At 46.9% G+C, this 72,089-nt stretch overlaps 1 protein-coding gene, 1 long non-coding RNA gene and 1 other non-coding gene across 14 annotated transcripts; all 3 read right to left on the bottom strand.

Annotated features, from left to right (window-relative positions):
* Window positions 1–36,325: 36,325 nt before the first annotated feature.
* On the bottom strand, window positions 36,326–52,952 carry LOC100285386 (cyclin-A2). 12 transcript variants are annotated; one of them, XM_008663823.2, is made up of 12 exons: window positions 52,725–52,952; window positions 51,142–51,453; window positions 50,750–51,038; window positions 49,889–49,995; window positions 49,584–49,676; window positions 37,849–37,982; window positions 37,545–37,620; window positions 37,371–37,447; window positions 37,230–37,263; window positions 36,991–37,052; window positions 36,768–36,902; window positions 36,326–36,626 (listed from the first exon to the last, which is right to left on the bottom strand). In XM_008663823.2, the coding sequence occupies exons 2-12, from the start codon at window positions 51,445–51,447 to the stop codon at window positions 36,410–36,412; spliced, it is 1,530 nt and encodes a 509-aa protein (XP_008662045.1). In that variant the 5' UTR covers window positions 51,448–51,453; window positions 52,725–52,952; the 3' UTR covers window positions 36,326–36,409. The 12 variants fall into 12 exon arrangements, 8 of the variants coding, with proteins under 8 accessions (XP_008662045.1, XP_020400693.1, XP_020400690.1 ...); XM_020545104.3 differs by lacking the exon at window positions 52,725–52,952 and adding an exon at window positions 52,472–52,635 and having other exon boundaries at window positions 36,987–37,052; XM_020545101.3 differs by lacking the exon at window positions 52,725–52,952 and adding an exon at window positions 52,472–52,632.
* A 2,460-nt stretch (window positions 52,953–55,412) lies between these two features.
* Window positions 55,413–55,488, bottom strand: TRNAK-UUU (transfer RNA lysine (anticodon UUU)). The gene has a single exon. It is a non-coding gene; the product is annotated as a tRNA-Lys (tRNA).
* Window positions 55,489–55,607: 119 nt separating this feature from the next.
* Window positions 55,608–56,160, bottom strand: LOC103640904 (uncharacterized). The gene is made up of 2 exons (XR_559927.3): window positions 56,081–56,160; window positions 55,608–55,882 (listed from the first exon to the last, which is right to left on the bottom strand). It is a non-coding gene; the product is annotated as an uncharacterized lncRNA (long non-coding RNA).
* Window positions 56,161–72,089: the final 15,929 nt, after the last annotated feature.

The raw sequence follows: 72,089 nt of genomic DNA, 5'->3' as shown, positions 1-72,089 counted from the left end.
AATGGCACCTTTTGAAGCCTTGAATGGGAGAAGATGTAGAACCCCGCTGAATTGGTCACAAGCTGGAGAGAGGGAAATATTCGGGCCAGACTTGGTACTTGAAGCAGAGGAAAAGGTCAGAGTTATTATGAAGAACCTAGAAGCTGCTCAGGCCAGGCAAAAGAGCTATCATGACAAGAGAAGGAAGCCTCTGCAGTTTGATGTGGGAGATCATGTTTATCTTAAGGTGTCACCCACCAAAGGTGTCCAGAGATTTGGAATCAAGGGCAAGTTAGCTCCCCGCTACATTGGACCCTATGAGATCAAAGCCACTTGTGGACCCGTAGCCTATCAATTGAGGTTGCCACCCCACATGTCAGCAGTTCATGATGTGTTCCATGTATCCCAGCTACGGAAATGTGTCCGCTTACCCACTGAAGTGCTACCTGAACCAGAAATTGAGATAGAACCAGACTTGTCTTATCAAGAGCACCCCATAAAGGTATTGGACCAAAAGGAGAGATCAACGCGGGCAAGGTCGATCAGAATGTATAAGGTTCAGTGGAGTCACCATTCAGTAGAAGAGGCTACATGGGAGACTGAGGATTTTCTACGTTCTCGCTTCCCCGACTTTCTGCCCAAAGGAGTCGGTACATAATCAAAAACCCCACCCCCACCTGCCCTTTGAATCTAAATATAAGAAAAACTTAGATGTTAAAGGTAGTGTAAGCTTTGAAAATGACTCAAAAAGGACTTCCTTCTGAAGTCGCAAAGAGAATGACATTCGAAGAGCAGTTAACTAGAGAACTTGGATAAAAGAAGGAGCAACACACCAACGCACCTTCATGGCGCCCCTCCAAGGGACTCTACCTAAAATCTCAGGACGAGATTTCCTTTAAGGGGGAGGGCTGTAACACCTCAGGTGTTACCAAGGCCCTGACTCCCTACTTGCACCTATGACCTGTTATCTCATGTGGTTAAGTGAAAGAGAGGGAGCCCCAAAACCTTGGGAACCATGTATTAACCAAGAATGTTAATGACCAAAAGCATTACCCAAGCATTTATGCAATTATCACCTTGGGCAAGAGAAGATTAAACCCTAGACCCTTCTTGAGCCCTTAACTCCCAAAACCCTGGTTTAAGGGGGGGAAAAGGTTAAGCAAGTGTGCAAATCATGAGTTAACCCTTAGCCAAAGTTTAAGTAACATTATAATCTACAAAATGCAGAGAGGAAACATTACAAAAAAGACCCCTTAAAAACCCCAAATCCATTCTTTAAGTGAGGAGAGAACTAGAGCTCTCTAATTCTATCTAAGTCAAATTTTGAACCTAATCTAAAGATCCACCGTGTTCACTCAGTAAATGGCACCAAAACCACTTGGGTTGTATACCAAAAATGTGTCATACCACCTAAGGCACCCACTGGAAAAGTTTGAAACCGAGCCCAAGACGTTTGACAAGATTTGGCATGGTTTTTGTCGCGAGGTGGACAGAGGGACAAGCCAGATTTGGCGTCCGCAAATCTCCCTACCTAGGGTATATCTGTCATGGGGACTCACATGCAAGAGACAGCCCTAGGTGCTAGGAGGAGGCCTGCACCGGATTTTTGCCAAGATTCGCACGCTTGCGATCTCGGCGAGCTGTTGAACAAGGGCAGAAGAACACTTCCATGTGTTCGACGCGCTCTGAGCACGCCAGAGCACGCCCAGCGCCCGACCCCGCGTGCCCCGGGCCGCGCCCGTGTCTCCTGCTCGCGCCCGTGCCTATAAAGCCCACCGAAGCTTCAACCGTACTCCCCGCGTGCTCTCCACCTCACCGGAGCCAGAGATCACCGACGTTTGCCCTGTAAACGGCGTGCCCGCTGTTGGAGCGAAGGCAGAAACGCCACCCCTCGCTCGAAGTCTCCGCTGCTTAGCCGCTGCTCTGACAGACAAAGCAGGCAGGGACGCCCTTCGCTTGATCGGCACCAGACGAAGACCGGCGACGAAGGCATCCCACAGTGCGGCCTCGTCCAGCTCAGAGGCCCACGTGCGATCCGGCCCATTGTAACGGGCCCTGCGTAGCCGCCGCGTGTTACGGGCCTAATTTGTAAAGGCATCCCTGTAATTACAGTCTGTAACCCTGCTTTATGGGAATATTCTGGGGATAACCTAGGTAGCTGAGGGCACATGCGTCCTTAACACAAGGCGCTGGGCGTTCAGGTACCTATAAATACCCCCGCACAGTGCCCGTGAGAGGCCTGGTTAACAGAGCTATTTTGCCATCTCAGGCGTAACCCTACTGTCTACACTGTTCACCCCCGTTGGCCTTCTTGCGACTGATAGCAAGTTCCAACATTTGGCGCCCACCGTTCGTGCTACGACAAAACCACCCGCGATGGCACCCAAGAGAGCTAACCCGAAGGCTGACGAGGCTGCGAAGGCAGCACTGCTTGCCGCAAGAAAGGGCAAGGCCCTCGCCCTCACCCAATCCACCCACCAAGAGCCCACTGAAGACAATGTTCCCCACACCTGCGAAGACGACACCTTCCGCACCTGCGGGCCCGAAGGACAATCGCAGCCGCCCCCAGGCTTCGCCCCACTGGAAGGCGTGGACCTCACCGAGGACGGTGAGGTCCTCGGCGTCTCAACAGAAGAACAGCTACAGCTGCGCACTCTGTGCCTCAAGAACCGCAATCTCCAGAGGCAGAAAGAGATACTGGAGGCCAAGCGCCAGCGTGTGTCCGCACTAGCCAAAGTGCGGCAAATGATACGCGACGAGGAGCAGAAGGCCCAAGACCTCGAGCGCGAGATCGCGCTGATGCAGCGCGAAGGCCACCTTGGCCCGCAGCAAGAGCCACCCCTCCATCAGCGCGCACAACCGGAAGACACGCGCGAAGGCCACCTCGGCCTGCAGCATGGGCCACCCCTGCAACACCGAGCACAGCCGGAGAACCCGCGTTTTCCCCAGCGTGACTACACCTTCCAGCACGGCGCGCCATTCCAAGGGGTCAACTACCTCGACGAGCGAAGTCCCCTGGCGCCACACCTGCAAGTGACGCCTTGGCCAGCTAACTTCCGAGCAGGGACCTATCCCAAGTACAACGGCAGCACCGACCCGGCGCAATACATAATGAGTTATCAGGTCGCCTTTGCATCCGCCGGAGGGGACGACGCCACAATGGCGAAGTCTTTCATCATCGCCCTAGAGGGCCCAGCACTCACCTGGTTCACCAGATTGCCTCCGCTGTCCATTGATTCATGGAGGAGTCTCAGGGACAAATTCCTGCTCAACTTCCAAGGGTACCGCCCAGACACCGACGCCTTGGCCGAGCTCTCGCTTTGCAAGCAGCTGGAAAAGGAGACTCTGAGGGAGTATTACCGCAAATTTTTAACACTCAAATCACAGCTGCCCTCAGTCGATGACCAGATTGCCATCCACTATGCTATCAGTGGCCTTCGCGCCGGTGTCCTATACAGCCACTGCATCAGAGATCCGCCAAAGAGCCTCCAGGAGTTATATCAGTTGTTTGAAAAGTACGCCAGATCCGAAGAACTCCACCAGCGCAAGATTGAGTCCCAAAGGAAGCCGAAAGATGCCCCACAGTCCAGCCGCACGTGGACAAGGACTCCGCAGCCAGACTCCGGTCGAGACGGCCGCAACCATCAGCAAGTGCACAACATCGCCAACCAGCATCCCGCTGCTGACCCCCCTCGCCGCCAGGAATATCCCCCCCAGGGCCGCGGAAATGGCACTCGTGGTAGGGGCCGAGGGCGTGCGCAGCCGCCGCGCCGATTCTACTGCCTCTTCCATGGCGAAGACTGCGCCCACCAAACCAAAGACTGCCCCGAAACGAAGGCTGCCAGAGAGAGAATGGCACGGGCGCAGCCAGCCAACAACCCCAGAATTGTCGCGCACAATTACCAGCAACCTCCACCATATATCCACGCTCCCGCCCCACATCCACCGCACCACGCTTACCAACACCATCAGGAAGTACAAATCGTACCTCCTCCACCCCCACCACCACACCAGCAACATCAAAACATCCCCAATGCCCCAAAGCAGGAAGACTTCGCCGATCAACCATATCGCGGAGTCATCCACATGATAACTGGGGGGTCCAGCACTGACTTCGACACCAAGCGGTAGAAGCGGGACCATTACCGCAGCATCAACCATGTCGCCATCACGGGTCCAGTCGTGCAGACAAAGTGGTCCCACATACCGCTAACCTTCGACGCACGGGACGTCGACCTGCGCAGTGCCCCCCACTGCGACGCCATGGTGATCAATTGCAGCGTGGCAGGTTGGGACCTGCACAAAGTCCTAGTTGACAACGGCAGTCAGGCGGACATCATCTTCCTCCACGCCTTCGATCGCATGGGCATAAGCCACAGCCTGCTTAAGCCTTCGGACAACCCGCTGTATGGCTTCGGTGGCAAGGGCACCTTCCCCGTCGGCAAAATAGAGCTGCCTCTCTCCTTCGGTGTAGCACCCAATGCCCGAAGCGAGCAAATAACCTTCGACATTGTGGACATGGTATATCCTTACAATGCCATCATGGGCCGGGGCTCCATTAATAAGTTCGAAGCAGCCATTCACGGACTGTACCTATGCATGAAGATACCAGGTCCGTTAGGCGTCATCACAGTCTTCGGCAATCAACAGACTGCGCGCAACATAGAGCGGGACTTCGTGCCCGGTCAAAGAAACGTGCACTGCCTCACGACCCAACGCGAGGTCCCCGCGCCTGCCAGCCCAACCAATAAGCAGCACGACAAGGCCCAGCTGTAGAGCAACGACGGGACCAAGATTGTCCCCCTCGACCAGGCCATGCCCAGGCAGACAGTCATTATCAGCGAAGACCTTACTTCGCACGAAGAAGAGAAGCTCCTCTGCTGCCTGGCCAAGAACAAAGATGTCTTCGCCTGGTCGGCCCTCGATCTAGTCGGGGTTAGCCGTTCAATAATTGAGCACGGTTTGGGAGTCGACCCTTCAGTACGGCCGAAAAAGCAGCGGCTTCGCAAGATGTCCGACGAGAAGACGGAGGCCACCAAGGCAGAAGTGCACCGCCTCCTGGAAGCCAAATTCATCGAGCCGGTGGCTTTCCCCACATGGCTCTCCAATGTTGTAATGGTGCAGAAAAAAAGCGGGAAATGACGAACACTACAGCAATCCAAACCATCCCCGTCGGCTATATTAATTCCCGTCGGCCTGCGTGCGGGACGACGGGAATTAATTAATTCCCGTCGGCCAGAGTTAGGCCGACGGGGATTAATTAATTCCCGTCGGCCAGTCAACGCAGCCGACGGGGATTAAGTAACTCCCGTCGGCCCGCGCTTAGGCCGACGGCGATTAACTAACTCCCGTCGGCCGCGCCGCCAGCCGACGGGAGTTATTCGAAATAACCAACGCCGACCGTTCTTCTTCCTTTCTTTCTGTTTCTCTACGCCTCTACGCTCGCGCCGCCGCCGTGGTACCCTGCCCGCGCCCCGCACCCGCTCGCACGCCGCCGGTGCTGCCCGCCGCCCCGCCGGTGCTGCCCGCCGCCCCGCCGGTGCTGCCCGCCGGTGCTGCCCGCCGCCCACGCGCGCCGCCCGTGCTGCCGCCCACGCGCGCCGCCCACGCCCGCCGGTGCTGCCCGCCGCGCCCGACGGTGCCGCACGCCGCCACCGCGCCGCCCGTGCTGCCCGCCGCCCCCGCACCCACGCCGCCGCGTCCACGCCGCGCCCACGGCCGCCGCCCCCGCCCGGGCGCCCGACGACCGCCGCCGAACGTCGTCGCCTGCCCAACGCGGTCACCCGCCGCCGTCCACGGTAGCCGCGACTTCACCACATCGAGGTCGTCCATCTGCGTCCACCACCGTCGTCCGCGCAAAGTGAGCGAGGTATATTATATATATTGTAATGTTTTATTTTCGTCGGTTTTTTGTGGCCGACGGGAATTAACTGTTATGTGATTAAATTTTGTTTAAATTTGTTAATTAACAGTGTTAGTAGTCTTCATATTTTTAATTTTATGTTGCAAATATAAAATGTGTTGTTGAATGTTATTAGTTAATGAATTTGATGATTAATGTGATGTGTTATACAACTAGTAGTTATTTCAAATATTATTATTTAATGAATTTGATGTTATACAAGTAGTAATCATGTTAATGTGATTAAGTTATGTTATGTATATATATAGTTTAACTACTTATCTATAGATGTATGTGTGACGTTTAGAAATATGAATGTCTCACACACGCAATTCTTATTCGTACACACACAGCCGCAATAATGGGTGATAGACGTGATTGGATGTATGAAGGTTTCAAGAAGGGTGGGTGTCACACTAGTGAATGGTTTGCCAAGACGCAGATGTTTCTGGACCATGCAGCTGCTTTGTCACAAATAGATAATATTAGGTGTCCATGCAATAAATGTAGAAATATGACGAGCCACACCAAGAGGCAGGTCACACTACACCTGTGCTCGCATGGTTTCGTGCCAGGCTATAAGGTTTGGTATCTCCATGGTGAAGATGCTGAACGAGCAACAGAAGTAGAAGTTGATGACGGTGAAGATGATGTTGATAGGATGGACCAAATGCTTGAGGATCTGCAGCCTGAACTGGCACCAGATCATCATGATTCACCTACACCGGAGGTTCAGAAGTTCTTCGACCTACTCAAAGCGTCAGAAGAGCCTCTTCACGGGCACACTGACGTGACCGTACTGGAATTCGTGACCCGGCTGATGTCAATCAAGTCCAAGTTTGCATTCTCAATTAATTGTTACAAGGAGCTTGTGGATTTGATTAGCGAGGTTCTTCCTACAGGTCACAAGATGCCCAAAGACATGTACCAGTCCAAGAAATTGCTTGAAGGTCTTGGTATGGAGTATGAGAAGATTGATATTTGCCAAGACAACTGTATGCTTTTTTGGAAGGAACATGGCAGAGAACAGAAATGCTTAAAATGTGGGAAGTCGAGGTACGTGGAGCTTGTAAATGAAGATGGGGAGAAGGTGGTGACAAAGGTTGCACATAAACAGCTTCGGTACATGCCTCTCACTCCTAGAGTGAAACGTTTGTTTCTCTCGAGGAAGACCGCTATGCACATGAGGTGGCATAAAGATTGTACGGACAGACAAGATGGGTTAATGGTGCACCCGTCAGATGGTGATGCATGGAAGGCTCTTGACAAATTTGATCCAGATTTTGCCAGCGATGCAAGAAACGTTCGTATCGGCTTGGCAACTGATGGTTTCACGCCGTTCAATATGACCGCTGCGTCGTATTCATGTTGGCCTGTCATTGCCATACCGTACAACCTTCCACCTGCTCTTTGCATGAAATATGAGTTTATGTTCCTATGTCTTGTTATACCTGGGCCTGAGCATCCTGGCGTACGCCTCAATGTGATGCTTCAACCACTGATTGAAGAGTTAAAGAAGCTATGGCAAGGTGTGGAAGCCTATGACTGCTTCAAGAAGCAGAAATTCAATCTTCGTGTTGCATATCTGTTCTCGGTTCATGATTTTATGGCGTATGGTATTTTCTCTGGATGGAGCGTGCATGGTAGATTGACGTGTCCTTATTGTGCTAAAGATACAGATTGTTTTCGTCTTAGTGCTGGTGGCAAGATATGTTACTTTGATTGCCATAGATGTTTTCTACCCTTCAATCACCCCTTCAGAAGGCAGAGAAAGGAATTTAGGAAGGGCAACATTGTAACAAAGGGACCGCCCAAGCGACGTAGTGGGATAGAAATTACAGAAGAGCATATGAAACTTGTCCTAGACGAGAGTGGTAAAAGGTATCAAGGTTTTGGTGAGGAGCATAACTGGACTCACATATGTGGCTTGTGGGAGCTTCCTTATGCTAAGTCATTGATTTTGATGCACAACATCGACGTCATGCATCAAGAGAGTAACTTTTGCCAAGCCCTCATAAATACATGCATGGATTTCCCTGATAAAACGAAAGACAATGACAAGGCACGCATGGACTTAGCAGTGATATGTGATCGTCCAACCCAAGTGCTTAGAGAAAACGGAGGCAAACCAAAAGCTGACTATTGTCTGAAATCTAAGCAACGGAGAGAAGTGATGAAGTGGATGAAGGATATTAAATTCCCCGATGGTTATGCCGCTGGTTTTAGAAGATCTGTGAACTTGAAGACAATGAAGATGAATGGACTGAAGAGCCATGACTTCCACATAATTATGGAGAGGCTCATGCCTGTAATGTTTCGTGGGTACATTTCCGAAGCTGTGTGGAAAACGTTAGCTGAAGTTAGCTATTTCTACAGACAGTTGTGTGCTAAAGAAATCAGAAGAGATGTGATGGAACAGCTGGAGAAAGAGGCACCGGTGCTTTTGTGCAAATTGGAAAAAATATTTCCACCGGGTTTCTTCAATCCTATGCAGCATCTCTTTATACATCTTCCATATGAGGTTGATAGGACTTTAATCATGCCACATGGAGATCGGTGAGTGTAATATATTAACTTATCTCATATAACAATTATGTGTATTATTAATGTTTTTGTGTAATGCAGGAATTGGGAGGACCTGTCCTTCGACGGCAAGGGACACCACACTCAGGTTAACCTTACGTTGGGTTCTCTTTGCCGCCTTCACTACCCTGGTATAGTGAAGGTGTCAAACGGTGATACCGAGGATGAGGTGGTCGTCAGTACCTGGGATGAGTACAAGTTTAAAAAGGAACGAAACCACACCGACAGACAGGGACTTGTGCGTAATGACTTTTGGGTATGAATTCTTTATTATTTTTGTTATGTTTCTTAATATGGTAAATCTATGACTTATACCATTGTATTTGTATTCTTTATGTTGTAGCTTCGATATCGGTTGCCTGACGGAGAGGATTACATGGGGCACGCTGAACGTGTCTTGCAAAACAATGCAAAGAAGCTGGTGAAGGATGCCATATACTATGCGAGAATTCAGGCTACAAACCTGTATTTTCAAAAGCATCCAGAAGAAGCAGGCCCCTTGAATAAAAAGGAAGGGTCCTCAAAGATATATTTGACTGAGGATCAATATCGTGAGGTTAGTATTCAATTTGTTTTACCCTTTATATTTATTGTTGTGATTGATATAATATGTAACATTGTGTGTGTGCAGGTGATGGTTCCATGGATGGCGCCCGTGCCTGATGCGTACTATTCTTGGTGTCGATATTGGGCTTCCGAAGGCTTCCAGAAAGCGTCAGCGCATCACAGACAATGTCGAGGAACCAATCCTAACCACAAGTTTGGCGGTGATGACATGATACGAAAAGCTAAAAGAATGGTAAGTTTTATCTTTCTATGTCGATCAACAAATAATACGATTGCTTATGAATGTTTTTTGTTTATACAGGAAGCTACGAGTGGCCAAAAGCCTAGTGACATTGAGGTGTACCAGGAGGGCCACAAAGGACCAGACCCGAACAACCCTGACCAGCTCTGCAGCCAGACAGCCACGGATCGCTTGGTGAGTTTTGGCTCAAAAGTTCAAACGTTCAAAGTATACAAATTCCTGCATTTGTAAGGTTGTGAATGATGTATAGGCGGCATATGGGGAGGAGATGATTCGTCGCCATGGCCCTGACTACGACTGGCGCCATGAACCGGTGGATCCCTCGGTGGTGTACGCAAGTGGTGGTGGCAAAGCGCATGGACGGTAAGCTCTAACTTATGAAATTATATGGTTGACACTAAATTGATTATGCAGTAATAACATTTTTTGAATCACTTATAGATACGCACTCTTCGATGGATTCATTGACTCGTCGTCGGTGAGATCTCAGAGGACGGGTTCATCTTCCCGTAGCTCATGCTCTCGTCGACCGAACGAGCAGGAGTTGGAGATTATGAGGATGCGTGAAGAGATGAGACAACAACGCGAATTTATGGAGGCTTGCAATGCTCATAATCAAGCGATGTATCAAGTGAGTACACATAATCCGAACTCTAAATTATTATATTTCAATACAACATCTTCAGTAGTAACACATATGTGTTTAACAGTTAATGCAGCAACAGGGCATTACATCAAATTTTCCACCGCCACCACAATGGAGCCAATTTGCAAACACACCAGTTCCACCACCACAGTTCACCACCCCTCCGACACATATACCTGCACCTGGAGATAGGGTACGTTTGATAACTCTCCATTAATTTATACACTTGTATACTTTTTGATATTTGCATTTAACGTGTTGATATTTGCTAACTTGCATAGGTTACGCCTGAAGCGGGTGGCAGTGGGTCTGATCCAGCAGTAGGGACTGGATTTGTTGACTCGCTCTTCGCGTTCCCTCCTCCTGGTGGTGAAGGCGGCAGTGGTCAAAGCTCTAACCACCCAAGTGGTGGTTATCTCTAAACACTTAAACTTATGTTTGAAATGTCGTATTCGTTGATGGATGTTATGTTCAATACTATGTCGTACTCGTTGTTTGATGTTGGTGGATGTTATGTTTGAATACTAAGTCGTACACGTTGGTGGATGTTTTAATTATAAATGCACTATGTCTAAATGCATGTGTTTGTGGATGTTGTATCTCTACATGTGTTTGTAATGTGGCTGTTATATGTGATTTATATTTATGTTTGATATATGTTATGTGTGCAGAAATAGTGACATAATTTAGTGCTGTTTTTGTAGCAGTATACAGTAATTCCCGTCGGCCCAGTTAATTCCCGTCGGCTATGGTCGAACCGACGGGAATTAACTACTAACTCCCGTCGGCCCAGTTAATTCCCGTCGGCCACGTGGGGCCGACGGGAATTAATTAATAACTCCCGTCGGCCTAGGGAACCGACGGGAATTAGAGTGAATTCCCGTCGGCCACTAAAACCGACGAGAATTAGCCTTAATTCCCGTCGGCCACTATCTAGCCGACGGGAATTAACTATTCCCGTCGGCCGCCGACGGGGATAACCTTATCCCCGACAAGGGACGCCTGTCGGCCAGAAACCGACGGGAATAAGCCCTAAACCGACGGGAATTACTTATTCCCGTCGGTTTAGAGTTTATTCCCGTCGGTTTCTGGCCGACGGGAATTAAGTGAATTCCTGTAGTGGAATGTGCATAGACTTCACCAGTCTCAATAAGGCCTGCCCAAAGGACAATTTCCCGTTGCCACGGATCGACAAAATAGTCGATAGCGCGGCCGGATGCGAGGTCATGTCTCTCCTCGACTGCTTCTCCGGCTATCACCAGATATACATGAAGGAGGAAGACAAGGCTAGCACCAGCTTTATAACACCCTTCGGCACATATTGCTTCATCAGAATGCCGGAGGGACTCAAGAATGCCGGGTCCACCTTCTCTAGACTCACCAAAACAGTACTCGAAGGGCAGGTTGGCAGAAATATATTTACATATGTGGACGACATCGTCGTCGCCAGCAAGAATAAGGAGGACCACCTCGCCGACCTCGCCGAGACATTCGCGAACATGCGAGATGCACGACTCTGCCTAAACCCGGAAAAGTGTGTCTTCGGTGTTCGCCAGGGCAAGATATTGGGCTACCTGGTATCACATCGCGGCATCGAGGCCAACCCAACCAAGATCTAGGCCATCGTAGACATGTTGCCTCCGCAGTCTGTCAGGGACGTCCAGCGACTGACAGGCAGATTGGCCGCTCTCAACAGATTCATCTCCAGGTCCACCGAGCGAAGTCTCCCCTTCCTCAAGACACTCCGCGGTGCAAAGGACTTCGCCTGGGGACCAAAGCAGGTGGCGGCCTTCGCCTCATTGAAACAGTACCTGACAGAGTTGGCCGTCCTCACCAGCCCCGACCCCTCGCTCCCCCTGCTGCTCTACGTCGCGGCTTCGCCACATGCGGTCAGCGCGGCACTAGTGCAGGAGCAGACTGTCGAGGGCGTGGTCCGGTAATGCCCCGTATACTATGTCTCCGAAGTGCTGACACCGTCCAAGTGCAACATGACAGAGCTGGAGAAGATTGCCTACGCAGTCGTCATGTCGTCGCGCAAACTGCGCCATTACTTCGAAGCATTCAAGGTCCGAGTCACCTCAAACAGGGGACTCGGCGAATTATTCAGAAACCCGGAGGCGTCGGTGAGGATTGCCATGTGGGCGGCCGAACTCTCCGGCTACCACATCTGCTTCGAGCCCAGGACAGCTATCAAGTCTCAAGTCCTGGCAGACTTCGTCGTCGACTGGACTGGGCCAACAACACAGCCAGACCCATCCGCAGAGAAGGTTTGGACGATCCATTGCGACGGCGCATGGTGCCATGCGGGGGCAGGCGTCGCTGCAGTCATCACCTCACCAGTCGGGGTCAAGCACAGATATGCAGCACGACTTAGCTTCAATCTGGAATCCGACAGATGCACAAACAATATAGCAGAATACGAAGCAGTCATCCTCGGCCTCCGCAAGCTGAGGGCCCTCGGAGTCACCACCTGCATCATCAAAACGGACTCCAAGGTAGTTGCCGGCCAAGTCGAGAAAGACTATGCGGCAAAGGACCCCGCGCTCATGCAGTACCTCGCGGCCATCCGAAGTCTCGAGAGGCAATTCAAGGGGTTCACCTTGCAGCATGTGGATCGGGCCAAGAATGAAGAGGCCGACGCATTGGCCAAGGCTGCCGCCAGGGGCGAAACTCTGCCCTCCGACGTGTTCTTTCACATCATCGGCACGCCAGCCGTCCGGAGCCCCGAAGGGCTCCAAATAACCAACGACAGTGAGGGCCACCGCATAGTCAACCTTATCATGACCGAGGACTGGCGGGCACCAATAACCCTGTTCCTACAGGGGTATTATCATCCAGCCGACATCAGTGAGGCCAAGCGCCTCAAACATCGAAGCCGAGACTTCGCACTGATTGAAGGCCAACTCTACAAAAAAGGGGTCAGTCAGCCAATGCTTAAGTGCGTCACCGAAGCCGAAGGCATGCAGATCCTACGTGAAGTCCACAGTGGCACGTGCGGCTCTCACGCAGGGCCAAGGGCCCTAGCTGCTAAGGTGATCCGCCAAGGTTTTTACTGGCCCACAATGATCTGCGCCGCAAATCGGGTCACCCGGTCCTGCGAAGCCTGCCAGAAGTTTTCTCCTCGGTCGGGCAGCCCCTCGCAGTATACAAAGCTGATCGCCCATACATGGCCTCTCCAGCGCTGGGGCCTGGACATCGTCGGGCCCCTGCCCACCGCTCAAGGGAACCTCAAGTTCGCCTTCGTAGCAGTCGAATACTTCACCAAATGGATTGAAGCGAGGGCTGTTTCTACAATAACATCAAAGACTGCCCAAAAATTCTTCTGGCAAAACATTGTTTGCCGCTTCGGAGTACCGTCTGAGATAACAGTTGACAACGGCAAGCAGTTTGACAACCAAGATTTCAAGGATTTTTGTTTCTCCATCGGCACCAAGCTTGCCTTCGCTTCAGTCTATCATCCGCAGTCCAACGGGGTCGTGGAGCGCGCCAATGGGAAAATCTTCACAGCTGTCAAGAAGATGCTCCTCGATGAAAAAAGGCAGATGGACCGATTTATTACCGGAGGCAGTCTGGGCGCTAAACACAACCGAGTGCAGGGCGACTGGGTTCACTCCTTTCCGCCTTCTATACGGATCGGAGGCCATGACCCCGCAAGAAATAAAGCATGGGTCCCCGCGTACAGTTCTGTCAGCCGTCCCCGACGTGGACGAGCCAACTTCAAAAGATCTCATTGACAGAGACCGGGTCTTCGCCCTACAGGCCCTAAACAAATACCAAGCCCAGACCAAAGCATGGCGCGACCACGCAGTCATCCCGAGGGAGTTCAGCGAAGGGGACCTCGTACTCGTCCGAACAGCTCGGACGGAGTCCAGGGGCAAGCTGGAGCCCAAGTGGGAGGGCCCCTTTATAGTCAAGACAAAAGCTTCCCCCAGCGCCTACAGGCTCACAACGCCAAACGGCGAGGACCTGGAGCACTCCTGGAACATCGACAACCTCCGCAAATTTTTTGTTTGACTCATCGGGGCTGATTCTGCCCTTGTAATTCGCCAAAACCAATCTTGTACCGGCCCGCACTCTTTTCCTCCCGGGGGGTGAGGTTTTTAACGAGGCGGAGCCATGTAATATATGTGTGAAAAATCCCCCGCAAAAACATGTGTCGAAAAAAGACCGCGACGACGGTCTTCGACATTCGACCAATTCGAGGTCACCGCGAGGATAAGCGCTAGCCACCCTCGCGTGCGACAAATCCGCGCAGAAGTCGCCTAAGGGTGCAGCCGGACTAGCACAACAAGTGCGAAAAAACCCGAAGTCTATCGCGAAGACTATCCGCGCAGAAGTCGCCTAAGGGTGCAGCCGGACTAGCACAACAAGTGCGAAAAAACCGAAGCCTATCGCGAAGATTATCCGCGCAGAAGTCGCCTAAGGGTGCAGCCGGACTAGCACAACAAGTGCGAAAAAACCCGAAGTCTATCGCGAAGACTATCCGCGCAGAAGTCGCCTAAGGGTGCAGTCGGACTAGCACAACAAGTGCGAAAAAACCCGAAGTCTATCGCGAAGACTATCCGCGCAGAAGTCGCCTAAGGGTGCAGCCGGACTAGCACAACAAGTGCGAAAAAACCGAAGCCTACCGCGAAGACTATCCGCGCAAAAGTCGCCTAAGGGTGCAGCCGGACTAGCACAACAAGTGCGAAAAAACCAGAGTCTATCGCGAAGACTATCCGCGCCGAAGTCGCCCAAGGGTGCAGCCGGACTAGCACAACAAATGCGCAAAAACCAAAGTCTGCCGCGAAGACTATCCGCTCGGAAGTCGCCTAACAAAGGCAGAAACGACAACATCAAACCGTCCGCGCCAAAACCAACTATAATCACATCAGCACAACAGAACAAACCAGACAAAGTACACAACGCCTTCGCACACGTATACAAGCGAGGGCACACAACTTCATCACACAAGCCTCTACATATACAAGCGAGGGCACCACACTCTACATCGGCTCGACCTTAGGAATAATTCCCATCTCCCTATAATTAAATAACATTATCCTAAGCTCCTCACCCGCAAAAAGACTTCGCAGTTCCCCTTCACCTGTATTCACGGCGGCCGGCAAAGACAACAGTTCCTGCCGGCCAGCCCCACTCACACGAAGCCGAGCCCCCTCCGCCCCACTAACTCTACGTTTCGCAATCGCCCTTCGTCGTCGTCGCCCGGTACTAGGACCTGGCGCATCTCCTGCGTCCGCGACGCGTGGCGAAGCCTCCGCCGCAGCCACATCCAAGGCCGCAAAATAGTCCAAGTCCTCCTCCGACGACTCCTCAGTCCACTCAACCGAGCTCCCAGAGTCAGCACAATCAAAACACATAGATGCAGACCCACCACATTCATTACCATCTTCCGCGGTCGAAGCCGCCAAAAATTTAGTAGTAGCGGTTGCGTGCGCAGGCCCAAAATCTTGAACCTGCGCAGCAACCAAAATTCAGCAAAATATACAAGTTTCCCTAACCCTCTACACCCACTACGCCACCTGCGACGGCTCTGACGTTGCGGGAGCCTCCGCCGTTGTTTCCGCTGCTGCTTCCGCTGCCACCGCTGCGGGATCTTCAGCACTCGGCGCAGCGGCTGCGAGGGCATCAGGCGCGCCTTCGGCGACCTCCGGGGGCAGGCCTTCGCCGGCCGCAGCGGATGCGGGGGCACCCGGCGCGTCTTCCGCGGTCCCCGGGGTCGGCTCCGGGTCAGACAGCATGCTGTTCAACGCCCCGAAGTCGTCCACCCTCTCGCCACGCAACGCCTAAGACAAAACACACAAAATTCAGCAAACACACACACAGCCCACATCCAACAAACACCAAACAAACGAAAACGTTACCTGCGCCCTCGCCGTCTCGGCCCGCTCCCTGACCACCTCGCGTCCATGCAGACCCCACATCCGGTCGTAGAGGGCTCCGGCGGACTCCTTCACTACGGGGTCCTCAACCTTAAAGATATCTCGCTCGAAATCTTCATCGGCTTGGTCGAAGACCTCGAAGTGCCGGCACCCTTCGCGGGAGAGCGCGTTCATCGCCCCCTCGCAGGTGACCAGGGAGGCATACGCCATAAAGCCCTCCACGACGGTGGGGAGTGCTTGCAACTCCTCCTGCACCCACTCCAGACAGCGAAGTCCGGGCTCCCGGTCCGGCACTTCGAAATCACCGGTCCCCGCGCCCAGCCCACGGTATGTACCCACGAGCAGCTGGCGCGTCCGCTCCGCCTCTGCGCGCGACATGGCCTCGGCCCTCTCCACGCGGCTCTCCAGGGCGGTGAGCCGCTCCTGCAGCTGCTCGGCGCGCTCCCTGGCAAGATTGCCCTCCGCCCGTGCCAGGTTAGCCTCCGCCTGCGCAGCCTGCGCCTTAACAAGAGCCTCGTTGGTCTCCCTCCTCTCCCCCGCCAACTGGCGCCGAAGGTCAGCCTTCTCTCCCTCCAGCGTGGCCACCTTGTCCGCCAGCTTGCGACACTTGCTGTCGGCGGCCGACTTCTCACGAACGGCGTCAGCATGTTGTGTCCGAAGTCTCTCGACTTCGGCAGCCACAGCTGCCGTGAGGGCCCCCGACGCAGTGCGGCTGGCGAAGTCAGCCACCTGCAGAGCAATCGTAAGACCGCGGCCCCAACAAGCCGATAAAAAAAGGGGGGACGAAGTCCAGCTCAGCGGACCTGACTCAGCGCCTCTGTCGCCTCCTTCAGCCGGCGGGTCGCAGCGCCCGCCTCATCCATGACAACCGCGAGGGCTGACACCTCGCCCCCGGCGCTAAGAGACCCGCCCTTCGCCTTTGGCACTGCGGCAGCCGTCGTGGTCGCCGCGGCAGGCGCAACCATAGCAAGTTGGCCCTCGCCCGACCCTGCGACGTACCAACGAATAAATTAAAAAAATAAAATATATAATAAATAAATAGAGCCAACGACTTACCACCAAGATAGTCCTCCACACTAATATCAGTGGCGAAGTCGGCGACACGTTTGCCCGACAACGGCAACGCTCGCGCCGCCTTCGCGACCTCCACCACTCCGCCGGACGGCGGCACCGCCTTCGCCGTTGCCTCCGGTGCCTTGCTAGCTGCAGGGACGCCCGACTTCGCCGTCGGCGGTGGCCGGCCTCCGCCGGGGGCCGCAGCCTTCGCAGACCCCCGCTGCCTCTTTGGCCTGGCTTCAACAAGCCTGACAGCCGCCTGGCGCTTTTGTGCAGCCCCCTGGCGATCCTTGTCCATCACTGCCGACACAATAGCAGCAATATTCTGCCCGTAAGGAAAAACTCTCCATTTGCGAACCATGCGAGATGTAAAAACGTCCCCGCTGGCCGCGCGGGGGATAGGAACATTCCTAGGCCAGCAACCCCCGGTAACCTTCAGCATCCGAGCCGAAGACTCCCGGAGCTCGGGCGAAGACATCCTTTCCCCCGGGGCCGCGCACGTCCTCATCAACTCTCTAGCAAAGCCATCGGAAACCCCAAGCCCTCCCATGGCAGTACCTAGTTTCCTCTTCTTAGAGGATGGGGCGGCCGCCGGCGCAGGGCCGTCTCTAGTCTCCACCACCGGTTTTTCCCTCGGCGGTCCGCATCGTCTTGACCAGGATAGCCGTCATATGGCAGTTGGTTCAATTCGAAGACCCTATTCAGACGGTCATTCGACCCGCGGATCTCCCAACTGCGCTGGCCCTCTGTCCTCGGCACATAACGTCCAACAAGCCGCACCGCCTCATCCTCCGCCTCACGCACAAAGGCGGCCGGATCACGGTTTCGTAGATTTAGCGCGAAGGCGGGACTCCGCACCACCTTTCCACCACGGAAAGGCATCTGGCGAGGGCATACTTCGCCCAACGCCCAACCATGCGCCAAGGGCCATACCCCGTACGCCACAAACTCTTCAACCAAGTCGCGCCCACTGCTCTGGCCGGCGGCACACTGAAGGGCCCCTTCGTCCACATCATCCTCCGCCACTTCAAAGGGCGGGTACGCCGAGTAAAAATGAGAGCACATCTCGGACACGGGAAGTCCCTCATGGCCTTCGACGGTGCCCTCAGCAACGTAAAACCAAAATTCATTCCAGTTGCCCCACTTGTTGCGGGCGCAAGGAACCAACTCGACTACCTGCATCGTGGTCTTGCCGGTCTTCGGCGTGAATGTGCAGGACCCAAACTGAGCAACTTCATCCCCGATCATCCTCTTCTGCCATTGTAAACAATAATGCTTCGCAAAAACTTTGACCGATGGCTGTCCACCGTACGAAGTCGTCGCCCAGACAAACTTCGACAGGGCCACCACGGCATTCGGTGTCAGCTGATGTATTTGCACGTTGAACCTGCGCAGGACTTCGCCAACAAACCGGTGTGCAGGCAAGCGGAGACCGGCGGCGAAAAACGCCTCGAAAACAACCAACTCGCCCTCCGGCTCGGGGACTTTCTCCGTCCCCGGGGCACGCGCAACTCCGCCGCCGAAGTAGCCCAACCGCTGCATATCCTCCACGCGGGCCGACGACATTCGCGACACGCCAAAATCAACAGAATCGCCGGCGCGCAACTCCTCCGCCATCAAACTACTCAGCGTCTCCTCCGACGAGGCGGCGGCCGGCGGCGAGGAACCGCCCGGCGGCGTAGCGGCAGCGGAAGAAGAGGAGGACGGCATCGCTACGTACCGTCGGCGGTGGCAGGCAGTCTGCTTCACTCGCGCCAGATCTCCGGCGAACAAGAGCACGGCGGGCAGACGAGCAGCAAGACGGCGGGCGGCTAGGGTTTTCGCGGAGCGCGGAAAGTAAAGTTCAAAAAGCGCCGGCCCCCGCCCCCTTTTATAGGCAGGGCGCGGCTCTTCGGGAAACCCGTAATCCAACAGGGCGCGGCGCTTCGGGAAACCCGCAATCCAACAGTACGCCGTCAATCAACGGTCACATCAAAAACCCCTGCGGAACCACTTCGAGCGAGGGCAGCGTCTCCGCCATCTAGCGACGTCTTCGGCACCAGGTGACTTTGTCGAACTGGTCCCTCGGAGGGCAAATGTTGGAGCGAAGGCAGAAACGCCACCCCTCGCTCGAAGTCTCCGCTGCTTAGCCGCTGCTCTGACAGACAAAGCAGGCAGGGACGCCCTTCACTTGATCGGCACCAGACGAAGACCGGCGACGAAGGCATCCCACAGTGCGGCCTCGTCCAGCTCAGAGGCCCACGTGCGATCCGGCCCATTGTAACGGGCCCTGCGTAGCCGCCGCGTGTTACGGGCCTAATTTGTAAAGGCATCCCTGTAATTACAGTCTGTAACCCTGCTTTATGGGAATATTCTGGGGATAACCTAGGTAGCTGAGGGCACATGCGTCCTTAACACAAGGCGCTGGGCGTTCAGGTACCTATAAATACCCCCGCACAGTGCCCGTGAGAGGCCTGGTTAACAGAGCTATTTTGCCATCTCAGGCGTAACCCTACTGTCTACACTGTTCACCCCCGTTGGCCTTCTTGCGACTGATAGCAAGTTCCAACACTCGCGGCCACCCGATCCCCTGCCAACGTCGACCGGCCTGCAGAGCCCTTCCCAGCCACGCCCGACCCTCGGAAGAGACCGTGCATGCCTCGGTGAAGCTCCCCGAGCAAGGAATCGGACTTTGCCTCGCCAGAGAAGCCAGTCCACGGTCGCCGAACTTCACCCGACCGCCGATGAACGTAGACCGGGTAAGTCTCTGCACCATTTTTTGATTCCTTGCGCACATAGCCTCTACGTCATCCCGTGGAGCTCATCGTGCGGTTTAATTGGACTAGATCGCTGTGGTTAGGCCGGAACACTCGCCGCCGACGAGATCACCTGCCTGCGCCCGTGGACCGATCGATTCCGGCCACCACCGCCGTCGAGCTGTACCTCACTGTGACCGCCAGGACCTCCCGAAGCCAACCCCGCCTCTCGCCGGACCTCTCTCACCGCCGGTAAGCCACGCCGCCCTTTTCCTTTCCGTGGGTACTGTTTACATAAGGGGAGGGACCTCGGGGGAGAAGAAAAAAAGGCCAGGGGATTTTGTGCGCTATCAGTGACTCAAGGGAATAGTGGCGTAGGGGTAGAAATGAGTGGATTGATTTAGATAGAACCCAGGGTCTTCGGTGCAAAGTAGTTTTCCAGGGAACCTTTTAAAATATTCTGATTTAAATCCAAACAGAACTTGAAAAATTCATAACTTCAGTTTGGTTTACCCAAATCGAGTCAAACAAATTTTGCCAGATCCTAAATAATGTAAACTACTTAGGAAAAATATAAAACCTCTAAGTGTTACAGAAAACTTTAAAGTTATGATTTAAATGATTAACTGGTCAAAAGCTAAAAGAAATAAGGAAAAGTAGCTACACTATTTGACTGGGGTTAAGAAAGTTTAGAGAAGTACTTAATCACTTCCTAATCTGTTTAAAAATAATAAACCCCTCTGTACACCCCTTTAAGGTAGAGCTTGCCATTTAAATCACTTTTTGCTTAAAGTAGAAGAAAACATAAAAGGTGGTTTAAATAAAGAACCAGGGAGCACCCACATTTTTGTTAGTTTACTAATTCAGTGTAGTTTACTAGAAAAAATTTATTATACCCTTGTTTAGTGCAAAAGAAAGGAGATACCTTTTAAATTAGAAAAACAAGGAAACCTTAGAAAAACCCTAGAAAAATAACCCCAAGAAGAAAACACCCCAAACCTTGGGGTAACTAAGGTTTTGTTATTAAGAACATAGGAAAAATATGAAATCTGTTGTTTGACATTTTTCAAATAACAAGATAGTAGTAAGTGCCTTTTTAACATTAAACTTTTGAAAATCACAATTAAATAACCACCAACTAATCTTCTGTGATTTTTGGCACAGAAGCATGTTATTACTTTTAGATACCAACAAAAATGACCCTTAGGACAGAATCCACCCCTAGTTAAGAGTTGTAGTGCAAAGTGACCCCTTTGCCCCAACTTTTGTTATTTTTGTCCAGAGCATATTTTATTTTATTTCTGGACCTCAAATTTATAGGACAGACTACAGTGACCAATAGTAACCCACTGTAAATTTTTTAGAATTTTTGGAAGGAGTTGAATCACTGTTGTAGTTCAAACCCACACTAGAATCCATAAATAGAAATTGAAAAAGGGGAATAAATAGTGGAAACTAATGTTACCCTAACTAAACCAGCAAAACCCCTTGAGTACCCACTAAAACATTTGAGGGGCATCCCAAGTATTAATCCATTATACTTAGGCAAGAACCTCAAACCTAAATTAATAAGCCTAAAACCTTAAGAGCCTCTTATGGCAAAGAAACCCTAAAATGATTAACTAATTTAGTTTTCTGCACTAAGGCATAATTGTTATTAATTCTACATATCATAGCATGCATATATCTTATTCATTACATTCGATAGATTGCAACCTCGCGGACGGAGAGTACATCCTCGTGCCGGAACAAGGAGTTACTCAGGAGGTAGCCCCGGATCCAGCACCAGAGCCTACCCCAGAGGATCTGCCTGCCCCAGCTTCGGAAGGCAAGCCCCGGTTTTATGCGTAACCGTTTATATATGTTATTTTACTGCATTTAATGTTTGTAGGCTTGTACTGTGCACTTAAGTGTAGGAGTTGACTGAAACCCTAGTTGCATGAACTCAGGATTCCTATTGAGATGAATACTAGTATGCTAGGTCGAGTAGCTGCTTTATTAATTAGGATCTCGGTAGAAGTCGAGTGATTTTTCTAGCACTCACGCGAGGTCAGCAATTGGTTGTATCCACTTTGATAACAGAATGATGATGGTCTGTGGACACGGGTCCATGGGGACGCGTGGTCTACGAGACGGAAATTGGAATAAGGATCAACGTGCGGATACCTGTGTCAAGCATTTGAACGTACTAAACACATGCCGAGAAATATGGTAAATCGGTAAGCCTAGTACCTGAGTGGACCTGCCCGCAGACTTTACCCCTCACGCGACCTGAGACGTGGTCTCCCATTCTGGTTATGGTGGGTACAAGTGCGGTCACTGTACGACGGCAGTCGGGGTCAGTGAGGCATTGTACGCCAAGGCGGTGAGCCCTGATTTGTTGCCAGGAAATCGATGGGGACGGTTGATGTGTGTGGGGACGGAGTGCCTCGCCACGTCGTGTGTTTAGGTTTACCTTGCAAGGATAAAAACTTGATTCGAATCGTCTGCTTCTCGCAGCTAATGAGACTGCTTGATCCATTGTACTGCATTGAGTAACAAGTGGAAATGTGATGATGTGGCAAAAGATGTTGATTGCTAAATTTGCTTGATACCATGAATGAGTAGATAGTACACATCTAGTCTTAAGAGAGTCACACTAAAACTTGCCAAAGCTAAAACTTGATTTATAAACTCGGCTAGTGCTTTTGGCAACCAAACCCCACAGCCAAACAACTGCATGTCTAGAGGTAGAGGAGTAGACTCCTCACACCGGGTAAGTCTTGCTGAGTATTAGTATACTCAGCCTTGCTTGTGGCATAATTTTATAGGTTCTCTGAAGGACATGGTTGCTGGAGTGACTTGGCCGTCCATCTTGCCACCGGGTTGGACTGTCGAGTGGGACCCTGCCTCAGCTGAGGAGGAGCATGAGGAGTGATGGGACAGGCTTCCCCATCTCTCCGTTTATTTACCGTTAGTTTTATTCCGCTGCACTTCGAACAATGATAACTACTTTTGCAAAAACTCCGATGATGATGTAATAAATTTAATACTCCTTAATGTATGGTTTTATGTTTTATTGCATTTGCTCTGTGCCTCACCATCGAGTGAGTACGTGGTACTTGATCCTGTTAGTGGCCTCGTCGGACTAGATCCGAGGAACTGACGCGTTATTCCTATTTAAGTGTGGTCTAGCCTCTAAGGTAGGACTTAGACACTTAAGTTGGAATAATTCGGGCGGTTCCGCCACACAAACAAGATGAACATGGCGTTGTTACAAGAAACAAAGCACGTTTGGTTGCCCAAGGCTACACTCAAGTGGAAGGACTTGATTTTGGTGAAACATATGTGCCGGTAGCAAGGTTAGAGTTAATTAGAATATTAATTACCTATGCTACTAACCATGATTTCAAGTTATATCAAATGGACGTCAAGAGCGCATTTTTAAATGGACCACTACAAGAGAGGGTCGATGTGGAGCAACCACCGAGATTTGAAGATCCAAGGAAGCCAAACCACGCCTATCTACTTCACAAGGCGCTCTACGGGCTTAAACAAGCCCCTAGAGCTTGGTATGATTGTCTTAAAAGATTTTTTAATTAAGAATGGATTTACAATAGGAAAAGCTGACTCTACATTATTTACTCACAAAGTTGACAATGAGTTATTTGTGTGCCAAATATATGTCGATGACATTATATTTGGTAATACTAATGAAAATTTTTGTGAAGAATTTAGCAAAGTAATGACGAACAGGTTTGAGATGTCTATGATGGGCGAGCTCAAATACTTCCTGGGATTTCAAGTCAAACAACTCAAGGAAGGTACCTTTCTATGCCAAACCAAATATACACAAGATATGCTCAAGAAGTTTGGCATGGAAAAGGCAAAGCACGCCAAGACTCCAATGTCATCAAATGGACATCTCGACCTAAATGAAGAAGGTAAACCGGTAGATCAAAAATTATATAGATCAATGATAGGGTCACTGCTTTACTTATGTGCATCTAGACCTGACATCATGTTAAGTGTTTGCATGTGTGCACGTTTTCAAGCTAATCCTAAAGATTGCCATCTTGTTGCCGTTAAGAGAATCCTAAGATACTTAGTCCACACCCAAAACCTAGGATTATGGTATCCTAAAGGCTCCCTTTTTGATTTACTTGGCTACTCTGACTCAGATTATGCCGGTTACAAAGTAGATCGAAAAAGCACTACTGGGACTTGCCAATTCCTTGGGCGTTCCTTAGTGTCATGGAGTTCTAAGAAACAAAATTGTGTTGCACTTTCCACTGCAGAAGCTGAGTACATAGCAGCTGGTGCATGTTGTGCACAGTTGTTATGGATGAAGCAAACCCTTAGAGATTTTGGTTGTGAGTTTAATAAGATTCCACTACTGTGTGACAATGAGAGTGCCATAAAACTTGCAAACAATCCTGTGCAACACTCTAGAACCAAACACATTGATATCAGACATCATTTCTTGAGAGACCATGAAGCCAAAGGAGATATCGAATTGTTTCATGTGAGCACCGAAAATCAACTAGCCGATATCTTCACAAAACCCCTTGATGAGACTAGGTTTTGTTTTCTTAGGAGTGAACTAAATATCTTGGATTCTCGAAACGTGTCATAAAACTAAAATTTGAACACATGATTGATGGATATAAAATTGTTGTATGCACAAAATGTCATGAGAAATACTATTTTTATTATTAAAATTACTCATGTCATAAATGTTAAGTGTAGTTAAAGCCTTACCGGGCTATATCTCAAAATAGGTTGAGTAAATCGGCTGAGTAGGCCACTCAACCGGTTTTCTTCTGGTGAAAACTGGTTGAACCGGTATAAAAACCAGTTGAACCAGTTTTGGTCCGCTGACTAGCCGCCACCTCCTCCTTTTTCTTCTCCCCTTCCTTCTTTCACTCTTTACCCGTTCATTTCTTACAGCCGTCGTCGCCTCCACTTTTCCTCTCTCTCTCACACTCACACCACTCTCCAAATCCCATTTGAGCCATCAAATCCATTGGGAGTTTGTTGAAGATTTGTTCCTCTCGGTCTCCTCCATCAACTCCCTCACTTTCGTTGGGATTTCTGTGGTTGAATCATCAAATCAAGGTATTGCCTTATTTCCTCATGTTTTTACTCGATCTCACACCGTTCTTGATTATCTTGTGTATCTTTTCAAGGATACTATGTAGTTTAGGTGCTTGCAACACTTAAATTGTCTTCTTTTGTCTCGAACATTGTTTGAGTTTAGTGGTTTGGTATTGTTCGTTGTAGTTGAACCGCTCGCATGAACGGTTGAAGTGCATGCTCAATATCATACGCATCTTTACTCAAACGTGTTTGTTAAAATCCTTGAACATCGATCTCCTCGCTCACCATATGTTCTCTTTTTATCTTAAGGATGGTGCGTCGTAGGAACCCATCTGTTGTTGAATCTGACTCAGATGATGATCAAGAAATTCGTGAAGAAACTCCCCTGCGTTCTAGATCCAAGCGCGGGCGAGGATCCGGAAATGTGATGCAAGGTGGTGAGGCCTCAGGGTCTCATGGTGCTCGCGGTCAGACGGCCCGAAATCCCCCCGGTCGGTCTCGACCCGCGGCCAATCCACAGGCATGGGAGCCAACTAGTGATGATGACGGAGGCAAGGATGATGAAGTTGACCTCCCCTCTGCCAACACACCCATTATCCGGGGGTTGGTTCTTCACAAGGCGGAGGCTTGTCGATCTGCAAATGAGCCTGTCACAGATTTCACCGCTAGCGGAGGGTCCGCCCTTCTCCAGGACATCCGATTCCAAAACCCTACATTACGTATTTGTGATGCTAGGATCGATGGTAATTGGTTCTGGACCCTTCAACATGTCGATTTTTATAACTCTGTAATTCTTCCTAAGAGGCATCAACCTATCCTGCATCAGAGATACATCAACTGGGAAGGATGTGAAGCAATTGGAGATCTAGAGATGACACAGGCTTTGAGGGCCTGTGAGAGGAAGAGAATGAAGAACATTATGACATTCCAATATGATTGGAATGATGAGGTTATTGCTCAGTTCTATTCTACTCTTTGGATCAAGTTGGTCGATGAGAAAAGTCCTTATAACTTTCCTTATCTAAATTTCTATATCGAAGGCAGCTGGTACAAGGTGAGCTACCGGAGGTTTGCTCACATACTTGGATTTACTGATGAAGATATTTCTGGGGACAAGGTTAAAATTCATGACTTTCGTCAACCCACAAAGGATGAATCCCGAGATCTTAATATATCTGAGACTGGTAAATTTTGGGAGTCCACCAATCTACATAAGTTTTACAGATATATTAACTCTCTCTGCAAAATGACTCTCATTCCAAAAGGAGGCAACCAAATGAATATCCTGGGAGAGAGCAAGGTCTTGCTCTCATTTATGAAGCCAAATGGTTCAGAAAGTATCAATGTTTTTGACATGATTTGGCAAGAAATTATTCATGCTGCTTGCTTCCCTCTCAAGGGATGTCTTCACGCCCCCTTCATCATGAAGATGATTGAAGTGGTTACTCAATTTCGCTATGAGAAAGGCACAAGACATCTATCTTACACCCCTTCTGGATTGATCCAAAGGATCCAGCAGGGTGTTTGAGGAAAGCGCCCTCCAGCTCTCGTGGACCTACTGCTGCCGGACCCTCGCGTCCATCTCCTGGTCGCGGATCTCCCACACCACGTGGTCATGGTCGTGGTCGAGGTCATGGTCGCAGGATGGGCGCTCGTCTGGCCCATGGTATTGCAGCATTCTTTTCCATGTGCAGAAATATATCTTCAGATGTGCATGAGCTGGCTCGGTGGCAGCGGGAGACTAATGACAATCTTCGTCGTTAAGCTTCCTCTATGGGTATGCCTTTTGCTCCCCGTTGGCCTGATATGCCTCTGCATCCTCCTCCACCAGAAATCAATGAGTGGCACCAGCAGGCATATGGGGTGCCTTTCATGTCTCCAGAAGATGAAGAAGAAGATGAAGAATACTTTGATGATCGTGAGCAGTTTGCCTCGCCTCCCCACCAGGGGGATCCGGGTCAATCCTCTTCTTATCCTCCGCCCCAGGATCCTTCAGGAAGCTATCCTCCCCCAGCTCAGTCTGGGGAAGAACACTTTGCAACTCACCTGGCGCATCAGTTCTTTGATCCTCCTCCTCCTCAGTGGTGATGTGTGTCTGGTGGTTCTCTCCTTTTTGGTGCTAGTTGCCAAAAAGGGGGAGAAGGATTCTCATCTTGGCAGCACTTTTAATTTATGTAATGAACACCTGGTCTGTAATAATTATTTGTCTGACTATTGTGATGCATGTGGTGATGGCCTAGAGCCACAAACTTTTAATGATGTGATATGATGACCTTATTGTAATAGCCAGTAGTAACACTTCATATCTTATGCTATACAATGATGGACTTGTTTGTATGCTATTCTTTTATCATCACATCTTAATATAATTATGTTGCATCCCTCAGTTTTTGTGTATTGTGTTGGTTGTTCACCCTCTCTAAATATGTTGCAAATTGACATATCAAGTCAATATGAATGTCACAAAACTCATGCACATATTTAGGGGGAGCTGCACATACACAAGTACTTATATCTCGCCAGTGTTCTTACTTTTTAATTTTTATCTCTACTTTAGTTTGTTTTGGCATCAATCACCAAAAAGGGGGAGATTGTAAGTGCAATCAACCCTAATTGAGGGTTTTGGTGATTAAATGACAAAACAAACAGAGATTCTAACAAGTTTGCTACTAGCATGTACACAGTTATTCTACAGACAGGAGAAGCACAGATCTTATGAGTATAAAAATGTAAAGCACAGCGGATTTAAAATCTACATCATATGGCGTGCTCCAAGTGCTTGGAATCAACGACAGTATTCATTTTATAATTCTTGAGTTATAGGAATCACCGTTCAATTAAGAGGGATCCGCAATAAGTTAAGTAAGTTATGCAATGAGCTCAACCCAAATTCCTTCAAAATCATCTTAGAGAACACTTTTCTAGATCATGAATGCCTTTTGGTAAACCACTCTTACTCCCCACAAATGTTCCACCTTGGTTCACTTCAGAATTTTCAAAACTTGCTCTTCAGCCTCAAAAACCGGTTCAACCGGACCTAAAACCGGTCCAACCGGTTTCTAGACTGTTTCTCTGCCTCCTCTGCTCTGACCTGTCTGACAGTCAGAGCTGTCAGAAAAGTCGTATGCATATATTTTTTGGAAACCGGTTCAACCGGATTTTTTCCCGGCTCAACTGGTTTTGAATCCGGTCGAGTCTCTAGCTGAGTAGATCAGTGAACCGAGATCTTCCTGGTGGAAACCGGTTCAACCGGCTTACAAACCGGTTCAACCGGTTTTCGGTTCTTTTCTCCCAACGGCTGCCAGCTTTTGGGGGATCCTTTAAATACCCCCCACACTCTCTCTCTTCATTACTTCTGCTCTCTCCACGATTTCTCAGCTGAACAAACTCCAAACAAGGGCATTCAATTCACATCTCACACCCGAAATCGCATCTCCTTCAATCGCTTGAAGGATCCTTGGTGTGAGGTGAAGTTGATCTAACGCATTGTCAATTTCATCTTGATTCTTCCATTCTCTTTGTTCTTGAGCTCATTGCAAACTTAACCTTGTGCGGATTTGTTACTCTTGGAGCCTTGTGTTCCTTGACGGTTAGAGGTTGCTTGGGAGTCTCCAAATTTGTGGACGACCCCAAGAAGTTTGTATTACCCGCTCTTTGAGCAAATTTGAGAAAAGATTGCCTTGACCTTGGTGGTCGGCTTGTGGAGGATTAGGGTTGGAAAAGAAGCTCCTCAACGAGGAGTAGGACACCTTTGTGGTGGTTGCCGAACCTCGGGTTAAATCGCATGTTCTTGTGTGTTCTTGTTAAGTGCCTTAAATTGTTGGTTGGTTCATATTCATCTATTTGAGTGGATTTTCTGTAGGGCAAGTCATTAGCAAAATCTTTCACTACTTTGTCATATTTGTTTAACTGATTATTTAATCTAAGTTGAGCAGGTTCAAACTTGTTCAGTTGTAAACAAAATCAACTGAACCGGTTTGCACCAGTGCAACTTTAATTTGACCTATCTCGAAGTTTTTAGTGAAAAATTTCAGGTGTAGCCTATTTACCCCCCTCTAGGCTTCTTTCAGATGCTACGGAAGAAACACGATTAGATGGACGAGGAAAATAGAAATAAATCATATTTTGTGTAATCAATGGAATTGGTGAGTAAATACCACCGAACTCCATGCCTATATCTTTTTTGAGTGGTTTGGAGCTAGAAAAGATGTGCCCCAAACTCCAGACCCAAAATAAACTAGAGCTCTAGAAACTCAATTGGGTTGCTCCAATAAAGGTAGGGTTGGGATGTTTGGTTGGCTTCTCTCAACTCTAGTATAGAGTTAGGAGTTGGAGCTATGCCAAACAAGTCCTTCATAGCGTCAGCTCAACGGTGGTTAAGCCAAAAAGGTTTCTAATGAACCTCTAGCTCTAATACCAATTGAAAATAATATGGACATCTAAGTGCTGGTGAATTAGGATAATTATTTTTCACACCAATATAGGCCTCTAATTTATCTTGAACAAAACCTTTACATAAAACCAAGCATTGATATGTGCAAAGGTTTGTCTAAGTTTTGCTATCTCTAACGTAGGAGTTTTGCAGCCTAGGTTCAAGTCTTACCAACTAACCTATAACTAAACTAGGAGCAATAAAAACAACCAAATGAAGCAATATAAATGTGAAAGCTTAAATTAGATAGAGATGCAAACTCTCATTAACACGCTGGTATTTTTACTAGGATATCAAGAAACATGCAAGCTTATTAATCCTGGTTGGAGCCCCTACGCAAAGGGTAGCCCACACAAGAGCCAAGCTCTCAGTCAGGTAACTCCATAGATAGTCACAAGCCTTCTTCACGCGCAAGAGGTGTTCCACTTCTGGCCTCTCTGGATGCTCTCCGTTGTCTCCACTATTAAGTTTCTAGCTGAAACATTATGGGCCTGGTACACAGTGGCGGCCACACCATAAACGTAGTTGGTGTGATCTTGGAAGACTCTCGCCCCATTCTATACTATTACAAAGACGTGCACAAATGTCGAGGGGTTTGAGGGTGTCTAACCTCACTCTAGTCAACTAGGTATAACCTAGAGCAAGTGCTAAATAAGTTGTCTGACAAACCTAAGCAATTCACAAATTAACTAAACTACTCACCAAGTGATCTTTAAACACTTGGGTGTCTAAGAGCTAATGGATTGGAGTCATAACTCACTTGTTATGTTTCCTAACTCCCACACTTGAGAAATGACTGATTTGGGTGGTATTTATAGCCTCTCAAGCCTAAAAAGAGTCGTTGAAAGGGAGCAACGATTTTTGTGCGCAACGAACATGTCCAATGTGCCACGGGTGTTGACATCGAACATGTTTAGTTTGTTATACCTAACGTGGGTGTATTTTGCAACCCTTACTGAGTGTCGTATCTGGTGCAGGATCTGGTGCTACACTGGACATGTATGGTGTGTTGTAGCCGCCCACATGCGCGCTGCAGGGCTCTCTACATGCCTTGTTTGGTGCACCTTGTCTGTTGCACACCCTAATATCTGGTGCACTTTGTCTTCAGTCCGATCTTTAGTACATGCACAACATTTGTCTGGTGTTCCACTAGATACATTCGGTGCACTCGGTGTGCATGTTTGTTTGTGTCTTCGTGTTTCTTCGCTTGGGCGTTCTTTGTCTTGTGTCTTCGACTCTTGCATGATATTGATTAGTCTTTAATGAGTCTTCTAATGTGTTACTTTGAGCTATTGATCTCCTTTTATCACTTTGTTGTCTTTGTTCTGGTCCATGTTACATTCTTTGAACTATAAACATAAATACTAGGAAACACATTAATCCAAATGGTTATTGATCATCAAACACTAGAACCTTTAATCAAATGGATCGAGCTCCATTTTCCGTATGTCAATGTAGATGTGGCTTAATATGCTAGCCTAAGGTTATCTCCAACAAGGATATGCAAAAAAAAGAAATCCAAATACAAGTCTGGGTTACGCTATCAGCCGAAAGACGAGACCCAAATGTTACTGTGTCCAACTCGGTACTGAAATACATGTTTGAGAAGATAGTCATCCATATATATATATATATATATGTCCCATATCACATCTAAATGGGTATCGAGTATAGGTTACCTGTTAGAGATGCTACAACGTTATTTAGATATCTATAATGAGTTTAGGTACTTGATAGGTACTCCGTTGGAGTTAACCTAATGACTTTATTTTAGTTTGTTTTGTCGCAAGTACTAGCTTTTAAGTTGCGACCCAGAAGACAAGTTGAAGTAGGATGCACATTAAGGTTTAAATTGTTCATTAAATTTTATAGCCCAATTCAATCCCACTTGGGCTCTTGCGTTTTTTTCTATCTCAATAATGGAGTTTTGGAATGCATGGGCACCACACAAAGTCTAAACAAAGAAACTGTACTTGGGAACGAAGTTTGATATCAAAATTAGTCTAAAAAACTTACTAATAAGTAATAACAAAATAAAAGGAAATAATAAATACAAAAAATGAGTCATAAGCTTTATATTTTCCCTATCATGGTGCAGCATATTTTGGCGATCTGATAGTTTAGTCGATTAGATTCCTCATGGTAGAATTTATCCACATTTGTTAACATCCTTGATGCAATTCTATATTATTACAATGACGTGCACAAATGTCGAGGGGTTTGAGGGTGTCTAACCTCACTCTAATCAACTAGGTATAACCTAGAGCAAGTGCTAAATAAGTTGTCTGACTAACCTAAGCACTTCACAAATTAACTAAACTACTCACCAAGTGATCTTTAAACACTTGGGTGTCTAAGAGCTAATGGATTGGAGTCTCAACTCACTTGTTATGTTTCCTAACTCCCACACTTGAGAAATGACTGATTTGGGTGGTATTTATAGCCTCTCAAGCCTAAAAAGAGTCGTTGAAAGGGAGCAATGATTTTTGTGCGCAACGAACATGTCCAATGTGCCACCGTTGTTGACATCGAACATGTTTAGTGTGTTATACCTAACGTGGGTGTATTTTGCAACCCTTACTGAGTGTCGTATCTGGTGCAGGATCTGGTGCTACACTGGACATGTATGGTGTGTTGTAGCCGCCCACATACGCGCTGCAGGGCTCTCTGCATGCCTTGTTCGGTGCACCTTGTCTGTTGCACACCCTAATATCTGGTGCACTTTGTCTTCAGTCCGATCTTTAGTACATGCACAACATTTGTCTGGTGTTCCACTAGATACATTCGGTGCACTCGGTGTGCATGTTTGTTTGTGTCTTCGTGTTTCTTCGCTTGGGCGTTCTTTGTCTTATGTCTTCGACTCTTGCATGATCTTGGTTAGTCTTTAATGAGTCTTCTAATGTGTTACTTTGAGCTATTGATCTCCTTTTATCACTTTGTTGTCTTTGTTCTGGTCCATGTTGCATTCTTTGAACTATAAACATAAATACTAGGAAACACATTAATCCAAATGGTTATTGATCATCAAACACTAGAACCTTTAATCAAATGGATCGAGCTCCATTTTCCGTATGTCAATGTAGATGTGGCTTAATATGCTGGCCTAAGGTTATCTCCAACAAGGATATGCAAAAAAAAAGAAATCCAAATACAAGTTTGGGTTACGCTATCAGCCGAAAGACGAGACCCAAATGTTACTGTGTCCAACTGGGTACTGAAATACATGTTTGAGAAGATAGTCATCCATATATATATATATATATATATATATATATCCCATATCACATCTAAATGGGTATCGAGTATAGGTTACCTGTTAGAGATGCTACAACGTTATTTAGATATCTATAATGAGTTTAGGTACTTGATAGGTACTCCGTTGGAGTTAACCTAATGACTTTATTTTAGTTTGTTTTGTCGCAAGTACTAGCTTTTAAGTTGCGACCCAGAAGACAAGTTGAAGTAGGATGCACATTAAGGTTTAAATTGTTCTTTAAATTTTATAGCCCAATTCAATCCCACTTGGGCTCTTGCGTTTTTTTCTATCTCAATAATGGAGTTTTGGAATGCATGGGCACCACACAAAGTCTAAACAAAGAAACTGTACTTGGGAACGAAGTTTGATATCAAAATTAGTCTAAAAAAACTTACTAACAAGTAATAACAAAATAAAAGGAAATAATAAATACAAAAAATGAGTCATAAGCTTTATATTTTCCCTATCATGGTGCAGCATATTTTGGCGATCTGATAGTTTAGTCGATTAGATTCCTCATGGTAGAATTTATCCACATTTGTTAACATCCTTGATGCAATTCTATATTATTACAATGACGTGCACAAATGTCGAGGGGTTTGAGGGTGTCTAACCTCACTCTAATCAACTAGGTATAACCTAGAGCAAGTGCTAAATAAGTTGTCTGACTAACCTAAGCACTTCACAAATTAACTAAACTACTCACCAAGTGATCTTTAAACACTTGGGTGTCTAAGAGCTAATGGATTGGAGTCTCAACTCACTTGTTATGTTTCCTAACTCCCACACTTGAGAAATGACTGATTTGGGTGGTATTTATAGCCTCTCAAGCCTAAAAAGAGTCGTTGAAAGGGAGCAACGATTTTTGTGCGCAACGAACATGTCCAATGTGCCACCGGTGTTGACATCGAACATGTTTAGTGTGTTATACCTAACGTGGGTGTATTTTGCAACCCTTACTGAGTGTCGTATCTGGTGCAGGATCTGGTGCTACACTGGACATGTATGGTGTGTTGTAGCCGCCCACATACGCGCTGCAGGGCTCTCTGCATGCCTTGTTCGGTGCACCTTGTCTGTTGCACACCCTAATATCTGGTGCACTTTGTCTTCAGTCCGATCTTTAGTACATGCACAACATTTGTCTGGTGTTCCACTAGATACATTCGGTGCACTCGGTGTGCATGTTTGTTTGTGTCTTCGTGTTTCTTCGCTTGGGCGTTCTTTGTCTTATGTCTTCGACTCTTGCATGATCTTGGTTAGTCTTTAATGAGTCTTCTAATGTGTTACTTTGAGCTATTGATCTCCTTTTATCACTTTGTTGTCTTTGTTCTGGTCCATGTTGCATTCTTTGAACTATAAACATAAATACTAGGAAACACATTAATCCAAATGGTTATTGATCATCAAACACTAGAACCTTTAATCAAATGGATCGAGCTCCATTTTCCGTATGTCAATGTAGATGTGGCTTAATATGCTGGCCTAAGGTTATCTCCAACAAGGATATGCAAAAAAAAAGAAATCCAAATACAAGTTTGGGTTACACTATCAGCCGAAAGACGAGACCCAAATGTTACTGTGTCCAACTGGGTACTGAAATACATGTTTGAGAAGATAGTCATCCATATATATATATATATATATATATATATATATATATATATATATATATATCCCATATCACATCTAAATGGGTATCGAGTATAGGTTACCTGTTAGAGATGCTACAACGTTATTTAGATATCTATAATGAGTTTAGGTACTTGATAGGTACTCCGTTGGAGTTAACCTAATGACTTTATTTTAGTTTGTTTTGTCGCAAGTACTAGCTTTTAAGTTGCGACCCAGAAGACAAGTTGAAGTAGGATGCACATTAAGGTTTAAATTGTTCTTTAAATTTTATAGCCCAATTCAATCCCACTTGGGCTCTTGCGTTTTTTTCTATCTCAATAATGGAGTTTTGGAATGCATGGGCACCACACAAAGTCTAAACAAAGAAACTGTACTTGGGAACGAAGTTTGATATCAAAATTAGTCTAAAAAACTTACTAACAAGTAATAACAAAATAAAAGGAAATAATAAATACATAAAATGAGTCATAAGCTTTATATTTTCCCTATCATGGTGCAGCATATTTTGGCGATCTGATAGTTTAGTCGATTAGATTCCTCATGGTAGAATTTATCCACATTTGTTAACATCCTTGATGCAATTCTATATTATTACAATGACGTGCACAAATGTCGAGGGGTTTGAGGGTGTCTAACCTCACTCTAATCAACTAGGTATAACCTAGAGCAAGTGCTAAATAAGTTGTCTGACTAACCTAAGCACTTCACAAATTAACTAAACTACTCACCAAGTGATCTTTAAACACTTGGGTGTCTAAGAGCTAATGGATTGGAGTCTCAACTCACTTGTTATGTTTCCTAACTCCCACACTTGAGAAATGACTGATTTGGGTGGTATTTATAGCCTCTCAAGCCTAAAAAGAGTCGTTGAAAGGGAGCAACGATTTTTGTGCGCAACGAACATGTCCAATGTGCCACCGGTGTTGACATCGAACATGTTTAGTGTGTTATACCTAACGTGGGTGTATTTTGCAACCCTTACTGAGTGTCGTATCTGGTGCAGGATCTGGTGCTACACTGGACATGTATGGTGTGTTGTAGCCGCCCACATACGCGCTGCAGGGCTCTCTGCATGCCTTGTTCGGTGCACCTTGTCTGTTGCACACCCTAATATCTGGTGCACTTTGTCTTCAGTCCGATCTTTAGTACATGCACAACATTTGTCTGGTGTTCCACTAGATACATTCGGTGCACTCGGTGTGCATGTTTGTTTGTGTCTTCGTGTTTCTTCGCTTGGGCGTTCTTTGTCTTGTGTCTTCGACTCTTGCATGATCTTGATTAGTCTTTAATGAGTCTTCTAATGTGTTACTTTGAGCTATTGATCTCCTTTTATCACTTTGTTGTCTTTGTTCTGGTCCATGTTGCATTCTTTGAACTATAAACATAAATACTAGGAAACACATTAATCCAAATGGTTATTGATCATCAAACACTAGAACCTTTAATCAAATGGATCGAGCTCCATTTTCCGTATGTCAATGTAGATGTGGCTTAATATGCTGGCCTAAGGTTATCTCCAACAAGGATATGCAAAAAAAAAAGAAATCCAAATACAAGTTTGGGTTACGCTATCAGCCGAAAGACGAGACCCAAATGTTACTGTGTCCAACTGGGTACTGAAATACATGTTTGAGAAGATAGTCATCCATATATATATGTCCCATATCACATCTAAATGGGTATCGAGTATAGGTTACCTATTAGAGATGCTACAACGTTATTTAGATATCTATAATGAGTTTAGGTACTTGATAGGTACTCCGTTGGAGTTAACCTAATGACATTATTTTAGTTTGTTTTGTCGCAAGTACTAGCTTTTAAGTTGCGACCCAGAAGACAAGTTGAAGTAGGATGCACATTAAGGTTTAAATTGTTCTTTAAATTTTATAGCCCAATTCAATCCCACTTGGGCTCTTGCGTTTTTTCTATCTCAATAATGGAGTTTTGGAATGTATGGGCACCACACAAAGTCTAAACAAAGAAACTGTACTTGGGAACGAAGTTTGATATCAAAATTAGTCTAAAAAAACTTACTAATAAGTAATAACAAAATAAAAGGAAATAATAAATACATAAAATGAGTCATAAGCTTTATATTTTCCCTATCATGGTGCAGCATATTTTGGCGATCTGATAGTTTAGTCGATTAGATTCCTCATGGTAGAATTTATCCACATTTGTAAACATCCTTGATGCAATTCTCATATTTTCTTGGATTTATTCCAGGTTTAACGGCATGTTATTTCAGTCATGTGCTCATTGATGATAAGACGCATATAATGACTTGGTTAATCTCATGATCTATCAGTCCAGTTTTTCAAAGGCACTCATGGTGTAGGGGCAGAGTGTGTGCATTTATTTCTGTTCTATGTTTTATGAAAAAAATGGTGAAACATGCTTTGAGTTACAAATTGATATATTAGTGTGTCGCGCCTCTTTTGTCGGTGACCCAAGTCACAGAATGCATGTTCAAACTGAAGAAAGTTTGGAAATGGAACAGAAACTGAAGAAATATTTTATACAGTGTCAGGATCGTTGCAGCAAATGGCGAGTGAATCAGCAGAGTGCAGGGGAGCACATCAACTGAAGAGCGACCGCAGCAGCTCCGGTGACCTGAGGTTGGCAACGCACTCGAACTGCAGTGGAACAAAGCTCATTACATGGTTGCCAACCATGCAATAAAAACGCGATTATCCTTCTTGCACGTAGACAAGAAGGATAATCACGATCTCGCTTGAAATTATGACAGGAGGAATTCAAACAGCAGATTCATGTACCTTCTGCTGCCCATACTTCTCACGGATGGCGTTGAGGGGGCAATTACTGGTGTTGTGCTGCAGTTCCTGTAGAGCCCGCACGCAAGTTCTAATATCGAAGCTTTTGTAAGACGTGTAGTGCTCAAGAGTAGGGTTCTGTAAAACGGAAACCGCAGATTAGATGTTAAACAAGTCTAAACTTTAAAGATGATGTGAACACATGAAGCAGTGTTTTCATACAAACCCAAGGATGGTCAGATTGGTCAAGTGTCCATTTTGCAAGGAAAATCGAAGATGCTGCCACCTCTGAGGGAAGAAATTTCATGAAATCGTAACTGATTAAAGTCAACTCGGCAAGATAACTCGCCAGATAATTCAAAGTGGTCAGATGAGCCTGGAAATGTAGCTTGCCAACTTAGTGTTGAGGACAATACATATAGACTGAAAGGACTCGTTGCAATGTGGTTTGGGTACTGATCTTACTGTACGAGAAGCCTGTGCTGCTCTAAGGAATCTCCTGATCAGAATTGAAGGAAACAAGAAAAAGAATGTTAATGAAGAACCAACTTTGCGTGAAAAAAAAAATTAATATGCATCAACATGTGTGTGGCCACCGAGGGTGACCTGAGAAATGTGTTTGTTGTTGGAACAGATAAATGAAAGCCCAGATCATTAAGCACTTGTTGCTCCATTTCCAGAACCTATGGAATCAGGAGATGTCAGCTGTGGAGTTCAAGGGCTCTTTGCCTCTTTACATATAAATCTAGCAATCTCTCAGACTGCAAGAGAAACTAATACCTCAGCCTTTGCATATGTACCAGCCGTTATGTTACAAAATTCTTCAGCACTAGGAGCAGAATACTCTTCATATTTCCTGCCAAAAGAAAAACTTACAATATTACCATTGACGCGGAAATCAATTGCGCCAGAGTAATCACATAAAACTTGCAGTCATTTATTTTTAACTATTTGATGCATTCTACAGAATAAGGTGCCTCATCAGCTATAAGCAAACCACGTCTTTTATTTATATGACACATTCTCCTATCGACTGGGCAACTGCAAAGCTTCTCAACATTGAGTATTAAAACCTAAAACTTACGAGGCAATCAGCATACTAGTTATCCCAAGAAGTTGCAGCTTGTGCGTTTGGATACAGTTCTGAGAAAGAAATTGGTCAATAAGATATACTGTAAGGTAAAGTGTATCTGCCACAAGCTTATATTCGTCCGAAACCTGCATGAGAATGATGCATAAAACTTCATAAGCTGAGAAGTCGTGAGAGGCAAAGATTCAGATGTGTATGAAGGAAAATCATCATGTGAAAAATGAAAAGGCAGATGCCTTGAAAGCACGAACGAAATGCATAGTCTGATTCAAATGCTGAAGAAAGAAGTCATTATACAGTGACCACTTCACCATATCATGCTCTCACCAGGTTATGTGTTGAAAGAACAAAGGATGAGTCAGTCATCATCAAATGGTTCAATTATCTCTTATAAATTTCTCTTCACTGACATCAGATGGCTATGATACATATGGACAGAGACTAAAGCATTTTCATAGATGCAGTTTGTAGCACTCACATGTAACTAGATACTTTTTATATGACCATGCAACAATGCCAATATTGGGTCATTCAATGATTTTGTGCATGTTACAAATTGCTCTATATTAGAACACTAGCTCCAAACATATACACCGATACAAGATAGGAAACCGTGTAGAACAAACACTATATATATCAGACGGAATACAACAAGGACAAATGCATCTCTAACACACACCCTCCCTCAAACTCAAGGTGGATCAAACACACTGACTTTAGAGAGATAAAACCTATGTTGAGCTCTGGTTTGCGTCTTCGTGAAAAAATTAGCCAACTGAAGCTCTGAAGGTACATAGCGAAGATCAATCATATCATCTTGAATTTGTGCACGCATGTAATAGGCATCAACACCTATATCTTAGTAAGATAATGCTTAACAGGATCACAAGCAATACTAATAACTAATAGCACTTGTATTGTCAGACAAAAGAGGAGTCCACGTAAAAATAGAAACACTAAAATCCTCAAGCAACCAATGTAACCAGGTAACCTCTAAAGTCACAAGAGCCATAACACACAACTCAGCCTCTGCACTCGAACGAGAAATTGCTACCTGCTTCTTAGTCTTCCAAGCAATGAGGGAATCACTAAGAAAAAGACAATAGGCAGAAAGAGATCAACGACCAGAGGAATCACTAGCCTAGGCAGCATCACAATCAGTTTGAAGTTGTAAAGAGCTAGAGCTTGAAAAGAATAAGCATCTAGATATAGTCCCATGAAGATATCGTAGGACACAAAACAAGTGACTATAGTGGAGCTTGGGGGAGCAGAAAGAAACTATTGGAGAGCGAATGAACAGTTGTCGCTACAGTAAACCCTAACCCTAACAGATATATACCCCTAGTGGGCTGTGGGCTAGGCCCATGTACACAGATAGCTAACACCCCCCCGCAGTCGAAACTCTAGCCACTGCAGATGTTGAGACTGGATCGAAAATCCGTGAAGACCACCGACGGAAGCCCCTTGGTGAAGACGTCGGCGAACTGGGAGGTGGTCGGGACGTGAAGGACGCGAACAGCTCCACAAGCTACCCGTTCGCGGACGAAGTGGAGGTCGATTTCCACATGCTTCGTGCGCTGGTGTTGGACGGGGTTGGTGGAGAGGTAGACGGCGCTGACGTTGTCGCAGAAAACCAGGGTGCTCGTGGTCAGCGGACTGTGGAGCTCGTGGAGGAGCTGACGGAGCCAAGCCGCCTCGGCCACGCCGTTGGCCACGGCGCGGTACTCGGCCTCGGCGCTGGAGCGGGAGACAACCGGCTGGCGCTTCGACGACCAGGAGATGAGGTTGTCGCCGAGGAACACGGCGTAGCCCGAGGTGGACCGGCGCGTGTCGGGACAGCCCGCCCAGTCGGCATCGGTGTAGACGCGAAGTTCTATGGTGGAGGACTGGCGTAGAAGGAGCCCGAAGTCAAGAGTGCCCCGCAAGTACCGCAGAATCCGCTTCAGTGCGGTGAGATGCGGCTCTCGAGGGTCGTGCATGTGAAGGCACACCTGTTGGACGGCGTAGGCGATGTCGGGCCTGGTGAAGAGGAGGTACTGAAGGGCCCCGGCAAGACTCCGGTAGCCGGTGGGATCGGCAACCGGGGGGCCGATGGCGGAGAGTTTGCCCTGTGTGTCCACAGGAGTCGCGCAGGGCTTGCAGTCAGCCATGCCAGCGTGTTCGAGGACGTCGACGGTGTACTGCCGCTGGTGGAGGAACAGGCCCGGGGAACGGCGCTCGACGGTGATCCCCAGGAAGTGGTGGAGCGTCCCGAGGTCCTTCATCGCAAACTCCCGCTGGAGACAAGAGATGATGCGACGCAGAAGCTTGGGGGAGGAGGCGGTGAGGACGATGTCGTCGACGTAGAGGAGGAGGTACGCGGTATCCGAACCATGACGAAGGACGAACAGGGACGTGTCCGACTTGGCCTCGACGAAACCCTGCGAACACAGGAAGGTGGCGAAGTGACTGTACCAAGCCCGGGGTGCCTGCTTGAGGCCGTAGAGGGACTTGTTGAGCTTGCAGACCATGTCGGGTTGAGTAGGGTCGACAAACCCAACCGGCTGGGTGCAGTAGACCGTCTCCGTCAGGGTGTCGTGGAGGAAGGCGTTCGTGACGTCGAGTTGGTGGACCGGCCAGTCCCGGGCCAGCGCCAAGGTCAGAACAGTCCAGATGGTGGCAGGCTTGACCACCGGACTGAAGGTCTCGTCGAAGTCGACCCCAGGGCGCTGGGTGAAGCCCCGGAGCACATAGCGGGCCTTGTACCGCTCCAGGGACCCGTCGGCGCGCAACTTCAGCTTGAAGATCCACTTCACGGTGACCACATTGGCACCAGGGGGAGCAGGCACCAGGTCCCAGGTGTGGTTGGCCTGAAGGGCCTCGTACTCCGCTTCCATGGCGCGCCGCCACTGTGGGTCTGCAAGCGCACCACGGACAGTCGTGGGTACAGGTGGAAGAGCTGAAGAGGAGGTGGCAGAGAGAATCAGACGATCAGGCGGCCGAAGGACACCGGCCGCGCGGCGGGTGACCATCGGGTGGATGTGGCGAGGATCACGGTGGACGACGACGGGGTGGTAGGGCGTGACCTCGGCGCGGGAACGAGCCGGGGTGCCGCGTCGACCACGGCGCTGGTATGTATGGATGGGCTCGGTGTAGCGAGACGGCGGAGCAGGCGCCGGTGTCGCACTGGGCTGTGCGGAAGACGAAGGGGACGTCAAGGCCGCACGTGGCTGTGCGGGGGAGGGCGGGGCAGACAGGGTCGCAGGGGACGGCGAGGCCGCACGTGGTTGTGCGGGAGGGGGCGACGCAGGCAGGGTCGCGCGAGGCGACTCCGGGAACGGCGAGGCCGCACGTAGCTGTGTGGAGGAGGGCGGCGTAGAGGGCGTCGGGGCCGCACGTGGCAGTGCGGCGGGGGGCGGCGCAGGCAGGGCCACGCGAGACGGTGAAGTGGGCGAACCAGCGGGGAAGGGAGGCACGATAGTGGGAGAGACAGGGTCGAGGTCGAGGAGAACGTCAAGGTCGGTATGGGAGGCAGTGGGGGCGGAGGAAAAGGGGAAGTCCGACTCGTCGAAAACAACGTGACGAGAGATGAGGACTCTGTGAGAGGCGAGGTCAAGACACCGATACCCCTTATGATCGGGAGAGTAGCCGAGGAAGACACAACGAGTGGAGCGAGGGGCGAGCTTATGAGGAGTAGTAGAAGCGAGATTGGGGTAGCAAGCGCACCCGAAGACACGAAGATGGTCGTAGGAGGGATGGACGCCGAAGAGAGCGAAGTAAGGGGTGGGGTGGGCAACCGCCTTGGTGGGGAGACGGTTGAGGAGATAGGTGGCAGTGCCGAGGGCCTCAGCCCAGTAAGAAACGGGAAGGGAAGCCTGGAAAAGGAGAGAGCGCACTACATCGTTCGTCGTGCGAATCATCCGCTCAGCTCGACCGTTCTGAGGTGACGTGTAGGGGCAGGACATGCGGAGGTGGACGCCACGAGAGAGGAAGAAGTCACGGGACACATTGTTGTAGAACTCACGCCCGTTGTCACACTGGATGCTCCGGATGGTGCGGCTGAACTGAGTGGAGACCCAAGCGAAGAAGTGAGATAGGGTGGGAAAGGTGTCGGACTTTTGACGAAGAGGAAAAGTCCACAGATAATGCGAGAAGTCATCAAGAATAAGTAAATAATACTTATAGCCAGAAATGCTGATTACAGGGGATGTCCATACATCACAGTGTATCAGATCAAAAATGTATGCTGCTCTAGAAGAGGAGATGGGGAATGGGAGCCTAACATGGCGACCTAACTGACAAGCATGACAGAGGTGCTCAAAAGATCCCCTACAACCAGAAACGGAGGTGCTGCTAGAGAGCTTGGACATCACATCACGACCGGGGTGACCGAGACGACGGTGCCAAGTCACAGAAGAGGCGGCGGCTGCAAGAACAAGCGGCGCAGAGGTCGGTGGCGGGGAAGCAGGCAGGCGAAGTGTGTAGAGCGGCCCGGGGCTGTCACACCGAGCGAGAAGGGTCCTGGTGGCAAGGTCCTTCACAGAAAGACCAAACGGGTCAAACTCCATGGAACAAGAGTTGTCAGTAGTAAACTGACGGATGGAAAGAAGATTTTGAATGATGTGGGGAGCAACAAGAACGTTGGATAAACGGAAAGGACCGGGAAGGACCGCGTCACCAACAGAGGTGACGGGAAGGGCAGAGCCGTTTCCAACCACGATAGAGGACGGAAGGGAGGGGTGGGGGGGATAGGTGGAAGACAGAGTACCTGCGTCCGGGGTGGTGTGGTAGGAGGCACCGGAGTCAGCCACCCAGTCAGAGACGGAGGTGGGTGGGGCCAGCGTCATTGTGGAGAAGGAGTTGGTGAGAGACTGCGTGTCCCACCCATTGGTCCAGGGTCCCCACACGGGTGGAGCCGGAGGCCCTGGGAGGGGAAGGAGCCCCTGCTGAGGCTGGGGAGGTGTCGAGGGCGCCGCCGGAGGAGTGGCAAGGAAAACCTGCTGAGGGGCGACGGGGCGAGGGGCCGAGGTGCCCGCGGACGGCCCGGGCCACATCTGAATGGTGCCAGTCCACGGGTTGTAGAAGGATGGCCACTGGGAGCCACCCGGGGAATGGCCCCGGCTGCCGCGGCCACTCTTGCGACCACGGCCGCGACCACGACTGCGACCCCCCCCCCCCCGGAGCCAAAAGGTTGCCGAAGGGATCCAGACGGCGGGAGGCCGGAGTGCGGCGAAGAGGATCCCCCCCGGAGGCAGAGGGGGGAGCCCGAGGAGCGCTGTAGAGCGCCGTGGCGGGAGCGGCGGTCGCAGTGGCGGAGAGGCGAAGCTCCTCGAGAAGTAGATCATCCTTGGCCTCAGCAAAGGTGGGAAAAGGCTTCAGGCGGGTGAGGATGGGCGTCACACGATCGAAGCGAGGGCTCAAACCGCGGAGGAGGTTGAGCACGAGGCACTCGTCAGTGATGGGGGACCCGAGGGTGCGAAGAGTGTCCGCCATCGTCTTCATCTGACGGCAGTACTCGTCCACAGAGAGATCGCCCTGAGTAAGCTGACGGAAGGCGATCTCGAGGTATAGAATCCGAGTCTGGCGGTGGCCCAGGAACTGGGCCTCAAGAGCACCCCAGACCCGGTGAGCAGTGGCGTCCGGAACGCGAACGATGTCCTGAAGTTCGGCCGTGAGGGTGCCATGAATCCAGGAGAGCACCACCTCGTCCATCAGAAGCCAGTCCTCTGACGGGTCAGGGACCGCTGAGAGGACGTGGTCGGCGAGGGCATAACGGCGAAGGGTCTGCAAGACCTGATCGCGCCACCGGGGGTACTGAGTGGAGGCCAGCGCAAGGACGTCGGTGACGATGGCCCGGATGCTGGTGAGGGCCGCCGCCTGAGCATGAAGAGAGGCGCGAAGGGTTGAGGCCGGGGCGGGCGCGGGCTCGAAGGTGTCGGCGCTGTGGCGAGCGGATGTGGGGGAGCCATCCGTCACGCCCTTGCCAGCGAGACGGTGGTAGGTCTCGGCGTACTGGCGCTCAATGGAGTCGACAACCGCCTGCTCCTGCTCGAGAGCACGGGCGGCGTCCTGGGCCCGCTGGCGAGCAGACGTAACGGCCGCCCGGGTGGCGGCGAGAATGACAGCAGCGTCTTCCGAAGGAGTGCGCAGGGAGGAGATGATGGCGGACGGCTGACTGTAGACAGTGGTCGGCAGGGGGCAGCCACGAACGGGGCCCCGCCAGTCGTGGTGACATGTGGAAAACCGAGCGCCAGCAGCTGGGAGCGAAGGAGGGCGGCATCCGGTAGGGAGAGTGCAGGAGCCGACGGGGACCCGTCGTGGCCAGGGGCTGCCGCGAGGGTGGCAGTTTGGGTCGGCATGGGCGGAGGTGGCTCGACAGTGGGGGGAAGCGTGGCGGTGAGCACAAAGGCGTGGCCCGGCGGCGTTCCGGCAGCAGCGAAGGGATGTGCAGAGCCGGGGACAGCGGGGAAAGGGGTCGCAGGGGGCGCAGTGAGGGCCGAGGGCGCGCTGGCCGCAGAGGGAAAGGTAGCGACGGGCGCTGCGAGGCCCGGCGGCGCGCCGGACGCAGGGGAGAGGGCCGCCGCGGAGGGTGTGCCGGCCGCAGGGGAGAGGGAGAGGGCCGCCGCGGTGACCGGGAGGCCCGGTGGCGCGCCAGCCGCGGGGGAGGGGGCCGCCGCGGGGGCGGCGAGTCCTGCAGGAGTGCCGGCCGCAGGGGAGAGGACCGCCGCGGGGGCGGCGAAGCCCGGCGACGCGCCGGCCGCGGGGGAGAGGCCCGCCAGGGGCGCGGCGAGGGCCACCCTGTAGGAGAGAGGAAGGGGAAGGGGAGGGAAGGGGTCGCCGGAGAAGGGAGGGGGCGGCGGCCGACCGGCAATGGAGAGGCGGCGGCGGCGGCTGGAGGGGTGGGGTGGCGGCGGCGGCTGGACCTAGAGCTCTGGTACCATATTGGAGAGTGAATGAACAGTTGTCGCTACAGTAAACCCTAACCCTAACAGATATATACCCCTAGTGGGCTGTGGGCTAGGCCCATGTACACAGATAGCTAACAGAAACTAACTCGAAATATGTACAAAATACAAAATGCCGGAACAAGTGACACCAAGATAAAAAAAGACTCCCTACAATGTGTCGATAACGAGTAAGATCCTCAAGAGGCTCACCATCCGGTGGCACAAAGGTGGACATTGAGTTCTATAGGAGTCTCAACTATCCGCTTATTACTAAGATAAGACTGATCAACAAGATCATGAACGTACTTCTCTTAAGACAGGTAACAACCATCAAATAAAGAGGAAAACTCTATCCCAAGAAAATAACGAAGAGGACCAAGATCAAACATGAGAAATTGTTCACTGAGACGTGCCTTAACAAAGGCTATGTACTCAGGATCATCTCCTGTGATGGTCATATCATCAACATAGAGAAGGAGAAGAGTCCGACCAAGAGATTCAAAAAATACAGGATCATGAGCAATGGCATAGAAACTAGCTGCAGTTACCACAGATGCAAAGCGCTAAAACCAAGCACGTGAAGCTTGCTGAGGCCATAAAGGGAACATCGTAGACGACAAACCATGAACGCAGGGACAGAATACCCAGGCGGTGGCTGCATGTAGACCTCTTCACGCAACTCATCATTAAGAAAGGCATTATTGACATCAAGTTGAGAGATGAAGCACTCACAAATAGAGGTCGTAACAAAAGTGTGAACAATGGTCATGTGACCAACAGCTGCAAGTCTCATCGTAGCCATGACCATGATCCTACTAGAAGCCACGGGCGTCTAGGCGAGCCTTATAACGCTCAAGAGAGCCATCAAAGCAGGCCTTAACCTTTTTTCTCGAACACGCAGGAGAGTTGTGCATCATTATATTAAGAGAGGAAATGTCCAAAGTGGACCAAAATACAACGCCCTGTAGGGCAGAAAAATCAAAAAACACTGGACCCGATCACCAAGACCTAACACCCATGCCTCCTCTCCAACACCCAATAAGGCGAAACAAAGCAAAGGAGAGGGCTGACAGGCCCGACTAGACCCTATTTAATGCGACAATAAGCCCCAGGTCTTAACCTTATAGGCTCACTTACGACGAACATGTTGTGGACAAGGAACAAGTTTCCATGTGTCGATACACTCAAGAGCAACAATCTCCTCAGCCATTGCATGATATCGTTCTTAATGAAGGATAGCATCACGATAAGAGGTCGACTCAGAAAAAACAGTAGCAGCAAAACCCCAAAGAGAGTATCAATCAAGTGGCTGATGAAAGTGAAGAGGGCAGCTCATTAGAGGAAGATGGCGTACCAAAAAAATCTACCTGATGAGTGTAGACATGCGTCACCGAAGGCTTCCTAGTGTAGTCAGGAACAGTGGAAGGAGACTCTAAAGAAGAAACAAGGGACGTACCACTGAAGAAGGCACAACTAAAGTAGGTAACGACTCCGTCAAGGGCTACTCTAAGCGTGAGGTAGGTACAATAGAAGGAGCATCTAGGAAGAACAAAAAAAGAAAGGGACCAACCAAGGATGTTGATGAAGCATCGAAAGAAGGACGAGGATAAAAATGATGAGTCTCGTCAAAGACAATATCTCGAGAGATCCTCATCCGAACAAGCAACTAGATCCCAACAACGATATCCCATATGGTCAACATTATACCCGAGAAGAACACACTCAATCAACTGAGCAGTCAACACATAGCATACATAACCAAACAGATGAAGACTAAAATAGTCAGGCGTCTTGCCATAAAGGCACTCTGCGCTCAAAAGGAATCCCTCCCTGAAGAGCAAGGAAGGATGGATGTTAGTCAAGTGGCAGTAGAAACAACCTCGACCCAAATGTGAGCATGAATGGAAGAGGCAAGCATAAGATGATGATGCTTGTGCTCAACCACACCATTCTGAACATGAGCACCAGGACTTGAAAACTAGGTAAGAGTCCCTTGCTCAAAAAGTACCTGACAAAGAGCAGCAGAGAGATACTCACATGTACAGTCAGCACGAAAGACACAAATAGAGGTGTCAAAATGAGTGTGAACCATAGCAAAGATAGTCTTATAAATGGATAAAGCCTTACTACAATGTTTCATGAAATAAATCCATGTATGATGAAAAAACCATCAATAAAAATGATATAATATCGATTGCCCCTTTAGAAACAAAAGGAGTAGGACCCCATATATCAAAGTGAACAAAAATAAAAAACGTTGGGTGACAGACTCACTAGAATGGTAAGGAAGTCGTATCGGCTTTCCTAACCAACAACCTTGATACTAATGTAAAGACTCATGACCTAAAGTCGAACCTAAAAGACCATGCCTAATCAAAGTGGATAATCGGGAACAACAAATATATCCCAAATGATGATGCCACAGAGCAAAAGATGAACTGAACGTAGCCAAAATGAACCCAACAAGACCAGCTAACGCGACAAAAGGAAGACGAAGACAGTCAAGCTCCAATAGGTGTTAAGAGTCACGATAGCAAGGGCCAATACCAACCAGGCAGTCTGTGCGTCGATCCTGGACAACAAAAGTCAGGATCAAGAGTAACAAAACAAGCATGAACAATAATTTGACTAGCAGACAAGAGTTGCATAGTCAGATCAAGAACAAAAGAAATATCAAAAACATGAAAAGAGTTGGACAGAAGGGTACTTGACCAACAACAAAAAGGGGAGATCCATCAGCAGTATGGACAGTGAGAGAATGAGATGGACTCATAAACGTAAGGCAGGTGCAATGAGGAGTCATATGAAAGGAATCACTGTAGTCTAGAAACCATGGACAAGTACTTGAAGTGGAAGGAGGAGATGATCCCTCGGTAGAAGACAGAGAGCCAACGGAAAAACCTGTAGGTGCAGAGGACTGAGTCACAAAACCAGCAACTCCTATAGGTGTAGAGGCCACAAGGCTAACCAGCACCACCAGTACCCTGTGAAAAACTGCAAGTCTAAGCCTTCTCCCTGAAACAACAGGCTTCCACATGATCGTCACGGTCACAATGAGCACAATGAATACCATCACACCCTCAATGCACAGAAGGAGGCACAACTGAAGACGACACCGTCGATGAAGTAGCAGGCAATCAAGAAGACGAAGGAGCAACCAAGAGCAATGAAGACTGCATCACGCCAGTAACACGCAAATGAGTCTCCTCATTACAGACACTAGCAAGAACATCCATCAGAGAGATGCAGGGATGACGAGCAGCAGCGCATGAAAGGGCTCAAACTCGCCATGAAGGCGAGTCAAGAACCATAGGTACGTTGAAGCTCAAGTGCAGCCTTCTAATCCTATCAAGACTAACAAGTATCTGGTGACAACAAGGAACTAAGAGATTCAAGTTGATGCCAAATAGCTTACATCTGAGCAAAGAACTCATCAATTGTAGAATCTCCCTGTCGTATCAGCTGTTCGTGACGAATAGCAGCAAGATAGATAGACTGACTAGTAGACTCATAACGATCACGCAAAAAGTCCATATCTGATGCGCAAATTCAAACCTAACAATATTATCAGCAAGACTAATCTCCATACTAGAAACAAGAATAACATCGTCACAAGCATCCTCATCCAACCAAGTCCTACAAGCAATTAAGCATTAAACTGATAGTCATGAGAGGACATCTAATCATCATAGTTTGTAAGCAATTCCTTCTCATCAATAACCTTTTTTGGAGTCACAGGCGATGTACGAGCAGTAGGATAAGCAGGACACGGTAGATCACCAGTGAGGAACTTCCAAAGACACAAACCATGCATGTGTAAGAAAGCTCAAAATCTATAGATATAACTCAATTATTGTCGATACTTAATTGCTTATAGTTGAATTATTGTTTAAAAGTCCACACTGAGTAAAAACTCGTGGTGACCTGAGACCCACCCAAAACCTGACGGGTTCGAGTGCGGGTTTGAAATTGCACCCTCAGGTGCGATCGTGGGCAGGTTTAGTTAGACTTCACGGGTGTGATCACGAGCGGGTTTTTGCTCCACCCGACCCGTTGTCATCCCTAATGTGTAGGCACATGCATGGAACTCAACCACAATAATTGGTGCCATTAAAAAGCATCAAACGCCATAGAACTAGAACACCACCAGTTGAAAAGGTCAAAGACGTCGTAGTTGCAGTCAACAATGAGAGTGCAGAGTGAAGCTGCGGCAGACGATGGCAAGAGCCCAAAAAACAGCACAAGTTCTAGTTTTTTTAACAAAACATAACAAAATCGGTTAGAACCAAATGTGCAAACCCGGATCCAACCAAAACCAGATCTGGAAGGGAGGCTGCAAGCGCGAACATAACACAACAGCACACTGATAACGCGCGCGAGCGGAACTTGGCCTCATGCAGAGTAAAGCGTCGGGTGTTCCTGCGTGAGATCGTAACACGTGCAAATGCGAAATGTAAAAAAAACCGTAGAGAAGGAAACAACCCTAATCCCAAAAATGGCTCTGTATACCAATGTTATGAATTGCACTATATTCAATACGAGGGCATTAGGAGTCTAAGCCCGAATAAATACACCGATACAGGATAGAGACCTGTAAAACAAGGACTCTATATATGAGACCGAATACAACAAGGACACGTGCATAGACATCTAACGAGGACTCTATGTATGAGACCGAATACAACAAGAACACATACATAGATATCTAATAGTGCAAAGAGATGCCAATGATTAGTGACCCAATTTTGACCTAAAATCATATAAATGCAAGCATAAACTTCCTCAGCAGCAATCCATACAAACCTCAACAAGCCAATCAATTAGAACACCTCGCATGCTAGCTGTGATGTCCTGTTGCAAAGTCTCCATGTAATTTGACCTAGGTCTTCTTATAAGCTGAACATAAGACAAGCATAAAAGAGAGCCTGAATGCATTCAATTAAGAATAATATATCAAAATGCAGCACACAGATAAAATACAAGTACTCTGAGCATAACGCTTGTCCCCTAGATCACAAGCTTGTGAAATGTTACTATGTGAGGGAACCAACAGTCAGCCCAAACAATAGTTAAAAGATTCTATTTTTTACCAAAAATAAATAGCATACCTCTGAGGCCATTAGATTTCTGTATATCTCTGCAACGTAGGTAACACACATTTGAGGATCACCATTATTTTTGTCAATATCTACAATGTTTAAACCATTAGAGACCCCTGTAACAAAATAAAGATTCTTTAGCTGTTATGCGCACTTAATATGGAGATCCTTCAAGTATCTCAGAATCAGTTGGGCAAACACAAATTTATAGTCACAGTTTTGTTTTTTCAATGATCCATGGCTAAAGAATGGCCAAATGATAATCAAGAGTCTCCTCAGAGAAGATGCAAGCCAGTCAGCAATTCAGGATAACATGACAAGCCAATAGTACCCCTAAGTATTTTTGTGGAATTAGTTGCACTTGTGACCTCTAACTAATTTTAACTATGGCTACATATATTTAAAGATGTAGATTCCAGGATGTGCATTATTCCATCGTCTATAAAATTAATTTTAACTACGGGAAGTCAGATGTTCAAGGTTGTTAAAACGATGAAACATTGAAACGCTCATGGGTGAAGTTTTGACTTTTAAACGTTTAAACGAAGTTTAAGTTTAAACGTAGTTTCAAACAACATAAAAAAATACCAATATATCATAATTTCAGACAATAACATGAAGTTAAATACCAAAACGGAGAGGTTAGTGGCTTACCAAAACTTCACCCATGAGCCGGATCGGACCCAAAAGTTACTAAGAGACTAGGCCCAAAAGTAGCTAATGGTCTAAAACGCATGAAACAATATGTTTTACAGTTTAGAACGCCAAAACGTGGTTTCAACCTATAATTAGTGTTTCAACGTTTAAATGTAGTTTTAATAACACTGCAGATGTTCAATGCTTGGGGGAAAATGATGCGACTGGACTAACCAGCCTTTAAGGCAGCAGTTTCGTGTACATTCATGGCATTTCTTTCCTCAACAGATGCCTCATCACAAGCACCGCCTTTGTTTTGTTCAGTATTCTGTAATGGCTGAGCCTCCTTAAGCAAAACAATCTGCTTCTCTTTCTGTGCCAAAAGGTCTACCATTTGTGTTTCTTCAGCATTATTAGAATCATCCACAAGTGAACTCCCTCCAACAGCCAGAGGGAGAAGCATGGAGATCTTGTTTGTGCATTGCTTGTTTATGCTCTGCCCAGCCTTCTGGGAGGGACCCAACTGGAGCAAAGGAACTACTTATTATTCTATTGACAATAGTTGGCAAAATGTAGATTGAAAATCATTGTAGGATAAAGTAGTAATGCGTTCAACTTCATGATACCTTCAGCCCAGTCACAGCAGTGCACCTTTTGGAAATTTTAGCACAGCTTATGTTAGTTACATTCTTGAGAACTGTACGCCTTTTAGGCAGAGGAGCTGAAGCTCCAGCATCAGCAGAAGCATTTTCATCTGAAGCTTCCCTTTTCATCTTTTTTTTCGCTGCATGGTTATGCTCCGTTTTCAGAGGTACTGGTACAGAAGGAGCCAGCCCAGATCTTGTACTATTTGCAGCAGCCTGAGATCTTGTTATTCTGGCACTGGTTGCTTGGCAAGCAATAAGCAAAGGCTTTTTCTTTCTTGCAGCCATGTAAACCTGAATTTGTTACTAAGATGGTGACTTTATGGATATGTGCACTGACGGATAAAGACAGGAATAATGTGAAAAGGAGTTGCAGGCTGGACAACTAAATTAGACTACGAACTACACTAGGAATTGTGCAACACTGAGATAAACAAACGAAAATGCAAGGCTAAGATAAAAAAACAGTTTTTTGGCAAGCTCACAAGACATTGTTACTCTCAAATGCAGAGGTTGAACTAAGAGCATGCTTGTTTGGGATTATAATCTGTCCAAATTATATAATCTAACTTATTTTAAACTAACACTTAGTTCAAAATAAGGTGGATTATATAATCTATTCTAGGCATATTATAATCTCAAATAAATAGACCCTAAGGGGATGTTTGGTAATCACCTCCTAAACTTAAGTGACTAAAGTTTAGTCACTTTTAGTCTATAAACTGCTAAACGGTAATGACTAAGGCCTTCCAAATAGAAATTCAAGGGACTAAAGTTTAGTCTCTATAATTTAGGAGGGTAACTAAAGAAACCAGACACCCCCTAAAACTATTTGAAGGCACGAGATAACAAGTCAGAAAACAATAAATTATCTTAGAGCATAAAAAACACATGAGCGCTTTGACAAATTCCTTCTGCCACATTAATACATTATGCCAACAAATTAATTGGTCATATCGCAACTTAAAACGAAAAACCTAACAAATTAAGATTTCACGGTTGCAGAACCAACATGAACTAGAATCAAAACGTGAAAACGAGGTCATGTTTCCTTTTATGGCGAAAAAGCCTCTCATACCCAGAAATTACAGGTGTTCTTGGCACAATAATGATTACTTGTTCATGAAAGGTTTCTATTTCTTTTAGTTTCCGAGCGTCTGAGAAAACAATGCAGAGGGGGGATAGAATAAACTCGCCACACAGCATAAGTTTAATTGCCCATGCAACATCTAACTAGATCAAGTTGATAAAGAGAAATTTATTGTTTCAAAGAGAAATCAAAGGGCATATCTTTCATGTCACAAAACCTAACCTTTAAAGGGGGTGGATTTAACATTAATCCCCAAGATTATTTGGGGAAATGAGATGGTACTAGTACTAGCAGTACCCAAATTCATAACACGTAATCAACCGCATGTGTGATGAGCCGTACGCCGATTGGGAAGGAGATAAGAAAGAACTCAAGATTCGGATTTAAGCCCTCACATCGAACAAGGGAATGTATTGCAGAAAAAAGGACCAACGATTTATCCAAAAAGGTGGCCGCAGTAATTCCGTTTCCGTACCAGCAGAACAAAACGAAGAAATCAATCAGGTCCGGATGTGTCTCCCGTCTGCACCCCCACAGCAGCACGTGGGAGGAGGACGATGACAAGGGGAGGCGTGGTGCTAGCGGGACAGCGCGTGTCCTGGATCTTAGCACTGCCCCGGCGGCGTGAAGACTGAGGAGTGAGGCTCAAAAGAGCAGGGCCGCAGGGGGTGAGGAGTGAACGTCGACGGTTGGGGTTTTAGAGGCGTTTTAGGGCATGTACAGTGATGTTTAATGTGGGGGCTCTTAAGGTGTTTTAGGGGGTTATTTGCAAAAAAATCTTAGAGTCGTCTCTCCGTGAAGAGACGCCTCTGGCTCGTAAACCAAATAACAACAGACGTCTCACTTCCCACTGTACGAATTTATCGTCTGTTCTATCGATCTGATGCTATACAAATACATTTAATTCTGTATTTATTAATAGACTACGTTTATAGACACTCCATTGTACAATAGAGTCTCTTAGTTGTCTACTATGCTTGGAGAACCGTTTTGGTGTCTCTCCACTGTACATGCCCTTAGGGCGGGCTGGCGTCATCATTTGAAACAGGGTCAACTTAACCCTGGCAATTTTGGTTTCTATTCTATACTAGGTGTGTGTCCGTGCGTTGCAACGGGGGTATGCTAGGATGAGCAAGATACATATCTGATCGGATCTTATATTTCCTTGTGAGTCTGGACAGGCCCGAGCACATGCATGTGCAGCATGTACGATGGAATAGGGCCCCCAATTTAGAGATGCCCATAAAATATTATTTTTACTATATTATTAGAAGCCCATCAGATCATTAATCCCTTAATCTCTGGCTCCCTGCCTCCTAGAGTCTGGACGTTCCGTCTTCTCTCTTCTCTTCTGTTTTCTTATCGCACTCGTCGCAGATCGCGCCGCTGCCTGTCCGGCTGTCCCCTGTGCCCGGCCTGCGGCCCTGCCCAACAGCCAACGCACTGCCGCTACACAGCTACGGCAGCGAGCAGCCGCCTGCCTGTCCGGCTGTCCCCTGCCCAAGTGCCCAGCCCAACGGCCACCTTTGGAAATTCTAAAGTTTCTGAAACGACATAATTCTTTTCCTAATGCAAGTATTGCATATAGAGTTCTATTGACCATTCCAGTGACAGTTGCATCAGCAGAATGAAGCTTTTCTAAATTGAAGCTATTGAAGTCATATTTGCGCTCTACAATGTTACAACAAAGACTTACTGATTTGACCCAGATATCACTTGAGAGTGAATTATTGGAGAAGATTGAATATGAGCGTATTATTGAAGAATTCATTTCAAGTAACACCAAAAGAATGAAGTTGTTCAAATAAATATGATACAACAAAGCATTGAATAGGTACGTTTCCTTTTCCATGGCTATGTAAACCATTATAACATATGTATTATTACTATATTTTATTTTTTCTTAGGATATAAGCCCCAATTTAAAATTACGTACAGGGTCTCAGATTATGCCGGCCCGGCCCTGGGTCTGGAGAAAGTTTGCTCGGAAGCCCATCTAGTTATGTGTCCGTGCGTTGCAACGCAATACAAAATATTGGACAAAATGTCTGGTTATCTATGTGTTCAATAGTATATCCGAAAGAAAAGCATAAAAAAGCAGATAAGTGAGAGAGTGAAATAGAGACAGATGCAAGTGCACCGTACAAAAAAGCATACATGTGTACAATGGCCATGATACAAATAATAGCTTGCAAGTTTATAAAAAAATAGAATACAACAGAATTGGACATTAGCATACACTGTTTTAATGGTTGCACATATAAATACAATCTTCCAGCGAATTTAAGTTGAGTTGCTAGTGTTGTACATATATATATATATATATATAAGGAGCTAACGGACGACTATATAGCACACACAAGTTGTCAGCTAGCGCCTCCAGCCCATCCATCGGACCAGATGCAGGTGGACCAGCCGCTCCCCGCTGCGGCCGCACACGGCCCCGCAGACGCCAAGGTGAGCGGGTTTCCCCCCTTTTCCGCCGTTGGCGTGGGGCTCCGGCGTCCCGGAGCGGTCGCGCAGGCCTACCGGATCTCTCCGCTCCGGCCCCAGCGTCGTGCTTGGTGGTTCACTGGTTCCCTCGTTTGACCGTCCGTAGATCTGCGGCGCGCGAGGCGAGGCTAGGTCTAGCTACGTGCCCCTGCTGCGCGATTTTCTCGTGGGAGAAGGACTGTTGCTTACCGGGGAGGAGACACACTGCCTTCCTGGTCCTTGCGTGCGTGCTATGCAAACTTGTCGCCGCCCCATGCTTTCTCCATACCAGGTCGTGCGTGTGGAGCGGAATCGCGGCGGGGGTGGCGAGCGTGCGCGTGATCCGCGGGCGTGGAGCGGAATCGCGGCCGGGGGTGGCAGGTGTGCGCGTGATCCGCGGACGGGAGGGAAATAGGGGCGGGGGCAGTCTACACTCTACTCTTAATAGTTAGTAGAGAAGTAGTATAGATTTTGCATGTTACATGGTAGATGTATTAAGATCGAACACAATAATCAGTTCAAATAAAGCACAAATTATTGTAAAAGTTTGCAACATATTTGAACAACTATTCAATTTAAACAATATTACCTAATGAAGCGGGAGAACAGTGAAGAAAAGAAGGGATTAGATGAAGAATGAGCCAAAGGCGAATAAACTAACTGCAAAAAATTGCAAAAAAGTAACTGGTGCCGCCGTCCGTGGGGATCAAACGAACCCACGACCACGTGGTTAAAAGCCACGCGCTCTACCACTGAGCTAGGACGGCGTTATGTGTTTGATAAAAAATTATCTTCTTTTTATTTCTTTAAACGCCACAATTAACTACGCATCAAAACTACTGGTTTTCCATTGAGCAATTTAAAACAGCTATCAAGCTCCAATTGTAAACATAGAACGCTCAACGAAGCAGTTTACATAGGCAAGGAAACTCAAAACCAGTAAACGACAAAGAACTTGTTCATATCTACAGACAAACAAACATAGAGAATGGTCTTGTAAATCTGGATACTACATTTTTGCCCCCGAGTGTAACAGAAAACTGAGGTGTCTAGGTGTTACACTTCCACTTGGATGTTGGCACGCAGTTCAGGTAGTGGCACCAATGGCAGCCATCGTTCCCGTTCTTCCCTTTGAAAAGCATCACCAGTGAAATCACAAACCTGTGGCCCAAGAATTTTGACATTAGTGCTATTTCAAGCTTTCACAAAAACAAGTAACATCTTTATAGGTCGTCCAAAATTTAGCATTAGTCCAGAATCACGAATCTTTGTAGCACGTTTTCTGCAATATATGTTTAATAAACGCATAAAGACATGTCTACAACAAATATACTGAACCAGCCATATGGATTTAATTACCCAACTAACAGCAAGACGAGTGCCACAACCCACAAAATATATTGGTATGCTTTGTACTTGGGAGGTTGGTTAGTGTGTTGTAGCATCCCAAAAATTCAAATCCTGAAATTTTCTCAAACTCACCCTAAATTCAAAATGAATTTCAAGTTTCATTTCAAAATGTTTGTTTGCGAGTTGATATCAACAAATAAAATATAGTGGTCTATATTATCTCCAAAATCCTCCTCAAAATATCCTACAAATATTTTCTGAGTGATCCCCCTCAAATTCTTTCCAGAAATACTGCCCAGATATTTCCCTAGTGATCCCCTTCAAGTTCTTTCCAGAAATACTGCCCAAATATTCCACCGATATATCTCCAGATATTTTCCTCTTGAGAAATACCTTCAGAATCATTTTTCAAGTCCCTACAAATATTTTCTTCATAACTTTCCTCATGCCCATACGTATACGTATGCCTCTAGTGTCATACGGTGAGCTCTACAAGATAATTACACTTATACAAGACAAATACATGCTAACCTCCCACTAATCCTCTCATCCTCCCACTAATCCTCTCATCCCTCCCCCTAATCCCCCCACCATGGCTATAAATAGAAGGGCAAGGGCCTCCTCTCATCCCACCCCAAGCCATTTCATGGCAACTCTCTCCCCCCCACACACACCCACTCCATGTTCCACACAAGCACACACTAGCACAAGGATCGTTCGATCGTTCTTCGATCGTTCGTCCCCTGTTCTTAGTTTGTTCGTTCGTTCGTCCGATCGTTCGATCGTTCGTCCGATCGTTCATGGTTCGTTCGTCCGTTCGTCCGATCGTTCGTCCAAATAATATTTTTCCTACCGTTATGCTGCCGAAATTCCGATCGTTCGTTCGTTCGATCATTCGATCGTTCATCGTTCGTTCATAGTTCCTATTCATCGTTCATCGTTCGTACATAGTCCCTATTCATTGTTCTTCCAGATAATCTTTGTCCTGCCGTTATGCTGCTAAAATTCCGATCGTTCGTTCGTTCGATCATTCGATCGTTCATCATTCGTTCATAGTCCCTATTCATCGTTCATCGTTCGTTCATAGTCCCTATTCATCGTTCTTCCAGATAATCTTTGTCCTGCCGTTATGCTGCCGAAATTCCGATCGTTCGTTCGTACGATCATTCGATCGTTCGTCCGTTCGTTCGTCCAAATAATCTTTTCCTGCCGTTATGCTGCCGAAATTCCGATCGTTCGTTCGTCCGATCATTCGATCGTTCGTCCGTTCGTTCATAGTTCCTATTCATCGTTCATCGTTCGTTCATACGAACTATTCACTATCACTATTCACCATTACTATTCACCATTACTATTCATCGTTACTATTCACATACACTATTCATTATCGTTACTATTTATCATTACTATTCATCATCGTTACTATTCATTGATGATATCTATAATTACTTTTCCATCGCCACTATTCATCGTTACTAATCATCGTTACTATTCATCGGTCATCTAGTCATCCCAAATTTCAACTACTCATCCATCATGTTGTCCAGTCCACCTAAGACCAGCCAGACCCATATTCCAGTCATACGAACTCCGGTGACTGTGATTTTCCTTCCAGTGGGAACTTCCCATCTGGTCACCCATCCCAGGTTTCTCCAAGTTGAGCACGCTTAACTTTGAGATTCCTTCGAACCAGGCTCCCAAACTCAGATTCCAATAATTCTCGTTTCTAAATTCTTATCAAACTATTCCCTATCCAACCATGTCATCCCTTAAGCATGGCCCATATTCCAGAAAACTCCCAAAATACTCTTGTCCCATATTCTGCCTATAACTCTCCTGTTCATACTAAGTCAGACGATTCATTCGTCACTATTCTCACCAACAGTGAACTTCACTGTGCTACACCACATACACCTAGCTATAAATACACCTAGCTACCCTCTCCCTCTCCACACACACTCAACACCCTCAGCCAAGGCAAACACCCCACCCACTCAGTTACTCCGCTCTACCGGCTACACGCATAGTGTCGCTTCGCCTCCAGTCCACCCTCCTGGTAAGCACCTCCGCTCCACCACCAGTAATATCACAACACCACATGACACAGATTCTACTCAAGACTCTACCCATCCATATATCGCTATTCTGACCACTATACTAAATATTTGTTGGTATACTTGCTGGTTTGTATGTTTGCTTGTTCATGTTGCATAGTTATCGGAGCGTTCATGCCGTCTCATGGAGGCCAGATCCGCAAGTCTACGCTAGGAGGTGGAGCCAGAAGCCAGTTTCACGAGCTCCCCTTCCCCCTTCGCCGAATAAGCACGGCAAGCTCACTGGATCCCTTTGATGCATAAATTACCTATGTTTTTCAACCACAACCCTCAGCCTGTTATTTTATGCATGATATGATTTTGAGACAAGTTATTATGGCCACCCAGCCGCTTGCCGCAATCAATCCCTGATATATATGTTCCAAATGATTTGAGAAAAGGTGTGAGTTTTCAAAAGAAAATGCTTTTCAAAATGTTTATGATGAAGGGTTTTCACCCTTATCACCTTGTGAGTGGGATAATCAGGGACTCCCTGGTTTAGGGGAGGGTTTAAGGTGATGGCTCAGCTGGTTTAGGCGTGAGCAGAAGGATTGTCCCCTCATATAAGGACCAGTTTGTCATCTTCACTACCTGTACTCTTTAATAGTGCAACCACTCGAGACTGTGTGGGCAGTCACTCAATCTGAACTCGTGCGGTCCGACCCCAGGGTTATGAAGGCTGGGGAGCACCGGGAGGATAAGGAGGGGGAAAGTTTTGTCCGGTTTAGACATGGTGGTGGCCTGACTCCTTCCGAATAACCGTTAAGGTTAGGACGTGCGGGGAAAGAAAGAGATTCGGATTCGGGTCTCACTAGCTATGAGATCGCAGAGCCGGACTAGTGGGTAAAGTGTACACCTCTACGCAGAGTTCAAACCTATTCGAATAGTCTGTGTCCACAGGAATGGACGAGTCTGGTATGGTATGGCAATTAATGTTTTGTTTTCAAAAAAAAGGTGCTTTTGAGAAAAGTGGTTTTTAAAAGGTTCGGCGGTTGAGCCGTGAGCTATGGTGGACGGGAAGTCCAGTAGCTGTTTTTGAAAAGGAAAACCAGTGGGAAACTGCTGAGATACCTGGATGGTTTAGTCCAGGGGATTTTGTTCTAATATTGAAAAACTTCCTGCTCCTTTTGGAGAGGATGCGCTTTGCAAAATACAAATTGTTTTTTTTAAACAACCCTGCATAAAATATTGCTGTTTCTGCAAAATATTCTGAGCTCCACATATTCCATGCATTATATCTGATTTCCCCATTCCGCGAGTGAAGGTGGGCTGCTGAGTACGTTTGTACTCACCCTTGCTTATTTGTTGTTTTTCAGAAAAAGGAGATCGGGTAAGAGTTACGACTGTTCCCAACCTTGCATGTGGCTGGTGGACCGCTGAATTGCTTCACTGCGTATATCGGGCTGCTTCAGCCCCACTCTGATGATATGTCCCGAGTTGTGGACCAACTCTTAAAGTTGTTCGCCACCTTTATAGGTTTGTCTCGTTTAAGCAGATCTGGAATCATCTGATGTATAAATGTGTTTACTAGCCTCCTGGGACTAGTAATTGTATCACATTTAAGTCCCAGAGGATCGGGACGCTTCAGGTGGTATCGGAGCTGTTAGGTTGGCCGCAGGACGTAACCCTTAGCCTGATCAAAAGTTTTTGAGTCAAAACTATTTTCTTAAAAAAAAAATTCTTGCTCTCATCCCTTCATTTCAAAAATGTTTTCCCCCTTTCCTTCTCTCAGAAGTCAGATGGAGGTCCATTGCCAAACCAGCTTTTGCCAGAAGGAAGATGGTTTCCCCAAGTTGCTGAGAGCATGCACAGTTCGCCTCGGAATCAGGAGTCAGCCAGAGTATGATGGTCGTGAATTCGTCGAGCATGGCACAGAGAAGTGTGTCGTGACTGTATACACTGGATCCAGTCCACACCATGTGGAATGGAGTGTCACTGCTGCTGGGCACAGATTCAAAGACACCTGCCAAGTCATCGCTCGCAAGGCATTGAGGACCCTATGTCAGATCTATGAAGAAGAAGTGGCTGACACACCGCTCAGATTCTTTCCGCCCTTTCAGAGAGACCGTCCCGTTTGGATGGCCAGGATGCGTGCATTGGAAGAGCAGCAGCTGCTTGAGGACGACCCCACAGTCGTGTACCTCACTACATACCTGCTCACCCTGGATGCGCAGTATGATTTCTTGGCTCGGCACCACCGTTAGATGATTGCCCGAGCAGAAGATGTAGAGAAGCTCAACCGTAAGCTCCATGTGGATCTCACCACAGCTCAAGCCCGTGCAACTGCCTTGGAGAGTCGCGAAGTCATTGCTGTTGAAGCCCTGAAGCAAGCCAAGGATGAGCATGTCAGAAGTTGATGGAGGCCTACTTGGTAACCCATAACCAACGTAGAGCCCTGCGGATCCAAGAGCCCGCTCCATCCAACCCTGTTCAACCCATCAGAGCTGAAGACCCCCAGATTCTTGAAGGTCACCCGGTATCTATCAGAGGAGAGAAGAAGGCTTGGGAACCCACGGAAGGAGCCATAGTCTTGGAAGGAATTCCAGTCTCCCCTAAGGCTATGGATAAGCAAGAGCACCCTGAATCCTCCCAAGATCCCCGCCAGAGTTGCTTGAGCCCCTCACCATGAAGAAGATTCCAGCACCGTCCCTTGAGGTCAAGGAAGAAGCTGCAAGCACCCCGCCAGCACCGCCGCCCTCAGAGGAGCTACAAGAGCCAGTCCCGCTTGAAGAAGAGTTCGACCCCGTGTTGCCATCTCAGTCGCTGCCAGAAGAAGTCATCAACATCAGCTCCCTGTTGACCCATCCAGGAGATGTCTCAGATTGAAGTTGTGTGCAAGCCTTGCCAGAAGAGAGATGCCAGATCTGAGTTAGTTATGCCCAGTCCTCTGCATGCATTGGGTAGTGAAGTTTTTCTTCACTTTGGCTAGAGCCCTGCATGTATGAAAGGTAATCGTGTAGACTCGTGTTTTGCAAAACTCTAATTGTGGCCCCCTAGGGCATATCAAAATGAATTTCGCTTGATGTTTTCTCCTCTTTTGAGTGCATATGTGATGCTTTAACGTTAGTGCTCATAAGTCCTGGTTAGCATAGTCCTCAATTCAGGAGCTGAGCAGTAGTAGTTATGCTTAGCCCCCGAATCTGAGTAGTCCGTGCTTTGGAAAAACTCTATTCTTCCCTTATTCAAAACATTTGATTTGTTTGTGCTTATCATTGCTGAACTTATGTGTTTTCTTTCTTTTTAAGAAAGGTTTTCTCTAAAAACATAGATCACAAATTAGATCTAATCCTCACCTTATGCTTCCATTCTCATCTTAACCCATCTCAAGAGAAAAGTGCTTTACCCAAGAAGATACCGAGAAGCTTACCCTTGAAGCCTGGAATAAGCTACAGAAGGAACCAGTCCAGCCGCTTAGTCAAAAGGACCGACCGTGAGAATCAAAGCACTGCCCCTGAGTCAAAGTAAACAGCAAAAGAGGACAGAAGAAGTTATTACCATACAGAGAGGCAAAAATTCTTGGAACCAGAGACCACAAACATCAGGGTCATCGACCCCACCACTCACCCGTGCCCCTCGCACGCGTGCCCGCCTCCATGCGCACTACCACCGCCCCACGCCCCCTTTGCAGCGCACTACCGCCGCCGCGCCCCCTTTGCAGCACACCCACCGCCACCATTGTCGCCGGCAACACCAGGCCCCCTTTCCCCTCCGTCGCATCCGCTGCCATGTGGCACCTACTCCATCACCACCACTCCGCACCCGAGCACCACCTCGCATACCGCTCGCCTATAAAACTTCCGCACCAGCTCCCTCAGTTCCCATCCCAAGCAAAACACTCCAGATAAATCCCCTCTGCCAAATCGCAAGCAACTCCATTTTCCACTCCCTCGCCCCTAAGATCACAATGCTTGGTGATTCTTGGGTTGAAGACTGTTGTACATGGTTCATAGTCTTTGGTTTCCTCCTCTGTATGATGGTAATACTCATCGATAGACTCCTCCAGTGGGAAGAGCAAAGAGAAAGAAAGAGGCAGTGAAAAGTGAAAAGTGAGAAGAGAAAAGAAGATAGTGAAGAGAAGATAAGAAGAAGGTTCTCCCAGAATCAACCCTGTGCCAGTCATCCCTCCGCAGCCAGCTCAAGCAGCAACAACAGCAGAAGAACCCGTAACACCCTTGTTATGTGGTACTTCAAGGAGTTCAAATCCCCAAGATTCATGAGTTCTACCCTCATTCTTTTTAAGTGGGGTAGTATTCCAGTAAGGTTCCTGCTGTGGAGAAAAAGGAGAAGACTTGTAGCAAGCTTGTGGAGGACCAGATCATCAAAGCATATAAGTTTCTAGATGAGAAGTGGTCACCCAAGTTTTGTTGATGAAGCACCAGAAGACCAATCAAGAAAGGAATCCATGTGGGAGTTCGCAAGAGAAAGGTTTGCGTGTTGGCATCAATGCTTCCTCAATAAGCTAGCTGCCAAGCGAAAGCCAGAAGCCTGAAGATGTTGAGTAGCCAAAATCAGCGTTTGCAATCAGCAACCGGATGCTCCGCAAGGGCCAGATTTTGTGGAAGTTCCATCTCCTCGAAGAGTTGCAAAGTGAAGATATGTAGCTGAAGTAAAGCTATACCCATAACCCTTCAAAGCCGAATCTCGAGGACGAGATTCCTTTTAAGTGGGGTAGATTTGTAGCATCCCAAAAATTCAAATCCTGAAATTTTCTCAAACTCACCCTAAATTCAAAATGAATTTCAAGTTTCATTTCAAAATGTTTGTTTGCGAGTTGATATCAACAAATAAAATATAGTGGTCTATATTATCTCCAAAATCCTCCTCAAAATATCCTACAAATATTTTCTGAGTGATCCCCCTCAAATTCTTTCCAGAAATACTGCCCAGATATTTCCCTAGTGATCCCCTTCAAGTTCTTTCCAGAAATACTGCCCAAATATTCCACCGATATATCTCCAGATATTTTCCTCTTGAGAAATACCTTCAGAATCATTTTTCAAGTCCCTACAAATATTTTCTTCATAACTTTCCTCATGCCCATACGTATACGTATGCCTCCAGTGTCATACGGTGAGCTCTACAAGATAATTACACTTATACAAGACAAATACATGCTAACCTCCCACTAATCCTCTCATCCTCCCACTAATCCTCTCATCCCTCCGCCTAATCCCCCCACCATGGCTATAAATAGAGGGGCAAGGGCCTCCTCTCATCCCACCCCAAGCCATTTCATGGCAACTCTCTCCCCCCCCCACACACACCCACTCCATGTTCCACACAAGCACACACTAGCACAAGGATCGTTCGATCGTTCTTCGATCGTTCGTCCCCTGTTCTTAGTTTGTTCGTTCGTTCGTCCGATCGTTCGATCGTTCGTCCGATCGTTCATGGTTCGTTCGTCCGTTCGTCCGTTCGTTCGATCGTTCGTCCGTTCGTTCGTCCAAATAATCTTTTTCCTACAGTTATGCTGCCGAAATTCCGATCGTTCATTCGTTCGATCATTCGATCGTTCATCGTTCGTTCATAGTTCCTATTCATCGTTCATCGTTCGTTCATAGTCCCTATTCATCGTTCTTCCAGATAATCTTTGTCCTGCTGTTATGCTGCTGAAATTCCGATCGTTCGTTCGTTCGATCATTCGATCGTTCATCGTTCGTTCATAGTCCCTATTCATCGTTCATCGTTCGTTCATAGTCCCTATTCATCGTTCTTCCAGATAATCTTTGTCCTGCCGTTATGCTACCGAAATTTCGATCGTTCGTTCGTACGATCATTCGATCGTTCGTTCGTTCGTTCGTCCAAATAATCTTTTCCTGCCGTTATGCTGCCGAAATTCCGATCGTTCGTTCGTCCGATCATTCGATCGTTCGTCCGTTCGTTCATAGTTCCTATTCATCGTTCATCGTTCGTTCATACGAACTATTCACTATCACTATTCACCATTACTATTCATCGTTACTATTCATATACACTATTCATTATTGTTACTATTTATCATTACTATTCATCATCGTTACTATTCATCGATGATATCTATAATTACTTTTCCATCGCCACTATTCATCGTTACTAATCATCGTTACTATTCATCGGTCATCTAGTCATCCCAAATTTCAACTACTCATCCATCATGTTGTCCAGTCCACCTAAGACCAGCCAGACCCATATTCCAGTCATACGAACTCCGGTGACTGTGATTTTCCTTCCAGTGGGAACTTCCCATCTGGTCACCCATCCCAGGTTTCTCCAAGTTGAGCACGCTTAACTTTGAGATTCCTTCGAACCAGGCTCCCAAACTTAGATTCCAATAATTCTCGTTTCTAAATTCTTATCAAACTATTCCCTATCCAACCATGTCATCCCTTAAGCATGGCCCATATTCCAGAAAACTCCCAAAATACTCTTGTCCCATATTCTGCCTATAACTCTCCTGTTCATACTAAGTCAGACGATTCATTCGTCACTATTCTCACCAACAGTGAACTTCACTGTGCTACACCACATACACCCAGCTATAAATACACCTAGCTACCCTCTCCCTCTCCACACACACTCAACACCCTCAGCCAAGGCAAACACCCCACCCACTCAGTTACTCCGCTCTGCCGGCTACACGCATAGTGTCGCTTCGCCTCTAGTCCACCCTCCTGGTAAGCACCTCCGCTCCACCACCAGTAATATCACAACACCACATGACACAGATTCTACTCAAGACTCTACCCATCCATATATCGCTATTCTGACCACTATACTAAATATTTGTTGGTATACTTGCTGGTTTGTATGTTTGCTTGTTCATGTTGCATAGTTATCGGAGCGTTCGTGCCGTCTCATGGAGGCCAGATCCGCAAGTCTACGCTAGGAGGTGGAGCCAGAAGCCAGTTCCGCGAGCTCCCCTTCCCCCTTCGCCGAATAAGCACGGCAAGCTCACTGGATCCCTTTGATGTATAAATTACCTATGTTTTTCAACCACAACCCTCAGCCTGTTATTTTATGCATGATATGATTTTGAGACAAGTTATTATGGCCACCCAGCCGCTTGTCGCAATCAATCCCTGATATATATGTTCCAAATGATTTGAGAAAAAGGTGTGAGTTTTCAAAAGAAAATGCTTTTCAAAATGTGTATGATGAAGGGTTTTCACCCTTATCACCTTGTGAGTGGGATAATCAGGGACTCCCTGGTTTAGGGGAGGGTCTAAGGTGATGGCTCAGCTGGTTTAGGCGTGAGCAGAAGGATTGTCCCCTCATATAAGGACCGGTTTGTCATCTTCACTACCTGTACTCTTTAATAGTGCAACCACTCGAGACTGTGTGGGCAGTCACTCAATCTGAACTCGTGCGGTCCGACCCCAGGGTTATGAAGGCTGGGGAGCACCGGGAGGATAAGGAGGGGGAAAGTTTTGTCCGGTTTGGACATGGTGGTGGCCTGACTCCTTCCGAATAACCGTTAAGGTTAGGATGTGCGGGGAAAGAAAGAGATTCAGATTCGGGTCTCACTAGCTATGAGATCGCAGAGCCGGACTAGTGGGTAAAGTGTACACCTCTGCGCATAGTTCAAACCTATTCGAATAGTCTGTGTCCACAGGAATGGACGAGTCTGGTATGGTATGGCAATTAATGTTTTGTTTTCAAAAAAAAGGTGCTTTTGAGAAAAGTGGTTTTTAAAAGGTTCGGCGGTTGAGCCGTGAGCTATGGTGGACGGGAAGTCCAGTAGCTGTTTTTGAAAAGGAAAACCAGTGGGAAACTGCTGAGATACCTGGATGGTTTAGTCCAGGGGATTTTGTTCTAATATTGAAAAACTTCCTGCTCCTTTTGGAGAGGATGCGCTTTGCAAAATACAAATTGTTTTTTTTAAACAACCCTGCATAAAATATTGCTGTTTCTGCAAAATATTCTGAGCTCCACATATTCCATGCATTATATCTGATTTCCCCATTCCGCGGGTGAAGGTGGGCTGCTGAGTACGTTTGTACTCACCCTTGCTTATTTGTTGTTTTTCAGAAAAAGGAGATCGGGTAAGAGTTACGACTGTTCCCAACCTTGCCTGTGGTTGTTGGACCGCTGAATTGCTTCACTGCGTATATCGGGCTGCTTCAGCCCCACTCTGATGATATGTCCCGAGTTGTGGACCAACTCTTAAAGTTGTTCGCCACCTTTATAAGTTTGTCTCGTTTAAGCAGATCTGGAATCATCTGATGTATAAATGTGTTTACTAGCCTCCTGGGACTAGTAATTGTATCACATTTGAGTCCCAGAGGATCGGGACGCTTCATGTGTGGCAACTCATGACTTTCCATCCAGCTAAATTGAGGCCTTGCCAACAGAACAAAACCCAAGAGGAAACTCGTCGCGAATCCACCAATGTGAGCAAAGTTGTCAACGTGAGGTAGTATCCCAATAGCCAAATTGAGTGCAATAATAAACAACAATGTTATTATAGCTGCTGCCTGCAAGAGCAAATTAAGTAGATGAGCTAAGCGATTATCAATCAACTGGATAAAATAAAATGTTATTCATTTATTGCTTATACTGGCCTTGTTGGAGTATATAGTCCAGTTCATGAGTAGTTCAGAAAGCATGGATCCCAGCAGGCCAAATAGAGCTCCAGAAGCACCAACGGAGATGTAGCTGTTCCGTAGGAAGAGTGCAGACAACACGCTGCCACCAAAACCAGACAGTAGGTATATTGCACCAATGCGAACTTGCAAGCAGGAAAAACAGTGTCAGTGAAATGACCATGAAGGACGAATGGTTGGAACACTTAACTGAAATGAATGGCTGGTTCGATATTGGTGTACCATGAAAATGATTTTAAAAGCATACCAAATCCAAATTGCTGCTCAAGGCGGATTCCAATAAACAACAAACTTAGCATGTTCACAACCAAATGGATTAGGCCAGCATGGAGCCAGTTGCAGTCTGCTTGTCCTTCATCTGCTCTACATTGTCCTGTACCCCCTGCTGCCACATCCTAATCTGCACCTCGATCACCCTCTGCTCCTCCTATCTAAAACTCCCAACTCCAACATTGTCCTGTACCCGCTGGTCACCGTGAATCGCAGACCCTCAATCCCCTCGATCTCGCTAAGATGCATCTTCTCGCTAGGGATTGTACCTGTGCCGATGGAGGAAGGGGTGCTGGTGAAGTCTGTTGCCCTTGAGGAGGAGGGGAGGTTGTGGACGTCTATCTCACGTGAACTCCTCTCTCTTCGGGTCGTGGCGGTGGTGCGCATGTGGAGCACCACGACGGCGTAAAGCTTTCCCCTGCAATAAAAATGAAACATTGTACCTGAATGCCAGCATGACTACACAAGTAGAAATCAAACTCAGTAGGTGTGGTTGAGTAGAAACCAGAACTCTGTACTTGGTGATTTCAAGCCAGTCCATTGATGCCACCACCTGCACAATTTGAATGTTTGAAGTTAGCAACATGATAACTTATTTTTGCATAGTACAGATTGCACCAAATTATGAGCATGAATATCACATTATAAGTAGATCATACAACTAAATTATGATTAATAAAGAAGAAACTAACATCAGAGTTATAAGAAGAAACTAACAGCAACAATGGATGATGCAGAGTTCTCTCCTGGTGGGGGGTGTGACATCTGCGCCAAAGATGATTGTTGAGAGTTATAAGAATTATGATTGAAGGATGACCATCCTTGATGCTAATTTAAATGCAAACAGAGATATTCTCTGGGTTTACTAATGAATCCATATTTTCTTAAGGCAAGGAAACTAAGGTAATAGTAGGAAAACAAAGTCAGTCAGTATTAGACTGCTCATTACCTGGAGCTTGGCCTCTTCCCATGTTAACCCAACTCCTTTGCCTAGAATTTGCCTACCAATTTGTACCTGAGCATAAGATTCTTCCCCAACTAAACCATCTGCTGGAGATGGACAGGCTTGAAAAACTAAGTTATATCCCTCAACTATGCACTGCAGTGTATTTTTATATACATCATAAGGTCTGCTTCATGAAAGAGTATGCAGTCAATAATCAACAAATCTAGCTAGACTTACAAGTTCCTTGAGAGGAGTGACATAATCTCATGTTTTTCTGAAATTGTTCTAGTCTCTCGTGATCTTGTCTGGCTAAAAGCAATACTAATGAAGTAATAATATAGGTCGTCGCTGGCTCTACAAATTCTTATGGCCATTTTTAACATATTCATTATATATTGATTAATTTTTTATTCCTACTATTAATATATGGTCCAATTTTCTCGTAGAAAAGTCCTACCAGCAGCAAATCAATCTGCAACAGTCACATGCATACTATGAAATGTTCAAAGATCAATAGAAAAATATGAACTCATGTACACAATGGGCATTGTACATAAAACAAAAAAATTGTGAAATATTATTGCAGAGTAAAACTGAAGCCCCAAGATGGTAACAAAGGCACATCACCTAATCCTGAGTTTCAACAAAACTTAAAAAAATGAACAGGAAGTACCTCATTACAATTAATAGAACCATTATGAGAATCTATAGGCATAAATTCTTTTTACTCTCTTCTGAAGAACATGATTCGCAATGCAACTTAGAGAGAGAGAGAGAGACTGCCTTTACTTCTTTGACTTGTGCTAAACTAAAGTGTACAGATATATTCTTTAATACTCACAGGACAGCAACCTTGCATATGTTAGCTAGGTCTAAAAATTGCGTGAGACCATCCATAGGTCAATTTCACGCTCTCTCGCTGCTATACTCAACTTATGAGATAAGGATCACAACCTAATGTGCCAGTTGCTTACTAATGAAACTAAAGAGAAATTGATGAATTGATTATGATGGATCTTTAAAAAAATGGAATAAGACAGGCCCAATCAATTGCTTGACAGCACAGGCACATCAGGTTCAAGAAGGCAGATCGGATTGGAGCTAGAAAGAGCGAGCAAGGGGTGTCACACCTTCTGCTGCAGTGGCCTCCGACACCTCCGTCTCGTCGATCACCAGCTCGGTGTACTCACGCAGCGCGATCTCACGGATGTTGTCCGGATCCTTGGAGACCAGCACCAGGCCGCCCAACGGCGCCCGTGCAAAATAAAATGAAGATTTTGATGAGATACTGTACAAACTACAAAGTGCAAAATAAAATGAAGTAAAATGTTGGTATGAAGAGTTTTACTAATACCGTGACAGAGTAGGAGTTTTATGTCAATATTAAAATTTGGGATGAAAACTCAAAGTACAACCCAAGGGTTTACTTAAAAATCATTTATCCAGCTAAGCAAGAAGAACATTCTACATTGCTATAGTAGACAGAGAGGCTTCTGTATTTGCAATAATATTTTAAGTTTCATATTCATTTTGTTTGTTGTAATAGTAAGCTGCAGAAATGCCAGTGCCATTAAACTGATCCTACATGATTGTCAGGGGGCAACAAGACCTAATTGTGCACATGAATCATGTAAATCAAATGAGGCAGCAATGGTGCAGTACGCAGAAAACTAAACCCATCTCATTTTTTCAGTATGATAAATTGGAAAAAACCTAGGATTCTCTTGTGTATTAGCAAGTGATTACAAACAAATGCACACATGTTGACGGCAATTTATATGAGTCACAAACAGAAGCACTAAAATGAGTCACAAACAGAAGCACATGAACTCATCGAACCTAGATATAGTCTTCCTGACCATCTCAAACAACGGCGAGCACACCCGGCGCAGTAATCGGCCCATAAACTCCTGAAACATAGGATCTCCGTGTTGTGCGTGCCCATGGATCACACCAGCCATAGCACCACCCCTCAGTCCCCGGCATCCATCAACCAGAACAGCCATTAGGCGCATTCTCACTACAGGCTCAGCAAGCCACACTGCAAGACGGCGCAGTGAAAGGTAATTACTAGACACACCTGAATCAGATCCAGGTGTGGGAATTGGATTCAATGAGTACGATTCCAGAACAGCCAGCAGCTTGTAATAATCAGAGAGTTCCTCCTGGAGCGCCGAGCAGAATGTCTGGGTAATAGTGCCCACCTCAGTGGCAGCATCTGAGGGCGAGCGGCTTATGTTGTCACAAATAGTAGCTTTCTGGAACCTGTTTATAATTGTCCTTTAGGCCAACCTTAGTAGCAGAAAAAAAATTGTATCTCACATATTGATGATGTTGCACTTGAACATGAGGTTTGGAAATCAATCGCAATGGCTATGCGGAAATATGTAATGTTTTTCTTGACACACTTTGTCTAGAGACATATTTTCTATATAGCTATGGGAAAGAGGGGTCGAAATGAAGATTTTTATGAGATACTGTACAAAGTGCAAAATAAAATGAAGTAAAATGTTGCTATGAAGCATTTTACTAATACCGTGACAGAGTAGGAGTTTTATGTCAATATTAAAATTTGGGATGAAAACTCAAAGTACAACCCAAGGGTTTACTTAAAAATCATTTATCCAGCTAAGCGGTAGGTCGGTGCAAAAATCAGAAGTAACAATTAGCCATCAAATTCACACCTTTCTTCTTCTTTGTCCCATCTTGAAACTGCTGTCATCAACACCAATAGTAATTCTCAGGTAATCAAAAGTTACAAACGTGAAACAACAGAGAAATAAGATAAATCCCAACAGAGGAACTGATAAACTCAGAGTCATGAACCAATATCTTACATGGAATATTTGCCAACTGTTTAAGATGGAGTCTCAAGAGATTAGATACATTTCCTGCATCTTGTTTGCGCAGGTCAAGGCAAAATTCATTTTTGACTCCGTTTTCCTGCAGGAAGCAGATAGCTTGATCATATAAGCACACATTCTGAGGCAACAAAAATAAAGAGCAGTCCAATAATTCCATTAAACATAAACATCATATGTCCTTAGAAACTAATTTTTTTTCGTTTGAATTCCAGCACGATGAATGCCTTATAGGACTGTGACAAGGTTGTTGAGAGAGGAAGGCAATTATATGCTGATTTCTAAATGATCTCAAAGGAACTTACCATAAAAGAAAATGCTCTTGCCGAACTTGCTAAATCATCAGGAGACTATGATGCTGCCATTGAAAAAACTATATGATGTAGAACGAGCAAAGAAGGAGCTGGAGCAACAAGAGTACTATGCCCCAAGAATTGTTGACGAGTACTATGTCGGAGGCTGCATGCTGAAGAAATGCAATAACGACAACACTTGTCGGCAGGGAGTAGAGAATCAAGAACTGAAGTGAGGCAACAAGTAAAGTAATCAGGTTGTTGCTCAGGTGATGAGAATTGAGAAGTCTATTTTTCGATGTATGTCAATTAACCGGTTTTTATGTTGGGGAAATCTAAAGATGGTATTCTCCTTACTCTATTTCCTATAAGCTATTGCCACCTGCTTCATACACAAAGAAATGCGCCAAGACATTCTTTTAGTGGAGTTGTGATGCAACAGAAAGCTAATATACTGTATCAATGGTTCTCTTGGCTGATGGGTTGTTTCAGTTTTTTTATGTTGTCCATACATTTGAAGAAAAATTGGATCAGGCTCATACAAAAATGGGACTTTTCGGTTCACTTTCAATCGAGGTTGTGCATATGCTAAAACTATCATAAGCACTATATATAGCTTGCATGTAGCTGTCATCTGCACTACGATACAAAAATGCAAGGAACCTATTGCGAGTTTATATTTTTTAAGCAGGATTTCTCCAAATCTATATATATATAGGTCACTAAATTGGGGCCTAATATAACTCTGAATCTTCAGAGAGAAATTAAATCTATAGTCGTACGACCTGTATCTCTTGCTACCGCGCTCATCGCCCTTTCCTGCACCGGAGGCACCGGGGCACCCCACACCGGGCCAGTCGTCGCTCCTCCCTAGGGGCGCCGACAGCGTGCGCAGCCTCTGTAGCTCCGGTAGTGGCAAGGTCGCCAACAACGAATGCGGCTCCACGCCGTGTCAGGGAGATCATTGGCAATG

The sequence above is a fragment of the Zea mays genome, chromosome 10, assembly GCF_902167145.1.
Source record: "Zea mays cultivar B73 chromosome 10, Zm-B73-REFERENCE-NAM-5.0, whole genome shotgun sequence".
Taxonomy (NCBI): Eukaryota; Viridiplantae; Streptophyta; class Magnoliopsida; order Poales; family Poaceae; genus Zea; species Zea mays.
The sequence above is the reverse complement of the archived record's forward strand: the minus strand, read 5'-3'. Positions and strand labels throughout refer to the sequence as shown.

What these genes read in the sequence shown, in the direction of transcription:
- LOC100285386 (XM_020545101.3), bottom strand. Translation starts at nt 52,495, where the DNA reads ATGTTAAATCCACCCCCTTTAAAG. An exon ending in CTGCTGTGACTGGGCTGAAG is followed by an intron (nt 51,039 to 51,141) that starts GTATCATGAAGT and finishes CCTTTGCTCCAG; the next exon opens with TTGGGTCCCTCCCAGAAGGC. An exon ending in ACTAGTATGCTGATTGCCTC is followed by an intron (nt 37,621 to 37,848) that starts GTAAGTTTTAGG and finishes TTCTTTTGGCAG; the next exon opens with GAAATATGAAGAGTATTCTG.